We start from the raw sequence: 72089 nt of genomic DNA on the forward strand, positions 1-72089 counted from the left end.
TTTTCCTTTATTAATACAGAAGGGTTCTGGGAAAGTTTTTTTCTGATAGCCACTTAAATATCATTGGTTATTGCTTTGATAAAGCCGTGGGACTATGTAATGAATGAATTGTCAATGTTGGGATGGCCAGATAAGTGCTATGGATTGAAAGTTTAAGGACAACTCAATAATCTGGCCAGTTTTAAGAGCATGCTGTAGTGTTTTCCCCTATTATTTTATATATCAAATGTCTTGGTGTGGAAAGGTTAATTCTAAACTGTTTACACAATTAATACTAAAAAAAAGTCAAACTCGTGGTTTAGCTGACTATAGTGTTGCATTATATACAATAATAGTGACAATTGACATATTGCACATCACAGCCCTGTGTGGTCTTTTCTAACTAATGGCAATGCCACTTGAAAACCATAGCTTCTAATGTACATCCACAATCTGTGCACATGCTTGAGCACTTTGCAATTAGTGAGAGTGCTAATTCTGAGTCTTCTGTCTATGCAGAGGTACGTTAGCCTTTTTCAAACAGCAACTTACCTGTTTCCTGCATCTGGAGCACACCTTTCACGTGGCTGCTATTGTGAACATGTGTCCTGTGTGACAAATCAAATTCTGGGGCACCAGTAGTCCAGGGATGGATATCGGTTTATAAACCATCAATCAGCCCCACACCTCTAGTACACCATGAGGGATCTGAACAGATTGGAAACACAAGTCAATTATAAACCTCATTGACCAATTTTGGTAACGTGAACAGAATAGCAGGCTTATCTCTGCAACGTTGTGGATCGTTTGCTAGTTGCAACAGAGCGAAAATGCAATTATTACCCAATGATAAAAGGGACTGTCCAGTTAAGTTTGTGTACACATATCTACTTTATTATTATCATAACAGACAGTTCTAGCACACTACAAAATAGAGCCCACCCTGTAAAGGAATGCAGAGGACAGACAGTTTCAAGAAGGAGAAATTATGCACTCTGGATACTGAAAGGAGGGTAGTCAGTAAAGTAATTATTCTCAATAGTTCAAGGATACTTGGTTTCAACACAGCAATGGGTTGTAAAATGTCACTAGGGGCCTTCGGAGATGGACCATGGGGACAGAAACACAATATACCTTGTGCTTGTAGAAGTTATTGGTGTTTGACGGGGTTAAGTCAGTTTCACAGCGATTTGCAGCTCCTGCGACAGAGTTCAAGATGGGAGACAGCTGCGGGTATCAAGCAGCAGGCAGTTCGGTGAGCGAGGCTGGACAGATGGCTGCAGGTTGACCTATACGGCGACTTGGGGTTAGAAATCGTTGTCTCAGTGCTTGTTGGAGGGTCTGAAGCACTGGTCGAGGCATCTCAGATGACATCATTCACTGCAGCGTAACAGTCAGCGGTGCAGTCGGTTGCATCTCGAGGGGCTCGACATCCTTTAAGGCAGACGTTGGTTGGTAGTTGTCGATGCACTCCTCCTAGCTTCTTCACTGGGCTTGTGTCGTCATTTAAGGCGGACAGCCCAAAGCTGAGGAGAGTGTTGCAGGCAACAGCCTTGTCCTTGGTTTGGTTCAGAGACTCTCTGGCACTTCACACCTAGGAAGCTTGCTTGCAGAGCCTAGCAGGGCATGCTGCGTGCTGGCTGTGTACCGGTTCTGGAGCTGCTGGAGGGTCCTCTGGATTCAGTATCTCCCTCAGTTCCCTGGGGGATGTTTAGGGGAGGGGATCTTGCTTCCCTTCACTGGCAGAAGCTATAAGGCAGACTGTAATTTCGGCCATGGTCCAATGCTAAGTTCTTGTTACTCCTTGCAAAGTCTTCAGATGATCTGCACAAAAGAGGGGCTCAGCCCTCCTTTAAAGCCAAATGGACCACAGTGGTTGGTGTAGGCTAAGCCTACCTTAATGAACCAATCCTGGGTCCCGACTAACAATCTCCTTTATGCATGAGATCATAGCCAGAATGCTTTGCAACAGAAAAGGTAAAGGGGTGAAAACATGTACTACTAAGTCCCACCCTTCTCCCTGTCTTTTGTGGATCAAAGGGTCTCTCTAGTTAATAGAGCTCTCTCTGGTTCCTGTTAAAGCAGCAGGTCTCCCTTGAAGCTACAATGAGAACAGACTTTCTGTCTCCGTCAATCCACATACTCGTACCTTCTGAATGGGGTCCCCCTCCAGGGATGACTACTGTAAACATGCAGTCCCATACATGACATTTCACTGCCCTTGATATTGAGGGGCGTGAGCTGGCTTCAGGGTGACACAGTGCATATGAAAGGTTGTTGGGGTTTCATGTCTCTTGTTTTAGCCTTTGCAGCCAGGCCCCCCTGTGGGTCTTTTGAAGTATACTCTATTAGTATGTAAATTATGTCGATTGCTGCCACCATCTGCAGAGGGTAAACAAAGACAGGGCATATCCATGGAGCCTTTGATAGTTACTTAGGCTGGCCATGGCAGGAAGAAGGGGTTGGCCCTCCCCCTTCTGAGATGCATCCTGTACTCCACCTATCAGATCCCAACTAAATATGACAGGGATGACTGTGCATGTTGGGTGTGTCCACCCAGAGTACACAGGTCTATGAGCATGTTGTGCAGTGCGATTAGCCCCCACCATTTCCAGAGGTTGTTCTATTTCATATCAAATTTAAATAAAGCCCAGGTGAGCACACACCCACTGTGTGGATGGTCGAATTCCTCACAGACACTTACTGCTATTGCCCGTGCCCTATCTAGTCTGTTCGAGTGAGGTTTTCACTGCTTGTGTAGTACTTTTTGGATGAAGCTTGAACTGCTGATGCTTTCACTACACCTGTCCTAGGGGAGCGAGAAGGAAGTTTGGCCTCATTCCGCCTGTCTTGTGACTCTGCTATGTAAGTGCAGCTTGCACTGACGTCCGCAAACTGCTGCATCTTTCCTGTGACTAAACGATTAGCCTCGTTTCTAGCAGCTGTCAGATATGCAGTTACACAGGGGCAGTTGGTTGAGGAGGTAGGTCATGATCCATCAGGCACCGCACGGGGGAGGGCACTGATGGGACAAGCTGCCAACAGTCCTTCAGCTCTGCAGATCCCCCACGGCGCGAAATGGACAAGTGACAGCAGAATCATCTGCGGCAGGAGTTCAGGACTCAATAAATAAAGGAAAAAGTGGAGAAAAAAACATGATTTTAAACGTGGGCCGGGTAGATGCCACGACAGCGATGTCAGTCTTGTGGACTTGAGTGTTATGATTGACACCCACAGCCTTGGTGCCAATTTAGCGTATGTTTGTTTCTGCAGTGTATTGCCAATTCGTGAACACTTGTCTGCTCTATGTGGGTTAACAGTACATGAGGCACTTTCAATGTCACGCACAAACAACAATTGCGTCGCCCAGCAAAGACAACCAAATGGGGACAGGAAAGACCCCGTCCCTTCATGGGACCAACTTCTTTTTTCTTTTGTTTAATCATTTTTATTAAGATTTAGTAAATGAACCACAAAAACATTAGAATTATTGTATATGATAGTCTAATAATGAAGCCATGAATAAATAAAATAATTTTTCACTGATACATCAGTCAGTCAACAAGTTTATTCGGATTCAAACAATCCATCAAACACAAAAAACATCATACAAAAACAATTACAATCAATAATCAAAAATATGATAACAAAATGCACCCCATCAAGAGTCACTGAGGAAGAAAAGAGGTGAACCTGAAGGCCCCTTTATCCTCAGGATATCCCTCACTGCAAGGGCCTGTCCCCCAAGGGGCCTGACCAATCACGTCCCAAAGGGGTAAGGTGAGCACCGGTCAGGGGGGAGGGCCTCATAGTTGTCTTCGTGGGACACTCAGAGTCTATGAGGAAATATGTGCTAATTAGAATGCCACTCCTGGGCGAACTAGCCCCCCTGCATTTTCCTAGGACCGCCTTTGCCACTCTCCAGCCCCAAAATGCCAGTTCCACAATGTCACCCAGCTGATTGTCCAATCTTGACACTCAGCAACACCCTGCCAAGGTTTCCCTGGACACAAAAGAGCATCCTCTTACGGACCGTAGCCAACGTAGGCTTTTATTTAGGAGGGCAGCCCTTGATTCCTTCATATCCCTTGCCAGCCTGGGTACGCCGTGCAGGTACACGGTAGCTCATCCGGTCCGACCTTGGGCATGGGGTGAAGGTAACTTCTCTCTACTCCCCGAGCCATAGGCTCTCTTCTCTCCAGGAATAGGGCATTTTGAGCCCGTTTTGCTTGGTACAGTAACTTCCAGAGGTGTAGGTTTTACCTTAGATTTGGGCACCCCATTGGACACTCTGGACTCGACACATGTACTATTTTTTTTTCCTTGACTGCTAGTAGATTCCCAAGCACCTTGCTAGGACAAGGTTCTGTGGACGTGGATGTCACAGGGGCCTGTTCCGGGAGGTGTACCGGGGGGTGAACCAGGGGTGAGACAATGGGCCCTTTGCGAGCAGTTGGGATATTGCAGGGCTCCCCCTCCCGCTGCTCTTTCCCCTGAGTTCCTATAAGGACTGAGAGCAGATTTTTAATAACTGCCAACTCAGCCAACACTTGGATACATTCACATCTGCACCCCCTGGGTGTATTATCACCCCCTATTTAAGAGTCATTGACTAGTCCTGCAGTGGAAATGGGATCATCACATTGTTGCTTCGGAGCCCTGAGTAAGGATAGATGAAAATACGAGCTGACCGAAGGGCTTGTCGGTGACAAATGCTCGCTCCAGAGACTACTAGAGCCAGAGGGAAGATTCAGCGGAGGGACGTCGATATGCGGACTGCCCTCGTTGAGTGAACAGTCAGGGGTGGAGCTGGACAGAGCCACCTCCGTGCAGGTGCCCCGGTTAGAGCAAAGGGCTGGAATGAAGACCATGCTGGGGATTACACGGGTAGGGTTTAATGATGGGCAGCTGCTATCCATTGCTACAGTTCCGGCAGCCTCCCCCTCTGGGTCGAGACAGAGATCACCAGATACGGGGGATCCCATTTGAGGCACTGGGTATCACATGGGGAAGAGGGGCAGGGAGCTTGACTTCATCAGTGTTCCGAAGGACCAGGGTAGGGGGTTTAACTGGATGACACTGCTGCCTTTTGACAACCAGGACCTTGAGTTCCGTTTCGAGACCGTTATCATGGGGAGCAGACTCGGGGCCGAAAAGAGGCGCGGGGAGGGGCAAAACAGGGGGAGGTTTGCTTGGTACCGCATGAGTCTTTAGGGACCTTAAAGACTTTAAGAGTGTCATGGCGGGCTGACTACGCCAACATTCACTATTCCCCCTTGGCAGCAGTTACAGTTGCAGGTTTCCGTCCCTTGTGCAGGCCTTGTGTGGGCACTTACGTGGCCTTCTATCAACTATCTTCTTATCCACGACCCGGACCGGACCAGACAAGCCTCCCACCTCATGCACCGAACACCTGCGGCGCCAAACACTGCGCCCTTGCCCCGCCACGGGCTTCACCGCTGTGGGGCCGCAGTAAGAGATTTATATCCGGGTGGGCATGGCCAAAGGACAGGAGCAGCACCAGGGGATCCAGGGAGGCCAGGAAACACTGCGCCCTTGCCCCGCCGCTGGCTTCACCACTGCAGGGCCGCGGTAAGAGAGTTATATCCAGGTGGGCATGGCCAAAGGACAGGAGCAGCACCAGGATATCCGGGGAGGCCAGAAAACACCGTACCCTTGCCCCGCCACAGGCTTCACCGCTGTGGGGCCGCAGTAAGAGAGTTATATCCGGGTGGGCGTGGCCAAGGACAGGAGCAGCACCAGGGGATCCAGGGAGGCCAGGAAAACCTCCCCGGATCTCCTGGTGCTGCTCCTGTCCTTTGGCCACGCCCACCCAGATATAACTCTGATTTGCATAGGAGTAGATGAACGATTAATTTTTGGACTTAGTGGGGAACAAACAGGAGACAGACACTATACAAAAGGAAGGAAGGGTGGGGAGGAAGGGCATAGTTAACAAGTTTGCTCATTCATCAATAAAAATATATGCAGCAAGTATTACCATTGGCACAAAATGTATGTGCTACAGACATAGAGATAAACATCATGAACCATGAGCAGACATGTTATGATAATCTACGTAATTGATAAAAGGACCCATTTAATATTGTATTTTGGAATGATATCGAGGTAAGTAGCCATACAGTGTTCAATTCTGTGTGTGGGGGAGATATTGTTCCACCAGCCCTTAACAGAAGTGTTTTGAGAATGTTTCCAATTGGCAGTAATAAGCTTGATGGCAATAGCAATAAAATGGACAAATAGGGTGGGGGAGGGGAGAAGTTCACCCTCTTTGACAGCGATACTGCCAAGAAAAACATTAGCAAAGGATAGAGGAATATGAAATGACAAATCCTCTCAAAGCTAAAATGCAATTGTACCGTCATGATTGGATTACAACTCAACAGCTTTGCACTAGCTACGTTGATTATGATCTAAATGTGTTTCCTCATAAGAAAGTTAGACAAATGAGTGTCTATTTGGTTAAATGCCCTTCTGCTTTCGTTCGTGCTATTATGTTGAGAATACGATTAAATTTGTTTTCGACAAAGCAAATTTTAGCTAGACGATGAATTATTCCGAAAAGTGAGGCTTTCTGTCGATTTTGCAAAAATGAAAGTCAAATAGAGACGTTAAGCCACTTAATTGTCCAATGTACCTCTTTGAATGGATTGAGAGAACAATACTTTTGAAATGTAATGCAATTCTCATGTTCCCGCTCATGTGATGAAATCTGGATTGCCTTCATTACGAGCCACAGAACTGTAATACATGTTGCATTAACTCAATTTGTACAAATTTTATTACGCTGTGTTCCTAATGCCAGTGAAACTTGAGTACCTTGAAATATTCAGGTGGATTTAGAGATTATTCTATGATAATATAGTAATTGTATTAAGATTGATTCTCTAAAACGGATTGTAATATAATTGTAAAATTGTTGTAGACTACAGATTGATTATATTTTCTATTTTTTTTATGATTGATATTATAGGAATTGAATTTTAAATTTGAATGTAATGTATTCTGAAGCGATGATTTTATGTTTTGTATGGTATTAATTGTCGGGAAAATATGATGTACACATCGTTAATCTGCCATAAATGTAATTTTTGTACTGTCATCGAAGACAAGGCCACAATCAGTCTCCCATTAGGACTGAACCAGCCACTTAATGCAAGGAGAGTCAGTGGTAACCAGCAGTTTGTAGAATTTAGTGGCTCTGACGTAGGATACAGTGGCCAATAGTTGTAGCATAAAGGTACCAGGTGAAAGAACTTTGTTAACATGTGTCTGAAGGCATTGATTTGTTGTAAAAGGTAAAGTCTTACAGAGGTAGGGAGAAGGAACGTTTGATGTCCTGAAATGATGTCCTGGTATGATTTTGTACAATCTGATAAATAAATCTTATACCCTTAGTGAGGCAGGACTTACGATATAATACTCTATTATTAATAGTGATAGACTTGTTATGCCACAAATATGGTGAGAGATCTTGGGATGGGGATTTGATTGACGGGAGGAGGAGACATCTTAGGGAAGATCTGGAGGCTTTAATAGGGTCGGAAAGAGTAGTGGCAGAGTGGTTAAAGAGATATAGTGAGTCAACAATGTTATGAGGGGAAACTAGCTGTTTCTCTAGTCAGTCTGCATCAGGAGGGAACATCGCTAGTTTCCGGTTGGCCGTACCAACAGGTGGCCTTTTTAAATAGGAAAGCATAGTTATACGATTTGAAATCCGGGAATATGACACCACCTTTTTCATAAGGGGACTCGAGCTTGTTAAGTGAAATTCTTTTACTTTTACCCTTTCCCCATAAGAAGTTGAGCAAAATTGAGTTAATGGATTTAAAAAATGTAATTGGGTGAGATACACAAAGCATTTTTAGATAATATAGTACAATAGGGGATACAATAATTTTGATAGTGTCCAGGCATTCCCACCAGGATAGATAAAGAGGAGAACGGCTGGAGGATAAATCCTTATGTCTGTTCAGTAAGGTTTCCATATTTATTTGGATAGTTCTACTAACAGAGGGAGCAAACTCTAAGCCTAACTTTTTGAAGGAGTGATTGCACCATTTAAAGCCAAAGACATCTAATTCATGCTTGAGGCAGAATCTGTAGAGAGGTAATAGCTCTGATTTGTCTCTATTAAGTTTGTACCCAGATTCAAATGAAAAGTCATGTAATCTGGCCAGCAAATGGGGGAAGTGTAATTTAGGGTTTTTCGTAAGAATAAGAATATCGTCTGCATAAGCGGGTATCTTGGTTTTATGAATGCTGTAAGCAAACCCAGGGATATTTTTGTCAATTCTGATGAGTTCTAAAAGAAGTTTGAAGGGTAACACATACAGAAATGGGGACAAGGGGCACCCCTGCCTGGTTTCTCTTCGTAAAGAGAACAAGGATGAGGACTGTCCATTAATGCATATAGAGGATTTAGGATCAGAATACACAAGTTTAACTAAGGCTATAAAGCCCTTATCGCACCCATGCCAAAGCAGGGATTGGAACATATAGTCCCAAGAGACCCGGTCAAAAGCTTTTTCAGCATCTAAGGCAATAGCGGCATAGCCCAATTTATCATTTTTGTCTTGTGAGATAACGTGCAAGGAATTAAGAAGCAGTCTCGCATTGGCCGAGATGTTCCTACCTTTGACATAACCCACTGGGTCGGGTTCGATCAATTTGGGAAGGTAGGGTTCAATTCTGTTAGTAATTAGTTTGGCAAAAATCTTACTCTCTACATTAATAAGGGAAATGGATCTGTAAGTTTTAGGGGAATCAGAGATAAAAGAGGACTATAGGGTTTTGAGTCTGGGGGTTAAGAACCCAGAAAACCTATTAAAAAACTCAATAGTTAGACCATCTTGGCCCAGAGCTTTGCCCCTTCCCAAACCCTTGATGGCATGGTTGATTTGCTGTGAAGTGAGGTCCCCTTCCAGGCCGCTAAGATCTATTGATGTTACCCATAGATTATCTGTTGATGTTCTCAAAGAAAGCTTTGAGATTGGCTTCTGGGACCAATGTCTCTGGGGAAAACAGGTAAGTATAGAAATCCTTGAAGACTTGCACAATACCAGAGGGATTCGTTATCATAGATCCAGAGGGATTTTTAATGTGGGAGATAAGTGTTTTCTCTTTTCTAGCTTTGAGATAGGAGGCCAGGGCTATGCCCGCTTTGTTGGAGGTTTAGTATATTTAGGATTTAGATTTTAAAATGGCTCCTGATGCTTGTTCAGTAAGTTTTCTATTAATTTGGAAATGCAAGGGCAGAATGGTACAAAGGTCTATCTTTGAAGACGAGCGATAATAATGCTTCTCAGCACTGGTAAGCTGAAAGTATAAGGTATCAAGTTATTTTTATATCGCTTCTTTTTCATACTAGAGTAGTCAATTATGTGACCTCTTAAGGCAGCTTTAAAGGCATCCCAATTAGTGGTGATGGAGGTATCATTAGCTAGATTTTTACGAAAAAGTTCTGTTGGAAAGACATGCATGACTGGATAAATTGTTGGTCCTGAAGAAGACAGTTATTGAATTTCTATCTACAGGATGTTTTTTTTTTATATCCGAGAGATCAAAGGTAGTGATGACTGGGGCATGATTAGAAATAATAATGTTAGAAATTAGGGTGTCTGTAATATTATTTGTGAGGGATTTGGTAGTAAAATATACTCAAGGCACGAGAGGGTATCATGGGGATGAGAATGGAACATGTATTCTATGTCAACCAGGTGGGAAAGTCTCCAGATGTTTATGAGGCCTATTTCTGCTAAGCAGTGCGCAAAAGCTTCATGGGACTTGGAACTCTTAAAGGAACACTTGGATTTTCTCTCTAAGAAGGGGTCCAGGACATGGTTCACATCACTGCATAAAATTAGGTTGGAGACATTTAAATTGAGAATAATGTGTTTGGTAGAATCCCAAAAATCAGGATAAGATAGGGTGGACCATAAATGCACATAACAGTAATAATGGCAGATCCAACTAACAATTTGACCAATTTGACCAAACCCACCTACCATTGGTATCAACATCTTCACTTAAAATCTTATATGATAACCGCTTATTGATTAGTATGGCCACTCCATTTTTTCTTCCCAGCCGCTGGACTAGCAATGACTTATTTGACCCAAAAGGATTAAAGTTTCATGGCTTCTATAAGATAGAGATGGGTCTCCTGTGTACAACCCACAGACAGGTTTAACTGCTTGAGATGAGAGATAATTGTATTCCTCTAATTGGGTTATTACAGCCTTTAATGTTCCAGGTAGCACATGTAAAAAACATTTTACAGAAGCAACATGATTAGAACAGAAACGCAAAAATACCTAAGAATGAGATTTTCATATAGTAAAGTAATCCAAACAGCAAATATAATAACATGAGCAAATATATATCTGGATGAGCGGAGCGACCCAGAACTGTGAGGCTAAACATAAAAGGACGACACAAAAGGAAAGGGGGGAAGGAAGGGGATACTTGACCAAGTAGGGTAAGCTAATAATGAGAGGCATAACACTGAATAGGATAAAAGGTAAAGACATATAGCGTAATGAAAGAACAAACAGGATCAAGTTACACGAAGGAGAAAAAAGGGCAAAAAGAAAATGGGCCTGGAAGAAGAAGGGTATCAAGCGGTGTTTAGCCCACCATCACTGGGGGCAAAAATTAGAGACTGCAACACACAGTGATAAAAAAGAGTCAAGAACCAGAAGAAGATGAGTTGGTAGGGAGAGACGTATCCATAATGTCAGTTTTGTGGGAACTGATGAAAGCCTTAAGGTCAGCCGGCTCCTCAAATATCGATGTGCGACCTTCATACATCACCTTAGAAGAACACGGATGATAAAAACGATATCTAATGGTAAGTTGCTTCAATGCGGGACGATAAGAGAGGAACTCCTTCCTGCGTTGTGCTATCTTCTTATCCACATCTTGAGCAATAAGAATCCTATTTCCATGCCAGGTGAGGGCATTCTTCTCTTTAGCATTTGAAATAATGATTCTAGTTTGGGTGAGCTTACCAATGGCCATGCGCCGTAAAATAAAAAGATGAGGAAAAATGTGTTTTCAGCGGATAAAATGATTCCTTTTATTTGAAATGAAAGCCTTAGTGAATAACACATGTTTCGGCAGACAATGCCCTTTTCAAATCCAGGCCTAATTATGGTTAAAAATGATAACAGCATAATGCAATGGTGTGTAGTTGGATCATGGGATCAATCCCGCCTCGTTAGAAAACGTCCTCCGTGTGCCGTTTGAAATAATGAGCTGCAGTTGGGTGTATTCTACAAAAAAGGAAGCAGGTGCCCATCTCCAGAAAGAACATTGCATGATAACCTGTTCTGTGGTTCTTTTCCCACCTTGAGAGTTTGCAGCCATCGCTTTTTGCTCACTGTACCTTTCACAGATGGAAAATATCCATTTGCATATCAGTCTTCACCCTGCCCACATGGGCATTCCAACACCAAAATGATATGGCAATTCATCTTTGAACAAGAGTACCAACAGCAACACCATACACGTGTTTCAGCCTTGTTGGGCCTCATCAGTGAGGTGGAGCTGTGCCTCTCTGAGCACAGTGAGCAGGGAATCCAAGTCTGGGTTGCCCTAGATAACTCTGAGTGACCAAACCGAAGTTCCTTGCAAACATTTTACAAAAGAGGTAGCAGGCACCCCTCTCCAGAAAGAACATGATAACCTGTGCTGTGGTTTTGTGAAAAGTACAGTGAGCAAAAAGCAATGACTGGAGACTCTCAAAATGGGTAAAAATCACTAAGCAGGTTATCATGATGTGTTCTTTCGAGAAAGGGGCGCCTGCCACCTTTTTGTATTTTTGGGTGTATTCTAGTAGGAGAAAAATGAAAGTATGCGGGGGAAGATGTGATGACGGTGAGCTTCTTGCTAGGCCAATGTGATGTGCACGTTGAATATGGAGGGAGATTTCTTGTGGGGTATGAAGCAGGGCTGGAAACACATTCTGCAGAAATAGGATAGCATCATTCCCCTCACATCCCTCTGGGAGGCTAGTAATGCCTAGGTTATTGCACCTACTTCTGTTTTCCAGTTCTTTACGTTTTTGAACATCTTTCACCACTTTTACCAACTGAGGCATTCTAGGTGAAACATCCTTCATGAGACTAATTCTGCTTTCCATTTCACTCATTCTGTTTTCAAAGACGTTCCACCTTTCATCTAATTGCTGCAATGTTTCATTGGTGGTTTTGATAAAATGTTTGAGTGACCTAGTTTCTTGTAGAAAGGCCTCAACGGCGGGGTCAAGAGGAAGGTAATGGTGGAGGTGATTCACTCGTTAGCTTTTTATGGGTGGCAGACAAAGTCTGTGTATCTTTAGAGGCAGTAGGCAATTTCTGTCTGTTTTTACCAGAGGCCATGTTGAATAGTTAAACACCCGATGAAGAAATGATGTAATGAGCCAGGAAAAATGCCACGGGCAAAAGAGAGAAAAAATAAGAAATAAAAATCACCAGGGACAAACCAACAGAGTTAACTGTGAGAAGGAGTTGAAAATGTAAACCTTAAAATTTAAGTCCAATGTTATTTATTTGTTAGGTAAAATCATTTTAATTTAACCTTAATTTCTTCACTTTTCTTTCTTTTTTCCTCTTTTCCTTTGGTGTCTGCAGTAATATTAAGTGGTCATGAGGTGGCGCGGTGTGGGCAACAAAGGAGCCTTACTATGCCCGATCAAGCTAGTTGCATCACCGCCACAGCCAGGGTTCTGCACATGAGTGATGGATGATTAAAGCAGCATCACCCACCGGACTTGAGGGCTGAATAGAAAAGCCTGCCCCTGCGCCGGATCTCACCACAGCGAAGAAACAAATGGCCTGCTATGGTCACCGCAGCAACGTAAGGAGAGGGGGAGGGTATCAAATTGGCCGAGGATCTTGCAGAAAAATGAAATACGTGGTGGGCTGGTGCAGCGCGCTCGTTCTGCCATCTTCTTCGGCGTCAAGCCACACCCCCTACTCCTGGGGCCAACTGTTAATGATTGTTCTGGAGGTTAAAAAAAACTCTAGTAATAAACATGGACATTATTTTTACCCATTTGATGGTGTTCTATACTTTTATTAAAGTTGACCCCTTTGTATTTTTCTTATAAAGAAATAAATCATGAGCACGAGGGCTTCAGCGCACTACCTGGAGGGGAATGAGCAAGCAGGTAGCTCGCAGCCACATGTAGCAGTTAAATAGTCTATCAGCAGATCCACACATGGAAGGCAACAAAACATTAAAGGAGAGACTCACTAAACAGTTGGACAGGGAGGTAGGTCAGCTAACAGCTCACAAAGGTGATACAGTAAATCTAAAAGTTGGCTTGTTAAACACTTGTTCTTTAAACAAGCACGCTCATAACATCCACAACCTAATCACAGACAGGGATCTGGACATTATGTGCATTACCGAAACATGGCTAAAAGACCCCATTGGCCCAGCCGGTATAAATGCAGTACCTGAGGGTTACATACTATATAATAAAAATAGAGATCATGGTCAAGGCAGAGGAGTGGCAGTAATAGCCAAGGAACCTTTACACCTTTTCAAAGCCAACTTTGAATGTACGGGGTGTGAGACCATTCAATTAAAGTTAACCCATACACCAAATGACTGTCTAAATATCATTGTGATATATAGACCACCTTCTTTAATCTCTGACTTTAATAATGAAGTACCTCTGCAAATAAGCAAATTGGTCTCAGATAATTCTTCCACCCTACTAGTAGGGGATATGAACAGGTGGAGAGGGAACCCAGAAGATAAAGAGGCCATGGCACTAGAAAGTGCCATGAACAGTTTGGACTTCCAAATAATAAACAATGAACCCACCACCCCGCAGGGAAACCAGCTTGACTGGATATGCACAAACAACCTACAATCAGCAGAAGTAAAGGCAGAGCCATGCATCTGGTCAGATCACAGTCTGGTGACACTGGAAATACTTCTAACTTCACCATCTAAAAAGGCAGAGAATCCTCACGTGAAAGTTTGGAGTGGAAACTTTAAGGATATTGGGTCGGAGCAACTAAAACCATGCTTATCTCAGATCCTTGAGTCCTTTACCAACAATGATGACTGCAAACACATGTTAAGGAAATACAATAAACATGTGCAAGCAATGGTAGATAAGTATGCCCCATTGAAAAGTAAGTTAGTAAGGAAAAATAATAATAAATGCAAATGGTTTAATGAGCAGACCAATAAACTCAAACAAGTCAAACATGCCAAGGAACGTATATGGCGAAAAAATCAAACCCAGGAAGACAGGGAGGACTGGAAGCGCGCCGACCATGCATATAGAAAGGCAGTTAAAGAAGCTAAATCTAGTTACTATAATAAAGAAATAAAGGCAGCCCCCAACTCGACAAGCAAACTCTTACTCAAATACTCAAGGATATGGGAAAACCAAAGATGCTCTCACCTCCACATACCCTGTCTAAGGAAGACTGTGACAGGGTACAAGAGGGCTTTGCTGCAAAAATCCTAAAAGCCAGGAATAACATCATATTAGCCAGAACTGCCACCAACATAGTAATCCCACCGGTAGAAAACCTCACATTTAAAGAGAGAGAGAGAGTTTCAACTTCTCAGCAGTCACCGAGGAAGAACTATGACTGGTGATGTCAAAAATGAAGCCCACCACTTGCGCCGGAAATATCCTTCCACCCAAGATCATCCTGGATCACAAAGAACTTTTTGCACCCATCCTGACCAGGTTAGTTAATGCCTCCTTCTCAGAGGGATCAATTCCTGAAAGTATTAAAAGGGTAACTATAACCCCGCTAGTTAAGAAGGCAGGTCTGGACCCTAAGGATCCCAGCAACCTCCGCCCCATTACCAATTCTAATTTTATATTGAAAATGCTAGACAAAATAGCCACAAATCAGCTACAGAAACACGTGGAAGCATCGGACGTACTACATATACAGCAATCGGGTTTCCGGGCAGCCCACAGCACAGAGTCGGCCATGTTGGACTTACAGACTCATATGCTGGAGCTGATAGAGAAAGCTAAACCAGGGCTACCTATGTTGATAGACTTCAGCGCAGATTTTGACCTGGTTGACCACCAGCTACTTCAATCAGCCTTGGACAAAACAGCGGGGTGCTCACCAACAGCACTGGCATGGCTAGCATCTTTCCTTAAGGATAGGAAGGCGAGAATACACTGGGGCGATACATTTTCAGAAGCAACTCCAATCCTGTTCGGCGTCCCCCAGGGAGCCAGCCTGTCCCCACTGCTTTTTAACCTTTACATGAGAAGCCTCTGCAACCTGCTGGAAAGCATCAGAGTATTCTTGACCAATAACGCAGTTGATTTTCGAACTAACAGGAGACTATGCCAAAATAGAGGAAATATACAATATCATCGACATCTGGATGCAAAAACACTGGATGTGCTTAAACAATACCAAGACTGAATTAATGGTTTTTGGATCACGCAGGCCAGATCCAAACTTGACTCCCAATACAAGACCTTCCATATTAAAGAAGCCATCATACCTGTAGTGTCTAAAGTAAAAACTCTGGGGATGATGATTGAAGCGTCAGCAGGCGCTAAAGCACAGGTTAATTACCTGTACAAAAACAACATGTACTACTTACGTCTTCTAAGAGCGATTAGACCATTCATAAATGAGACTAACACAGCTACCATTGCAAGAGCAATCCTGATGTCTCATTTAGACTATGGAAATGCCCTGTTACTGGGAGCATCCAAGAAAGAGTTAATAAGGTGCCAAGTAATGCAAAACGATGCAGTTCACATCATCAAGAATAAGAAATATAGAGACCACATATCTGAAGCAAGAAAAGAACTGCACTGGCTCAGAATTGAGGACAGAGATAAGTTCAAGGCGCTGCTTGTCTGGAGGTTTTATGGGGCCCTGTTATACCTCTATAACTGCTACATCCTTCTTGTCTGATCAATTAACCATGTAAAGCTTTCTGCATTCACTGTCAAACTCACACTGGGGAGTAAGTGATGAAACGTGCTACCCCCTCTCATCACTGGTGCCTAAAAGGGTGCACCCAAATCCACAAAGGGTTTCTGAATGTGTGCATTCTTGATGCACACGTTCAGATGCCCTTTTACGCTCGCTTTGCTCATATGACCAAACAAGGGAGCAATTATGGTTATTTCAATGTGCATCCAGAATCCACAAATACAATGTGCTTTCAAATGTGTAAACATGAAAGCACTTCCCCAGCTGCTGTTTGGACTTGGCGCAGGGGAAGGCCCTTTCCTTTGAAGTGGGAGAACAGTAGTGTTAACTGCTGCTCTCCCACTTGCATTTCTATCCTTCAAAGAGGGATAGAAATGCAATTTTATTTTGTACCACTTTTCACAGTAACAGGAGGGACTGCGACTCCGAAATACAATCCAAGAACCCACGTGAGGGTTGGGAGCCTTTAAAACATTTGTGTCGGGATTACGCTTCTCACACTAATTTATTTAAGGGTGCAGGGTAGCTCATCTTTGCACTACTGTTCAGCCACCCCTAAAATGGGCAAGTAACCATTTCAGAATACGAGGACCTGTGCATTTTTTAAATGAGCACAATGAAACAAGCATTGGCAATGCTACAGGTTTGGCTTTTGTGTAGATATGGGAAAGTTATTTACCAGGCATTGCCCTAATGGTACTAGCTGTCCATTAATGGTAGAAGCTTGAAAATAGTGCTCTACCTGGGCATATGATAGCAGTGCCCGGAAAATGCCTAATACCTATACACAAGCCAAAACTGTTTAACAGGACTTCAGTGAAGGACACACATACTGCTTATAAATCAAGTGGTGAAAGGAAGACCTGGATGAGACATATTTTTATTACATCAGTAGCGTGTTCATGGCTCCAATTAAACCATTAGATTAGCTCTTAGAAGGCTGCTTAGGGGGGAAAATAAACTGGCAGGCACTTCGAGTGCAAAGTCTGATTTTAAGACTTGATAAAGTTAGCTCAAGAAGAGACCAGGAGGGTGTGTTTTGGGAGGTATAGGAAGTGGGTGGGAATGGCCATAAGGATCAGCATAAACCTGGGCAATCAATAGGTGGGAAATAACCACACACCACCTATAATCATTGTGTCCCTCCTTACATGCCATCTCTCCCTACCGGTTCTCCAATACATTACTTTCGGCTTTGTGACAAATCAGATTCCGGGGTACCAGTGGTCCAGCTGTGAATATCGGTTTCCAAACCATCAATCAACCCCACACCTCTAATACACCAGAATGGATCCAAACAGAAGGAGAAAACAAGCATACAATTTAAATTATAAACCTCCTAGTCCAATTTTGGTAATGTGGATAGGTCGTCAGGCTGATCTCCTCTAAATGTTGTGGATCATTGGTTAGTAAAACAATTATTAACCAATGATAAAAGGAGTGTCCAGTCAAGGATGTACACAAATATTTACTTTATCTTTATCACAACAGACAATCTAATAACACTAGTACTATAACCCACCCTGTAAAGGAATGCAGAGAACAGACAGTTCAAAGACGGAAAAGGGATGCACTTTGGATACTGATAAGAGGGTGGTTGGTATAGTTAATAACCACAATATTTGGTAAGGGTTTCTTGGCTTCAGCAAAAAGGGAAAAGGGTCTTAAAATGTTTCGAGGGGCCTTTTGAGAATGACCAGGGGGACATAACCACAATGTACCTTTTGCTGTTGGTGTTCCTGGCGCTCGACAGGGTCGAGTCAGCTTCAAGGCACTTTGCAGACTTCTGTGACAGAGTTTGAGATGTGAGTCAGCTGTGGGTATCAGGCGGCAAGATGGTTCGACGAGTGGAGCTAGACAAACGGCTGCAAACTGGCCTACACAGTGGCTCATGTTCAGGATTCGTTGTCTCAGTGTTGTTGCGTGCTTCTGAAGCATTGGTCGAGACATCTCAGATGTCTTTAAGCAGCGACGGATTGACAACAGTGAGCGTTGCAGTTGATTTCAAATTGAGGAACTAGACTGGCTCAAAAATGTCCTTTAGTCAGACTCCGGTAGATGCTCCTCGATGCACTTCTCCCAGCTTCTTGAACGGGCTTGTGACGCCCTTTAAGGCAGATGGTCCAACCCTCAGGAGTGTGTTGCAGGCAGCTGCCTTGTCCTTGGTTGTAGGTTCCGGGACCATCTGGCACTCCCTATCCAGGAATCTTGCTGCAGAGCCTAGTAGGGCACACTGTGTGCTGGCTGGGTACTGGTTCTGGAGCAGCTGAAAGGTCCTCAGAGTTATTTTCTCCCTCTGTTCCCTGGGAGAAGTTTAGGGGAGGGATCTTGCTTTCCTCTTTAGATGTCCTGGCCTTTCTTCACTGGCAGAAGCTGTAAGGCAGACTATACCTTCAGCCAGGGTCCAAGGATGAATTCTTCCCTTTGTACTTCTTGTGAAGTCTTCAGATAATCTGCTTAAAGAGGGGCTCCAGACCTCTTTTAAAGACAAGTGGGCTACAGTGATTGGTGTAGGCTAAGCCTACCTTAGTGAACCAATCCTGGGTCCCTGCCAACAAACTTCTGTATGCGTGAGGTCATAACCAAAGTGCTTGGCAAAAGGAAAGGCAAAGGGGTGAAAACAGGAACAAGGTGTGCCCCAGAAACAATATAGCGGATCCCTTCTCTCAACAGAAAGAGCTCTGTGCTCATTCCCTTGTGCTTCTAAGTTCCACCCATCTTCCTGTCTGTTGTGTTCAAAGAGTCTCTCTGGTTAATGGTCCTCCCTGTGTCATTCCTGTTAAAGTGGCTGAAGCTGCTCAGAAACCAGACCCGCTGGTTCCTGCAAACCACATTCTTGTACCTTATGAATGGGGTCCCCCTAGCAGGGTGGCCTACTACAACAGACCCAGACGTGACAGTTCATTGCCTATTGATAGTGAGAGGCAGGAGCTAGCTTCAAGTTGACACAATTACATATGACTGTTTGTTGGGTTTCCTGTCTCCTCTGTAACCAGGCCCTGTGTGGGACTGTTTGAAATACCCCCTGTTTGTATGATAATTGCTGCCACCAGCTGCAGGTCCTAACAAAAAAGCAGAGCATTTGCATGGAGCCTTTGTCACTTAATCAGGCAGGCTGACCATTACAGGGGGGTAGGTTGGTCCTACCTCTTTCTCGTGCACTACTGGGCTGTCACATTCCAATTGAATATGACAGGCGTGGACTGTGCCTGTAGGAGGAGTCCAGCCCGGAACACACAGGTCTATGCATCTGTCATGATGTGAGCATAGGCAAATGTGTGTGGATTAGCCCCACACATTTTCCTGAGGTTGATCTACCATCATTCGATTTAATTAATAAAATTTTTTAAAAAAAGCCCAGGTGAGCACACACCCGCCATGCGGATGGTCAAATTCCTCATAGGTTTATAAGTAGTGCTAAAGCACCACATTATAGCCTAAACTAAAAATTGCATCCTCTGCACTTTTTTCATTTGTACTGAATTTTGATAATCTGCCCCAGTTTGTCTGTTCACTATAGAACAACTTCTGTAACATTGTGTCACTTGTGTGAGGAATATATTGATCCATGCAATCCTGAAAGTTGAAACGCATATTGATAAATGTACATGTCGCCATTTTTCAGAAGCAGGCTCAGTGTGTTTAACACTCATTACAGAGATTTGCATTCATATGCCAGATAACAGCGCACATTAGACTTAGCATTTTCAATGCCTGAGGCTGATTAACTTGCACATATATTTATATATATATTTATTTACTTTTGTAATAGTAACACCTAGAGAGGCTCCTAGTTTTCCGTTTTTACTATTTTTTTACACATAAATACAGACAGAAATCAATCAGCTTTCTGGCTGCATTTATTTATAAAAATTGAAAAAAATCAGAAAAGCAGATCTTTGTGCTTGGTTCCCAATGCTGTCAATCATGCATCGCAAGCTAATCGCATTGCACACTTCTTGAAATAGCTGACAACATATCTCTTAGGTCAGCAGCAAACAATTGTTGTAATGGTAAAAAACAAAAAAATCTGACATTGATGGGGAAATAAACAATTCTATTTGTGCCTGTGTGTGTTCAAGTAAATACTGAAAAATACTAAATGCAAATTGTATTTTTATGTGACAAAGAATAAAAATGCATAGATGCAGTAAAAATGGCCAAATAATTACATATTTTTTTTATTTTTTTATTTTTATTGTTTTTTTTCAAACCTTTAAAAATTATGACATATGTACAAACAACAAAGCAACATTTAGACATACGAACAATCATCAGTAGTAGACTTTTGGGCGAGCTCCATCCACAAAGTTATCATACAGATATACCGTGACAGGTTTTACTAATTTGTTTCCCCTACTGGTGCCATCATCAGACATTTTTCAATATCAGTTTCAAGTCGGTTCCTTGGTACATCTGGTTCCACCAGTCATCAGCACAAAAGGATGGATGGATTACACTCCATGGGCCCAAGTGGATTGATCTTTCAGATTTCAGCTTAGGGCAAAATAGCACTAAATGTTTGAGTGACTCTTTGGCTAGCAGACAAAGTCTACATTCAGGTTTTAGGTGCTCATTATTTTTCCATAAGCGAAGACGTTCAGTAGTTTTGAACAGATTTAGCCTGAACAGTAAAAACAGCTTTCTTGCTTGTGGATCTGGAAACAGAGTAATGTAACGCTGCTGGGTATTGAAGGCACGTGCTTCCAGTGGCATATCACACATCGATTTGGCCATCGCTCTCTTTGTGCATGTAAGCTTCCAGTCAATGCGCCAGATTTTAAGCTTTGCCGCATCCAGATTTTCATGGAGCAACTCGCTCTTGATGTCGAAATTCTGTAGTAATTCTTCACACCTGTTTGACCACATTGTGATGACATTGGAGTTACCAACTGAACCATCATAGAAGATGTCAAATTGAGGAATTTGTGCTCTAGAACATGTTTTACGATACAAGTTTAGTAGACTCCAGCTGATCCTGGCATGAATCAATATTATCGACAGTTCGTATCTTATACAAGCAGTCTTCACGCCTTTCGGGAGTGTTAATACTTTGGACCAAAAGCAGTTCTCTAAGGAGTCCCAAATTTCATAAGAACAGCCGAAAGCATTTTCAGCCCTGTATGTCAGTACGGGGATTACGTTCTGATGGTAGAAGGTCAGCACAGGTTTTCACGAGAATTTACCATATCTTTTGTGGATAATTAGTGCCTGGTTTGCTAGTTGTTTGCATTTTCTTCTTATGTCAGCCTGCCACAGTCCATCCGTTATTGATGAGCTTATGAGCATTCCCAGATATTTAACACTGGCAGATATTTGCAAGGGTTCATGGCCTAGCGTCCAATTTGGGGTGTGTTTCCGCACTACCCAGCCGCCTTTTAGGTTTTGCAGGACCAGTATTTCACATTTTTTCGTGTTGATCAGTAGTTGATTAGATGTAACGTATTGTTGAATTGCGTTTAACTTTCTTTGCAGCCCAGTGGGCGTCCCTGGATGATCAAATCATCAGCATATAGTAGCCAATTTAAGTGTGATTTGGCCACTTTCGGCGGAAATGATTTTGTTGCTCCAATTGCTTCACCTATGTCCGATATAAAAAGGCTGAATAGTGCTGCAGCTAGCAGACACCCCTGTTCGACTCCTTTGGAGGTGTTTATTGCTTTGGATAATTGCCCCAATTGATCCAGCCTTACTCAGATAGAGGTGTTTGTGTGCAGTTCTTTGATTGCCTCTATTAAGTCTGACGGGCATCCCCAACGCTTCAGTTTTTCCCACAGGATCGCTCTATTGATGGTGTCAAAAGCATATGAGAAGTCTATAAAAGCTAGATAGACCTTTGTATTTGACTTTATCGCTTCCATTTTAATAATGTTTAGCAGGAGTAAATTCAGCGAACATCCCACCTGCTTCACGAAACCTGATTGGCGCTTATCCACGTGGTTCGAAGTTTGTGACCAGGCTACGAGTTTTTGTTGGAGCATAGTGGTGTAGATCTTACCTAGGACGTCTAATAGAGCAATTGGACGATAGTTTTTCGGGTTTGCTCTGTCACCTTTTTTGAAGATAGGTACAACTATCGCGGTCTTCCAGGATTTTGGCATCTGGCCACTTAAATTTACTCGATTAAACAACGCTACACAGAACTCTGCCCATTGCTCTGGATGTTGTTTTATAGTAAAATTTGTCAGGCCATCAGGACCAGGTGCCCGTGAATTTTTCGCTTTTTTAATAATGGTCACTATTTCATCTTTTGAATAAGACAAGGCCCACGGTTTAGGTGTTAGTTTAACAGGGCTGTCAATTGAAACAGATGCTTTGTATAAACCTTCGAAGTGAATTATCCAATCGGATTCAGACACCATACAGACTTGTATGGCTTTTTGTGGGGCGTGCTGATTGTTCATAAGCCTCCAAAAGTCTCTAGAGTTCTTGTTTTTTAAGACCATCAACATCTGTTCTGTATCGTTTTGGGCCATTACATGCTTATGAGTTTTTAGCCAGTTTTTGTATCTCTGCTTAACCGCCTTTACGTCGCGTAAGTATGTTGGGCCCTTTGTACACTTCAGCCTTCGGATGTCTTGACGCATAAGACGCTTTTGTGTCAGCAATTCCCGGTCAAAGCAGTGTTGGTGAACAAAGGCCATATTTTTAAAACCCGCTTGCTTGGGCTTATAGTGTATCAGAAGATGATCATAGTCAACGTTTGGGCAGTAGAGATCTACCAGATGTTCCATATCATGTGTTTCGAGTCTCAATCTTACTCTATTGGAAACCACCTGGATTTGATGGGGCCATAGCTCTGGTTTCTGTTTTGTCATAGTTGTAAATTCTGTTATTAGCATGTTGTGATCGCTTTCCGTCTTTTCAATAATTTTCAGCGAGGTTATCCGAGGGTGTAGGGCTTCTGATACAAATATGTAGTCAATTGTTGACCTTTGCCCATCACGATGCCACGTGGGGGCTGGCAGCATATCATCACAAGTATTACCATTTAGAAGTTGTACTTTTCTCAGGGTCAATTCCTCCGACCACGACTTGGCCAAAGAAGTTTTTTCCGGGCATGATGGTTTAAAAAGGTCGATGTTTAGATCACCACAGATGAGAACATTCGGCCAGCCATTTGTTTCCAGCAGTTCATCAACTATTTCCATAATCTGATCGATGAATACCTGTTTTCCAGCATTCGTATAGTGCCAGTACAGGTTTACAACACATAACTGTTCCATAGGCAACCCTTCATGTTTTCATTTTGACATTAATGTTGCTTGGATGAAAGGGGAGTAATTAGTCGAGCTCGCAATTCTCCAGCCTGAGGATTTCCTAACCATGGTGGCCAAGCCCGACATCGGGCGTCCTTTTAAAGATTTTAAAGCAGGATTTAAGGCCACCTCAAAGTCGTCCATTACTGGGGTTTCTCATAGCCAGGTTTCCTGGAGACAAGCGATGTCGATTGATGCAAGCCAGTTTGATTTGAACAGGTGTGAAAAGCCACAAGTGTTCCAAGAAGCCAATCTACACCGAGCTTTAGGGGCCTCATTCCGGCATTATTGGGGGGTTTTGCTGCACAAGGCTGCAGACAACCATTGCCACTCTTGCTTACTGCCACTAGAGTTGAGGGTTTTATTACTAGGAACACTCGATCCACCTTGTTTGTCATTACAGAGTATAGTAATTCGTATATTCTCTTTTTGTTGCTCCCTCTCAGAGACCTCCAGTGTCTGGTCATGGCAAGAATTACCCAGTTGATTTTGTTTGTTTCCATCCAAGGGTGCCTTCTGATTTGATGAACAAGGGGATGCTTGAACGTTGATGACACTGTGATCCATGGGTTTCGGCATATTCACACACGCATCCTTACTTAGGACTTTGTGGGTGTATGGGACCTCAACTCCATTAGATATTTTATAAGACGATTCAGAGTATTTAAAGACTTCAAAGCCTAGGGAAAACAGAGCGATATTGGCGTCCAGTATTGTTGAAGCAACAATAGGCAACGAGATGTGAAGCACCACCTTATCATTCCTTTTTTCGTTGAAAAACTCCACGATCATCAGATCATTTGAACTTATGGCCCGTAGGGCAAGTACAAGATGTAAAAGCCTGATTATGTTGCCTCAGTTCAGTATTAGATTATCAGAGGAATCCAGCCTTTCGATGACCAATTTGTAGATAGGGCACTTCGCTCTAGCTCCTCCCGACGTTCTGGGCTGAAACATTCGAACGTCATTCAGGGAAACCTTTGAATTGCGTACTTGACACTCACCATGGTCAATCATATCAATATCTGAGATTTTTACTGTATCGTTATGCAGCCTTGCTACCGCCAGATTAGTGGGGACATACAGATTAGTCCGAATATTTCCAGGGGCCGATGACCCCTGCTCCGTAGTGACCTGCATCCTTTTTTCGTGTAGGGTCCTAAACACTGGACTGTTCGGCGATTTCAGATGCCCCTGATGGACTTCCTTTTCATTCATTATTTGACAGGTTCTTCTTGCAGAGGACCATGCATTAAGAGATGTTTGCGTGCCAGTCACTGAACAAGAGCTTAAATTGATGATACTTGGAGCAGTTTGGATAACAGGAAGTTCATTTCCAGGGCCATGAGCTGAAGCATCGATGTTAATTTGTTTGACGTTCTCTACATCTATCAAGGTATGGCCGACGTCTCCCTCTTGATTCTCATGGGAAGAGTTGGCCTCCACGTCCTGAATATCGTGTGTTACTTCGTCGTATGTTGATAGGTTCAACAGCTCACTTGATAAGTCATGGTTCGAATCTGATGTGGCCACCGCGTCAGGTGTTACAGGGACCTCTGTGTCTAAGGGTTTATTTTGCGATTTCCCACTGATTGAAGAGGCTGCCTTTAGACACTTATTGATGTTGCTTGCCACGTTCTGGACCATGTTTATGTTACGTAGAAATTTCCGTGCACCATGCAGTGCCTTGTTTCTAAGACCTTTTTGATTTTTAGGTTTCTTCACCTGTTTTGCAGGTGGAATAGCCAAGGGCTTTGAGGTCGACACCTTAGGTTGTGACACCTTGTTGAAGACCGAATAAGTGGGTATTGAAGTCACTGCAGATGTTGCAGAGGGAATAGTTGTAGAAGCATCAGCGCCCAGATCTCCCTGAGAGGAAGATGCCACCTGGGAGTCTCGTAGTGCTTGGTTCAAATTTCCCCTCGCCTGTTCAAATGCAGTGTTGAATGAAATGTCAGAAGTAATATCTTCAGATGTTGTCATCATTATAGACAAGGATTCTGCGTCTTGCGTGGGCAGATTCCCCGTTATGTTTATCAAACTTGGGGGAATCACCTCACTTATGGTTGGCGAAATTGCCAGCTTTCTCAGTGTAGGATCCGTCGAGACCAACGGGCCTGGATGCACATCTTCATGGATTACAATCACGTCTGAAGGCTCTTGAGTGTTTTGATTTAAATCCCCTAAACAGCGTTCATTTAAGGACTTATTGCATCGAGTCGGTGTCTTGCTCACAGTTGGTGGAGTGATTTGATGCTTTTGCCGGTTTGAAGTCAGACCATCGTATTTAAACAAAGCTGCCGCCTCTCTCGCTACTTCAGCCAAGAGTTTTTTGTCAATTGCATCGTTTTTCCTTTGCTCTTTTAACAGCGTACATGATCCGTCTAGTCTTTTCAAACCTTCTTGTTGGTCATTGTAAGAATGATCACAGACTTGTTCAATCCGGATTAATTTCCAATGCATTAGAGCCACAACAGTTGTCAAGTCCTTAGTACCTTCATGCAATACTTCATATAATTTCATGTAAGGGGTCATAGACATCGTCATAGATGAAATTATTAGGGTTTGTAGCTCAGTCTGAGGCATAGTGGCTCTGTTTTCAGCACTGAACACTGGTGGCTGAAGTCGATTAGCCATTTCCGACTTTTCTCTAATATGACGTATTTTCGGAAATGGACATTCCATCAACGAGGAGTCTTGTGAGTCTTCCGACAAACATTCGTTGGTGGCAGAGCGCTGTGAGGTATGGATAAAAGACGTGAGGGACCTATTAAGGTGGTGTTGTTGCGTGTTCAGCCTTTTCTGAGAGGTCAACACATGTTCGAGTCCCTCGTGTGGTTCACAATTACTTGGAGTTTGATTGTTGATTTTGAGGCGTTTGTAGCACACCTTAGACCATATGTCTTCATTTGCGCCACTTAGTTGTGATATTTGCCTTTTTGTGGTGTGTTTATCAGATTTCAACGTAGGAGAAGTAGACCCTTTCTTAGTGTTTGCAAGGCACTCTTTATTCAATGCTACTAAGTTTTCCAGAACCTTTGTCACGACACATAAGGAGTTTCTCCTGTTATCAGTAAACGGAGCACTTGGGTCAGCTTGTGGCATACACACAGATCTGTCGGAGTGGGGATCATGTTGGCGTTGGACACGGTCTTGACCCAAGCTCATCACAGACTCTGTAGAGTGAGCAATCTCATCAGTTGAGAAAGAGTGACAGAAAGCCATGCGGGACAGATGAACGGGAGAACTGGCGCTTAATGGAGTAGGCTGGACGGGGCTACTACCGTGCTGCAGCAAACCAGGAGTCGCTGCAGACAACAGAGGCGCTCCGTCACTCCAGCTATCCGCCTGGCTCGCGCATACAGCAACGAGCACACCTCCAGACCCGTCGGGGGCGTGCTCTCCCACAGGCACCAGGCACTGCCCCCAGGTGACCCTCCGCGGGAGAAACGACGGCTCGCCCGCCAACATCGCTGGCTCCGGGGCCCTGCACCCCCGCCACGGCGGCCAACCCCCCACCACCACCCGCCTCATCCAGAAGCGGAAAGTCGCACAACCCAGCAGCAGGTAAGCCGATCGATTTTCCAAAAATCATACACGCGTCCTGAACAGCAATGCACATGTCACCTTCACACACGCTGGAGCCCACGGATAACAGACCCGCCTGTGGAGCTACTGAGGGGACCTCAACACAGATCACGTTCTCATCCAACAGGTTCACATGTGATAGGGATCGCGCCACTCCACAAAATTTTAAATCAGACGACACCACGTCTGAGTAAGGTGTGGAATTTTCGGACGTGCAAATGAAATCTCCGGCGTCAGATGTTTCCTGGTGAACATAAAGCAACTCATCGACAACAGAGTCAGGGTTTGAGGAACATGAAAAAAAATCGGCTTACTTTTCTTGCCTGTGTACGCGGAGTGATTTCATTCAGCGCCTTCTCCTCATGTCGTATTTGCGCCCTTGTTCTCAGGGCAGTTGGAATGGAGTCCGACATGATCGATGTGTCCTGGCTCCCCAACTCGCCAAACAGCCAAACAGCAGGGATATCTCAGCCCTTCTCTCGTCAGGGCTTAACGCCGCAAGGGCGGTGGAGGCGGCCACTTATAGTCAGCTGCTGAGAGTCAGCTGAGTTGGTTAAAGGCACACGCACCTCCTCTTCTCTACTCCGGGTAACAGCCAAACAGCAGGGATATCTCAGCCCTTCTCTCCTCAGGGCTTAACGCCGCAAGGGCGGTGGAGGCGGCCACTTATAGTCAGCTGCTGAGAGTCAGCTGAGTTGGTTAAAGGCACACGCACCTCCTCTTCTCTACTCCGGGTAACAGCCAAACAGCAGGGATATCTCAGCCCTTCTCTCCTCAGGGCTCAACCTATGGATAAATGCAGATGGGAATTACAGAAAAATAAATACCATAAAATCGGAAGCCATAAAAACGGGAGCCTTACTCTCAGGAAGTGCTAGTTATAAAAAGTAACATGTAAGTGAGAAGGCAACAAGGCTTGTTTACTAACATACTGGTGTGACAAATCAACTTCCGGGGCACCATTGGTCCAGGGATGACTATCGGTTTCTCAACCATCAATCAACCCCACACCTCTAGTACACCAAAAAAGATCCAAACAGACTGGAACATAAGTCAATTATAAGCCTCCTTGTCCAATTTTGGTAAAATAGACGGGACGTCAGGCTCATCTTCACAAGGTCGGGAATCGTTGGTTTGTTGCAACACACTCAAAATACAATTATTACCCGATGATAAAAGGGACTATCCAGTCAAGGTTGTATACAAACATCTACTTTATTATTATTGCAACAGACAGTTCTAGAACACTACAAAATACAGCCACCACTGTAAAGGAACACAGAGGATAGACAGTTTCATGAAGGAAAGGGATGTATTCTGGGTACTAACAGGAGGTTAGTTGGTAAAGCAATCATTTTTAACTGTTCATGGTTATTTGGTTTCAGCACCAAAGGAGCAAGGGGTCTTAAATGTCAGTAGGGGCCTTCGGAGAAGGACCACGGGGACAGAACCACAATGTACCTGGTGCTTCAGATGTTCTTGAAGCTCGACAGCATCGAGTCGGTTCCAGGATGCTTTGCAGGTCCTGCGCCAGAGCAAGATGGGAGAAAGCTGCAGGTATCGGGTGGCAGGCAGTTCGGCAAGTGAGGCTGGGCGGGTGGCTGCAGGCTGACCTTCACGGTGGCTTGGGGTCAAGAATTCTTGTCTTTGTGCTGGTTGGCGGATCTGGAAAGCTTGCCAAGGCATCTCGGACAGCTTTAGTGTCTGCACCGTGACAACAGTCAATGGTGCAGTCGGTCATGTGTTGAGGGCTCCACTGCCTCGAAAATCTCCTTAAGAGATGGACGCTGGTTGATGCTTGTTGTGGCACTCCTCCTAGCCTCTTTGCAGGGCTTGTGTCATCCTTTAAGGTGGACAGCCCAAAGCTGAGGAGAGTGTTTGCAGGTAACAGCCTTGTCCTTTGATCTGAGACTCTTTGGCACTTGCCACCTAGGATGTTTGCTGGCAGAACCTATCAGGGCATGCTCTTTTCTGGCTGGGTACCAGTTCTGGAGCTGCTGAACGAATCCTCTCAGTCCGGCATCTCCCTCTGTTCCCTGGGAGATGTTTAGGGGAGGGATCTTGCTTCCCTCTTGGAAATCCTGGCCTTCCTTCACTGCCGGAAGTTGTAAGGCAGACTGTACCTTCAGCCAGGGTCAAAATGAGTCCTTCTTCTTACTCGTATTGAAGTCGTCGGATGATCTGCTAAGTGAGAGGCTCAGCCCGCATTTAAAGCTAAATGGGCCCCATTGATTGGTGCAGGCTCAACCAACAATCTTCTGTTATACATGAGGTTAGGCCCAGAGTGCTTTGCAACAGGAAGGTAAGAGGAGACAACATGTACTCCTAAGTCCTACCCATCTTACTGTCTGTTGTAGATTGAAGTGTCGTTCTGGTTAACTGAGCCCTCTGTGGCTATTGATAAAAGTGCAGGTCTCTCTTGAAGATTGTGGTGAGAACAGACTTCTGTCTCCCTCAAGTCACATACTTCTTCCCTCTGAAAGGGGGCCACTCTGCAGGGCTTGCCTACGGTAAATAGTGGACCAAGACATGCCATTCGCTCTCCTTCATACAGGGGGTGGGAGCTAGCTTCAAGGTGCCACATTGCATATCAAAGATGTGTTTGTTTTCCTGCCAATTGTTTAAGTTCTGTGACCAGGCCTATTTGCAGGCCTGCTTCAATTAACTCTCATCAGTAGGTGCTGCCATCACACAGAACTTAGACAATAGCACAGGGCGGATCCATGGAGCCTTTGATATTTAATTAGGCTTGCCATGGGAGGGGAAAGGTGTTGCCCTTCTCCTCTGGAAGTTTTGATGTACCCGTGGCTGTCACATTCCTGCTGAACATGACAGGGGAGTACTGCACTTGTAGGCTGTGTCCTCCCGGAATACACATGACTATGCATTTCATGCAATAAGCAGGGTAAATGGGTGCGGAATCGCCTCACGCATTTTCAGAGGTTGAACTCCCATCATTCATTTTCATTTTCAAAAAATCAAAAAGCCCAGGCTAGCGAACACTCCCTGGTGTAATTGTTTAGCCCATTTCCTGATCTTCCTTTTTATGTTGGCCATTTGAGTATAGGGGTTATACACAAAACAGAGCTGACCAAATGTTACTGTCCTCTGTCGAGAATATGTTCAGGCTTGCTCATTTAGCACAAAAAATTGCTTACTTTCTTATACAAATTCAAAGGTTCCTCCAAACATCATAAATAACATTCATCAAGTATGTGTGTTGGGTGTATGTGCTTAAAGCTTTAATTAAGCAATAACCCCAAAGCAGGGGGGATTATCACTTCAGGTAATGTCTTGAGACCCATCGCAAGGGCCTTAATGAAGGCCCTAAGGTATTACCTTAAGTGGTACTGCCCCCTGTCCGAGGGGCTTATTGCTATTGGTACCCCAGCCCGTAAGACCGGGGTGCTAAAAGCATTTGTTTTCTGTTAACAGAAAACAAAAATCAAAAAAATGCCCAACGGGGAAGGGAAAACGATGTCAGTTTTCCATTTCCATGGCAGCCTTTGAAAAAAGTAAACAAAAAAATGGCCACCATGGAAACGGGACAAGGGTCTACACATAGTCCCTTCTCTCTTTCCATGGTGCTCATTAAATAATTAAACAAAAACAAATTGACCACCATGGAAAGGAATGACGGACTGTCGGAGATCGGGATTGGACGCGCTGGGGACAGAAGTGTTCTCAGCGCGTCCGCACTCAAAATGGACTGGAATGAAGGTAAGTGGGGACTGGGAGAGAATGCTGTGGATGGGGGAAGTGGGAGGGGTGAGGGGGAAGACCACACTTACCTCGTTCCCTGGCGGGGGAAGATGGTGGCCTCCAGCTGTGAGGCAGCTTGGAGCGGGGTGATTACCGCTGGTAATGCCTCCGTTCCGAGCCTCCTCATTGGCTTAGAGGTGGCCACACCCTTTCTGCCGGGTACTAATAAAAGAAAATCGCTGATGGCACTAAAAACGTATGATGCTGGAAGGGCGTGAAGTAGGCCCCAAGGCCGGGCCTTGTCAAAACTTTGATGATCTGACAGTGGGTGAAGATCTTCGCTGGTAGCGGAGCCCCACTGCCGGTCTCTATCCTTCGTCGAAGTTGATGAAGCAAAAATCGGTCAAATTCCAACTATTTTGCAAAGAATTTATGAAAAAGCATGAAATTAGCTCAGAGAGCAACTTGAGGACTCCCAGCACTGAAACATGCAGTAAACATCTGAAGATGGCCACCAGGGGTGGAGCTTAGGGAAAGGACTGTCATTGGATGGGGCAGTGTGATCCAGAGAACAGTGATTGTTTTAGAAAAGAAATACAGTTTTAAAGTGAAAGTGAAACTGGTTTTTCTTTTACTGAGGATTCCCAGCCTGACGGCAGGGAATATTCATGAGCATGTGAATCCATGCCAGACCCCATGCTGGAAAATATAGACTTGTTTCAGCATGTATGCATTTATTTACTATTTGTGTGAATGGATTTCTTATGGATTAACATCAGCAATATCTTTATGAATCAATATTTGCAAATAAATAAGCTTTTTCTGTCTGTTGATCGTGATGAACTAGGGTGTATCAAGAGCTAGCCCAGCAGGGAAATTTAAGAAGGTCACCCAAGTCGACATTATTAAACATTACTAATCACATTACTACAAACACCTACGCATTGTTTGTTTGTTTGTTTTATTTATTTGTATAGCGCTCCAAACCCAGAGATAGAAGGGTGCTTAAGAAGACAGTGGGCCTCATTACGACCCTGGCGGAGTGGGTTTACGCCAGCGTTATTCGCGGCGGACCCGTCCGCCCTACTACGAGTTCCCGTAGCGCCATGGAGCGTTTTCTGCCTGGTTTTTCCGGGCGGAGAAATCCATGGCGCTACGGGACCTTGTTGTTAATTACGCCACCGTATTTTACGGTGGCGCAATTAACGCCTTCCCCACTCCCATTATACCCTATGGGGCAAAAATGGGAATGGGGAAGGGTAAAATGGGGAATGGGGATTTACCGCCCCGCCAAGGTCGGCATGGGGCGGAAAATCCGCCAACCCCCATGGCGCTATCGGCAGCTTTCCGCCGTGCTCCGCGGTGCATTTAGCACCGCGATTTCCGCCAGGGTCGTAATGAGGCCCAGTTACTTAATTGTGAAGTATCTTTGTGTTACATACTTCGTACATACATACTTATAATACATGCATATATTATATAAAGGAGTACAATTTACAGTTATATGTTAGAATAATATACAGTTAGCAATATACAGTTTCAATATACAGTCATATACAGTACATGTGCCAGTGGTGTCAGTGGAGCTACTCTTTGATCAGGAGCCAGCTGATAACCTGCTTCCTGAAGATCTGGAAGGACTCGATAGTTTTGATGTTGAGAGGTAGGGTGTTCCAGAGTTGGGAGGAAAGTACTGTAAAGCTGGCCCCTCCAACTCTTTTTTGGTGGAATCTGGGCACTGTGAAGCATAGAGTGTTGGAGGATCTGGTGGTTCTGGAAGCAGGTTTCATGGTGAATTTGTTAGCTAGATATGGTGGTGCTAGGTGATTAAAGGGCTTGTACGTGAGGCAGATGGTTTTTAAATCAATTTTCTGGCATATGGAGAGCCATTTGCAGGCTTTCCTAGCAGTAGAGATATGCTCTCATCTGGGAATGTTGAGGGCTGCGCGCAGAGCGTTATTTTATAGTACTGTAGTTTGTTCATTACGATTGGTTAGCACCTAGGTACAGTCTGTTGCAGTAGTCCAGTTTGGATTGTATGAGGGCTCTGGCGAGAGTGAGACAGCTATTGGGTGATAGGAAAGGTCTGCTGGCCCTAATGAGCTTGCCGGTATAGGCAGAGGCTGAGGCGATCATATTGGTGTGTTTGGAGAGGTTGGTGTTGGCATCCAGATAGAAGCCGAGGGTTTTCACGCTTTTGGCAATAGGGATGGTGTGACCCTCAATTGTGATGTTATTGTAACTGGGACTGAGTTTAGTTAGGATGTTGGGGGAGCCGACGATGAGGAGCACTGTCTTCTCATCATTCAGGCAGAGGCCATGAGAGGCCATCCATGCCTGAATGATGGAGAATATTTCGTTGATCCGGGCGACGTCTGCTTGGTAATTGCCTGTGATGGTGAGGAGTATCTGGGTGTCATCTGCGTAATTTGTGTAGGTGACACCCATGCGGTCCAGTTGGTCAAATAGAGGCTTTGATAATATATTGTACAAAGTGGGGGATACACAGGATCCCTGTGGGACCCCGCAAGAGATGGGGATGGGGTCTCCTGCAGCTGTTGTTGAGAAGACCTGCATGGTTCTATTTACCAGGAAGGATTGTATCCATGTGATGGCAGAAGAGGAGAGGTGAGCTGCGGTGGCTAGGTGACTACAAAGGGGAAAGAAGGCTTTGAGAGGGCCAACTGCGGGTCACTAAATGTTTCAAGCTACACCTCCCTTTAGCTCCCCACCACCCATTCAATGTATTGGGTTAAGGGGGGATCGAAGTGGCATTCCAAAATATTTGACAAGGAGATGCAGAGAATAAGGACATCACTTATCTGAATGCATGCGGCTCGGGCACATGACATTATGAAACATTGCTCGACACATTACATTCCTATTGTACCTGGGCATATTGTATGCCACCGCATACTAAAAGCCTGGAAAGCAAGATTTGGAGATTCTACATCAGACGCAAAATATGTTTTGATCCACAACTCCCAACAGCCGCCCCTCTGAATGTGTTTGCCCTTTGGGGGGCAGGGGGAGCGAGAAACGGAAAAGGTCATGCGCTTTGCTTTAGTAAACATTACTACATACAAGCACATGAAATGATTAGTGTACAGTGTGCTGCCATTAACACACTGAAGTGTGGGGTGCGTGCACAGGGCTTGACTGCACCATCCCTCTCCCAGCCCACTCCACAGCCACTCTACAAGTAGGAGCAAGGTCACATAGCTACAGGAATGTCAACAGTGCACTGTGTGAGTTGCAGAGTTAGGGCATCAGTGCTTTCGTCCTGCAGGCAAACTGGAGCTTGCGCTGTAGCGCAAGGCAGATTGGCAATGCATATACAGAGAACCAGAGAGAGAATTCTGTATGAGTTCTGCATTCTACCTCATGGTAAAGCATTGTACCGAACAAGTCTTACACTATGGGCCTCATTACATGGTAGGCGGTAAGGGTTTACCGGTACTGGTATTTTACCGATACCGGTAAACCCTTACCGCCTTTCTACGAGGTCCCTTTGCAGGTTGGGCAATTTAACGCCTGCTTTTTGCAGGCGTTAAAAACCAACCCACAAAGGGACCAGGGAGCTAATTACGGTACCGCAATTTGCGGTGCCGTAATTAGCACCTTCCCCATTCCCATTATGCCCTATGGGGCAAAAATGGGAATGGGGAAGGGCAATGGGGGAAGGGGGAATTAGCACCCCACCAACCTTGGAATAGGGCGGTAATTCCCCTTTCCACCAAGGCGGTGCTGGTATTTTACCGGCATGGACCAAGGTGCTAATAGCACCTTGGTCCACCGCCATCCGTGTAATGAGGCCCTATATCTGTTACACTCAGGGGTGGACTGGGAACCAGAAGAGGCCTTGGAAATAATGTTCAAAGTGGCCCATACTACACATTTTCAGCCAGCCCAACCCTTCTCCTATGAGAACATATGGAAATAAAATAGGGCACACCACACAAAAGTGGCTCAGGAGGGGAATCTCCAGAGTTCCCTATGAGCAGGTCCACCCCTAGTTACACAATATTTGTTTCTTGGTGGGCGTGGGGGGGGGGGCATGAAGTCTGTCTTCAAAAGGAAAGTGAAATAAACAATGAGAACCAATTGAGGATGTTGGTAGCTCCCACCCGATCGGAGAGGAAGCAGAATATTCTTGATACAGTGGTAGTGAGCCCTGAAAAAGTGACGCGTTCTCTGGTATATACTAGTAGTCCACAGGTTAATGGGCACCTTCTCTTGAACAGAACACAATGGAGCTTCTGTAAATTGACCTTGGGCCAGAGCAGGGGGTGGGGGGGGGGCACATGATGGATGCCGATAACAAGCTGTGTGGGGAGCTGCAGCTCAGAATGAATGTGTGTTCTGGACAGCTGCTACAGTATAAACTGCTATGCATAAGCAGCCATGATAGCAGTTCAACCAGGACTTGCATAGCAGGTAGCCAGATCTCAGCCACTGAAAAGGTGAGAGTTCGCACCTTTGCAAATGTCCTGAGGGGACCAGACCTTTGGAGGAGGCTGACACACAGCTCTCTACATGCTGGGGTAGGTGCATCACACTGGAATGAACGGTTAAGGGTGGAAAATGTATGACATTTACATGGAATGTCAGAAAAGTATTGCCACTAACCAGGGATGTCATTTGGGGGCCGTCAGGTCTCCCTTGCTACCCTTAAAAAGAAATTTTAAAAAAGTAAGAATTAAATGGAAGCAACTCGGCTGTGGCCAGCGCCATGTGCCTCTGTGTTTCTGGAGTGGCTGGCTTTCTTGTTCTGGGCTATTAAAAGAAAATAGGGGGTTCCACAGTCTAACACGTTGAGCAGTGACCCCAAATAAAGTATAGGAGTAGCAAAGAGTCTTTCTGGAATTCTATGCAGTTATCAGTTTAATTGTATCCACTACAGAGTGTAATTTGCTTTCTGACTTTGGCAACATTTAGACATGTAATTGCTCATTTTACTATAGCCGGTAAGATAGCTATAGCTGTTAAGATAGCTCAGCGGGTTGAGCGTGTGCTGCTGCGAAGTGTGTGTGATCTACAAGGTGCAGGTTCAAATCCCGGCAAGGTCAACACAGCCTTTCATTCTTCTGAGGACTATAAATGAGTACCAACACAGGTTGGGTGATATTGTATGAATATTTGTTCTTTATAAAGCACTTAATCGTAAGTGCTATATAAGAACACTTCATTATCTTTGGACTTCTGCTTGCATTCACATTAATTTGGTAATATGGGCCTGTACACACTGATATTAACGATACATATGGTAATTAATTCTTGTATGAAATGTATATCACATTGTAGAGATATTGTAATCATATTTATCGTAGTGTACTTAGGAACAATGGTATGTGTTGCCACTTCCTGTTTTGTCAAGGGGTGAAAGGTTGTGTTCCATTGCTTCCCGGGATGTCACTTTGCGGTGGGGTCAAATGGCATCACTTCCTGTGATGTCATCAGAGGTCAAGGGCCGTGTGATGTCACTTCCGCTACCCCTGGCATTTTGGTGAAATGACTTCCCTGTAACTACCGGTACTAAAAACTCCTCTTTCTGCATACACACCTTTAAACTCTGAACTAAACACAACCATACTTCAACCGCACTACAAACCACATGCACTTCGCAACACCTGACATGAAAACAAGCCATACAGAATCTAACCTCAAAACCACACGACGGCTACCAACTGAAAACGCACCTTCGTTCAGTGGCAGGTTTCTCCGGACTGACGCTGCCAACAGCACATCAAAGCTCTCTTGCTCTGCTCCCTCTCAACCCCACTAACAGACCCACAACCCTCCTAACATTACAGATCCGCCAGAGCACCACGAGACCACGCAAGCGGCAACAGTGCGCGGTACAAGACTCGGTGTCCAGTCATTTCGTCAAAAATAAAAGATCGAATGACCATTTGGTCGAATACCAATTGGTCGAAAAAAAAAAAGGTCGAATTATTTTATTTATTTATTTATATTTTGTTTCGTTTCAGTTGGTAAAAAAAAAAATAATAAAGAAAAAGGGGGTTTGGGGGTGGAACCCCCTCCATAAAAAAAAAAACAAAAAAAAAAATCGACCATTTTTTCGACCATTTGGCATTCGACCAAATGGCATTCGATCATTTGGTTTCCGACCAAATGACTGGTAACCACAAGACTCATTAAACATTACATTATCAGAGGGTTGCCCCAAGTATGTTTCACTGAACAACGCACAATGACCCCTCACACACGATATGGTGCCTGGCAGCAGGTGGGTAGAGAAAGTTGTGACCAAAACAGGCCCGATTAGAAACCACGTTACTCTGGGTGATTTGGGAACTGGCTGGCTCTCAGGTGCCATTTCAGCTAAGCATTCGCGTTTTGCTTGTTAACAAAGAAAATATGTCCATCGTCAAAGGGATAAGAACCTGAGCAAACTGATACCTGGAGAGACTATCTGCAGCCCCGCAGTGAGCGCTCACAACCCCTTAGCCACCAAGAGGCAAGGCTAGCGCTGCTCGAAGAATGCACCAGCTTCAACCCTCTATTGTATCTGACACCATTAGATTACCCAGAAGCAGAATGTTCTAAGCCATTCGTAACCCAAAAAGCAAAGGAAAAACATTTGCCAGAACAGTAGAGCACATTTCAACAAAGAACCGTTTTTATTTTGATTCTGAAGACCTATAATTAAATAAGTCTATTTCCGGAGAGCGACTAAATAGTGGCCTGGGTGGTTCCAATCCTGGTACCTTGATCTGTGGAAGGTGAAGGATTACTTAAAATGACCATGTTATTATACCCACCCTTCAGCTACTAAGCCAAGATAAAAAAAAAAGCAATACCTACAGCATACATAAGTGTTGATCCTGTATATCGTTGTCCCATTTATCAATGGGGGAAAAAAAGCAAAAAAATAAAATGAACTAAAGAGGTCAATTAGAAAATGGTATTGACGGGCACATTGACGGGACCTGAGGGACTTGGTTAAGATCAAAAGAGCGATTAATGTGTGTTAAGTGAATAAACACAGCACCAAGTGATACCCCCCACAGCTCTCCTTCCATTATTTCCTGCTGAAACTGGCAACAGCCTGGCCTCAACCTCACAGGTTGTCTCTGCAGGAGACAGAAGAAAAAGGAGGAGAATCAGGAAGGGCAGAATTGTATAGACCAGGTTGAGGATTATGGAAACAAGTCAACTGTTTTATGTAGGTGTTGCTCCATCTGGAATGGCTGATTGCCCTAATTTGGTAAGTACTGTGACAGTGAAGGAGGGATGGAAGGTCATGTATTTTGTGGCCAGTTGTGTCCATCCTGAAATCAAGGTTCTCATTGATACTCATGTTCATTCTAAGATGTGTTGCCAAAGAACTACATTTCATTTTTGTTTGGGGCGGGGGTGTTATTTACATCGAGTGAACCAGGCCACACAGGGCCTTAGGGAGTTGTATATGCAGAATAGAAGTTTGTTACATCTAGAGATGTGCAGGTTAGAGATGCATGTGCTGGTGTTTACAGAGAAGAGGTTACTGTGAAGGGAAGGAGGATACATACATTGGATAGAGTGACCGACGCAGCGGCTAACTTGAAGCAGTAGTTCAGTGCGATGGCTAGGTGTAGGGTGGTGTGTAATTGAGCATGGACAGGAGTTTGAGTTCTTTTCTGAACTTTAGCAAGAAGAGAGCGAGCCTCTGGTATGATGGCAGAGTTACCAAGTGTGGGAGCATAACCCTTCAGGTAGTCAGGGTTCCTAATACAAAGGACCTTGGAGATGATCCAGAGAGACTTAAATTGCATCTGAGCCCAGAGGAAGCTCCAATGGAAGTCCAGGAGTGTGGCAGCGATAGCATCAAATTTACACCGACTTTAGAGTAGGCGCGTAGAGGTAGGAAATACAACATTGAGCAGGGCAAAAGTGTACTTAGCGAGGCCAATAAGAAGGCTATTGCTGCTCATCAATATGAGACTGTACTAGAGTTAATACAATGAAGTGGAATTTGCCGTCGAGAGGAAAGGTGTGATCCACTGGATAAGAGTGATCTGATAGCAAGCAGTTTTCATTTTGATGTGGTCTTCAATTGAGAGGTCTGTGGAAGTATGAGGACTTGGAAGTAGAGTTGGGGGAGAAGCCATTGGGATTTATTTCTGAGAGCTATTCTTCTGTTAGAGACTTGGATTTGTCTCTGCGTATCAGGATGAATTCAGTTTTGGTTGGATTCCATACTGAAGACATATAGATCTAAATGGTGTCCAGACAAGATCGGAAGTGTGCAATGTCACTGGCAGATGATGCTTTAGCTCATGTCATCTGTTTATTAATATAGTGTTTCTTTGGAAGGTAGGGCTCCCACTAGCTGCATATAATGCTGAATATTAATATGTCCATGATGATTACCTGGGGTGTGCCACAGATGATAGGTAAGATTGAGAAACGTTATGACTCCATTTGTCACATGGCTGTCTACTAGAGAGGAGAGAGGTAGACTAGCTATGCATAGAGTCACAGATACTCATGAGGAAGAAGAGGGTGGAGAGCAGGGCCTTGTGATTGACTGTGTCAAAGGCTGTTGTGAGATCCAGGAGGACCAGGAGGCAAGGTGCTCAGGGGTGTTCAGAATACAGTTTGGCAATATTGGAGAAATCTGTTTCTTCCAATGTGATCTTTTTGCGAGGGCATATTCTAGTATTTTACCAAGAAAGGGTGAGTGATTGGGCAGTAAATATCATGGTCACCAGGGTACAGATGTGGTTTCTTGATGAGAGGTAGCAGTTGACCAGTTTTAAGCCATGATGGGAAGATGCCAGAGCAGAGAGAGGACATAATGATTGCGAGAAAAGGAATAATGACTTACAAGATGAGAGATGTAATGGTAGAAGAGGGATATGTAAGGGCGCAGAAGAAGGAGACTAACACAAATGTGGCATGGTGGTTGGCAAAGACTTTTATTCTTCGTGAAAAGAGATAGAAAGGCCTATCTGTCCCCTTTTCTATGGGGGGTTTCCCAGCCTCAACTAAAGACTAAAAACGATTTGCCAAGATGTCTGTTTAACTTGAGTGTCCACCGTCCTGTGTCAAAATCCCTAGTTCTGTCCCTCACACTTATATCTAAAGCAGATAAGGCTAAACTGTTTGTTGCCCAGGAGAATGGCTCCTTTCTCCTGGGTTTGTGATCACAGTTCACTTCAGGAATTTCAATAGTTCTCACCAGGGGTAATGACTTCCTTCCCTTGGTTAGCATATTCTTAGCACAGCAAAGTTCAAACAATATTCACTGGGGGAATGACTTCCCTCCCGTTGTTGAAAGTGTCCTCAAACAAAATGAAACAAGCCCAACAACCCTTCTCCTCTTGGGTTGTTGATGTATCAGTGGGGCATGCCTCCCTTCCCCTGAATGAAAAGTTCTTTTAACACTTTGCAGTAAAAGGCCAGAGGGAATTACTCCCTTCCCCTGGGTGGAAGCTTATTCTTACTTCCGTCACTTGATACCAGAAGGATGACTCCCAGCTCCTGATGCTTATTATTACAACGTGCCAGTCACACTAGACACAGGCGAATGACTCCCTTCTTGTGGACACTCCTGTGTCTCCTTTGTTTACTACCATACACAGTTCCAACAGTGGTTAGTTCCCAGAACCAGGTTCTTCTTCTTTGACTCGGCAGACCTGTTTCACTAACCTGCCACGTCCTGCCATGAGAAAGAGAGCTTGTGTCTCTCTCTGGACTTGGGTCCTCGACCCAAGTTTCTATTCTTGGACTTGGCCTACTTGGTTCACTACCCTGCCAAGTACTGCCACGAGGTAGGTGACTCATATTATTTTCTTTGTTAGGGTTACTTATACTGGTCTCTCTTATTCCTCTTGGGTCTGGATCCTTGACCCTTCTCCTGTGGTTAGTGGGATTCCTATTATGTTACCCAAAAGAAGGGACACTTACATCATCACTAAAACAACATGTTACCCTCAAACATTTAGAACCTTACTGACAGCCACATGGGCTATTGTGTACGCAGTAGAAAACAAGAGAAATTAAGTTGCTATTGCGGTTTATATCAAGCATATGTGTACTTGATTCTGTATGGTGGAAAAATTACTTTTTTAACATTGTATACTTTTATGTGGTGTATATGTTTTTTAATGTTGTTGATAATTGTGCTATGAATAAGTAAATGAATTAAAATATGTTTTTTAGTGAATAGGTTGTAATTGGTATTAATCATTGATACACACAGCCCACATTGGTTTAGTAGCTGTCAGTAAGGTTCTAAATGTTTGAGGGTAACATGTTGTTTTAGTGATGATGTAAGTGTCCCTTCTTTTGGGTAACATAATAATATTAATCCTCACTTGGTAGGAGGGACTATCACCATAGTGTGGGGCAAACCCCTGAATTAAATAACTTCAGTGGGATTCCCCCATCCACTGACATGAAAAAGAGGAGCTTTCAGGTAAGTCGGACGCACATAAGAGCCAATCTTTGTGTCATAAATATTAAGCCAAGAGAGAGTCTTTAAGGCCTGCCTCCCTTCTAACCCTAAGGCCCCTTTGCATCTCCTGTACCTCCCTTTATCTTCGTAAGGATGTTGGTACCTCACAGAGGCTTTCAGGGGCAAGGGTTTTCCTCTCTGCTGATTTGGGCTTCTCTCTGCATCTGCAACGACAGTGCAGCTTCCATCTGCATGGCTCGACTTCTTAGCAGTTCTCCCCACGTCTGTGATGGCCCTGCCATCTCCCTCTATGCAGGTCGACTTTGTTGGATTTCTCTCCACATCTGTCACATCAGCGAGGTACTTCATTGCACGGTTCAGCTTCCTTGTGGGCTTCAAGTCTGCTCCTGCAATGCCCAAGAGGAAATGCTGCAGCGACTCTGCAGCGTCCTAAGTGCTCCTTCTCTGGTCCCCAAGTGGCTTCGAAACTCCCGTGCCAGAGAGATTCCACTGCTGCTGTCTGTCTCGGCTGGGGTTGACACAGTGTTTAGTCCCTCTTTGGTTTTTAACTCTACCTCAGGGATACTCCCTGTGGAACCGCGCACCGTTTCATCAAGTTTGCAAACCCATTTGTCACATTTCTTTCAGGCAAACTCTTTTTAGCCTTTCCCACTTTTAACAGATGAGCCGACTTTGGTCTTTGACTGCTCTTCTTCCTGGTTCTGTAAAAAGAAAGGCTGGAATTACCTAACCGTTCTAGTGTAGGCTTTTTAATAATATTATTAAAAACAAGATTTAGAAGAAAATATACTCCCGTAGGACACATCAGACCTTTCAACAGAACGCTTCTCAGCACTACGGGTATAGACCTCCCTGTTTGTCATGTCTGGGTTGTAAGGAGAATGGGAAGGATATATCACAGTAATATATGGCAGTGATGGGGGTTTGGGTTTCCATGAATGGTACAGATTGTAAATATTTACTTGGGCGAAGGTGAGGATTTTCCGCCCCAAGAGGAGAGTCTCCTCCTGTGAGGTCCCACTTAGCCCAACAACTAGGGGGAATATTGGGTAGCGGCCTCACCAACCTAGCCTCGCTGAGAAGGGTCTGCTCCTGGGTAGATTTGATACATCCCATGATTCATCACTGTATATTGTCACCATAGGATGTTGCTTTGAGGAAGGCGATGATGGAATGGAGAGAGTCCAATATGACTGCCTGGCATGTTGGTCATTGGAGTATTTTGCTGGTGGAGATCAATGAGAAGTCCATGTTTATCCTCATCTTTTCAATGGTGCCACATATAGTGTTAATTTAATTCACGAGAAATGTGTTCATGTTAGTGGATATTTCAATCCAATATAAAATAACAGGTGGTGGAGTGGGCAGGGACAGGCTGCTCTGTAGAGAGCTTCCATTTTGTTTTTGCTCTCAGCTATTATTTTGGGTTAGTAGTGTGCTTTGCAGATTGAAAGTTTGAGTTGTGTGTCCATGGATTTAAGGCTTGCCAGAATTTCATTTGTTTAGTCCGATTTTGTCTAGTTTCCAGATGTAGGGCTTGTTGGCTTTGAGCAGCTTTGTGAGCCAAGAACTTTTTTGGGTCTCACTCATCTTGTTTTGAGGAGACATAGAAGTCTGTGAAAGTATTATATTGAGATTGTTAAATCAGCAGTCTATTATCTTGGTGTGTACTGATGGGTGGGACATAAATATGCCTTCAGAGTCTTGGTGGAGGTATTTTCAAATATGTTTGACTTTGTGGTCCACAGCATCCAAGGTGTGAGGAACTTGATCATCCACACAGCGGGTGTGCTCTCAGCTGGGCTTTTTTGAACTTTTTAAAATAAATTGAATGATGGTAGATGAACCTCCAGAAAATGTGTGGGGCCAATCCACACACATTTTCCTTTGCTCACCGCACGACATACGCATAGACCCTTGTACTCTGGGTGGACACAGCCTGCAGGTACAGTCCCCCATCTCGTATTTAGTTGGGATATGACAGTAGGAGTATGCAATGCATCTCCAGAAGGAGGAGAACCAAACCTTCCCCTGGGATGGCCAGCCTGATTAACTAACAAAGGCTCCATGGATTCCCCCCTGTCCTTTTGTTGGACCCTGCAGCTCGTGGCAGCAATTAACATACAAACAGGCCCACATGGGGCTTGGATGCAGAAGTTAACAAAGGCAACAGGAAACCCCCAACAACCTTTCATATGCAACTGTGTCAACCTAAAGCCAGCTCCTGCCCTCAGTTTCAATTGACACTGAGCTGTCATGTCTGGGACTGTGTGTTTACAGTAGTTCGCCCAGCAGCGGGACCCCATTCATGAGGTATGAGGATGGAGTTTGCAGGAGCCAGAGAGTCTGGTCTCATTGCAGTTTCAAGGGAACCCTACCACTTTAAACAGGAACCACAGAGAGATCCATTAACCTGTGAGACCCTTTCATCCACAATATACAGGAACATGGGTGGTACTTAGTATCACATGTGTTCACCCCTTTACCTTTCCTATTGCAAAGCACTCTGGTTTTGACCTCATGCATGTAGGAGATTGTTGGTAGGGACCGTGGTATTGGTTCATTAAGGTACACCAATCACAGTGGGCCATTTGGCTTTGAAAGAGGGCTGTGCCCCTCTTAGGCAGATCATCTGAAGGCTTCACCAGAAGCAGAAAGAAGAACTCATCATTGGACCCTGACTGAAGGTATGTCTGCCTTACATCTTCTGCCAGTGAAGGAAGTCCAGGACCTCCAAGAGGGAAGCAAGATCCCTCCCCTAAACATCTACCAGGTAACAGAGGGTGATACTGGACCCAGAGGACCCTCCAGCAGCACCAGAACTGGTACCCAGCAAACTCACAGCATGTCCTGATGGGCTCTGCAGCAATATTCCTAGGTGGGAAGTACAAGAGAGTCTCTGGAACCGAAACCAAGGACAAGGCAGCTGCCGGCAACACACTCCCCAGCTTTGAGCCGTCCACCTTAAAAGACATTTTCATGCCAGTCGAGTCCCTCAAGCTGCAATCGACTACATCGCTGACTGTTGTTTCGCCGAAGTCCCTTAAAACCATCTGAGACATCTCGATCAGTGCTTCAGAACCACTGACCAGCACTGAGCCAACATATCCTGACCCTGGGCCACTGTGTAAGCTAGCCTGCAGCCATCCATCCAGCTTCGCTCGCTGAATTGTTTGCCACCTGATACTCGCAGCTGTCTCCCATCTTGAACTCTGTCACAGAAGCTGCAAAGTGCCATGGAACCAACTGAACCCTGTTGAGAACCAAGAACACATGCAAGCACAAGATACATTGTGGTTCTGTCCTCCTGGTCCTTCTCTGAAGGCCCCAGAGAGATTTTAAGACCCATTGCTCCCTTTGTGCTGAAGCCGAGTATCCTTGAACAGTTGTGAATATTTGCTATACCGACCACCCTCCTATCAGTATCCAGAGTGCATCCCTTTTCCTTCTTTCAAACGGTCTTCTGCATTCCTTTACAGGGTGAGTTGTATTTCATAGTGTTGATAGAACTGTCTGTTGTGATAATAATAAAGTATATATTTGTATACAACCTTGACTGGACAGTCCCATTTATAAATGGGTAATAATTGTTTTGCTGTGTTGCAACTAACCAATGATCCGCGACCTTTCAAAGCTAAGCCTGCTGTTCCATCCACGTTACCAAAATTGGAGAAGGAGGTTTATAATTTGCTTGTGCTTCCATTCTGTTCATATCCCTTCTGTTGTACTAGAGGTGTGGGGCTGATTTATGGTTTAGAAACCGATATTCACCTCTGGCCCAATGGTGCCCTGGTAGTTCATTCGGCACACAAGGCCACTGATAAATCTAAATATGAGAGCTGATGAAACCTTTTTTCCAGTTCCAGTGCTTCCAGTAGACACTCAAATATGCAACAAAAGGGTTGATGACAGGTTTGTTCTGAGTTGGCATCCAAAATAAAAAAGCATTGGCAAGGCCAATAGTTTTGGTATTTTCAGTTGTTTATTGCATTTTACATTAAAGGCATGAATTAGTGTCGACCACATAAGGAGCAAGTCAAGCTTGAAAAACATGCAAGCTGAACACCTACCTTTCTGGCTGATTGAATTCTTCTAATATTTTACATCGACAGCTGAGGTATGAAGCTTGGCTTCTTCCACTGACTGATATGGTGATCCATACAATGCTTTTGATCTCTGTACCAACCAGAATGGCATCAATAAAAATGTTAAAACACTCTTTCGATGTCCAACTACCCCCAGTCTGTAAACTCTGTCCAACAGAACAGTGTAAACCCATTTTTTTACAGGGCCAAAATGTTAGACCCTCCCACTCGGAAGATATGGGAGACCATGTGCTGATTGAAAAGTGCTGAACACAATGAAATAAGGATACAGAGCTGTTCCAAGACCCGGGGCCAGTTTGCCAGTCATGCCCATGCAAAGAGGGCTTCAACATTCATGCAGACATGCTCCTTCCAACTGATGTAAGGGTTATGGGAAGGCTGCATGCCTTTTCTGGGTAAGAAATATGTGATGGGCGCAAGTTCAACGCTTAATAAGATCGCTTAACTTCCATGCATACTTCGAGCTGTGCAACCAAGCAAGGTCCCTCTTGAAAATGTTAGCAGTGCCACACTCAGATCTTACGGCAACATAACAGAGTGAAATGCTCTTAAATGACATCACATTCTAGACAAGCATCCTCCAGCCCCCTACAAGCTCCCCATTTAGCCCCTAATTATTTTTTTCACGTTGCCTTTCACCATGTCCACCTCAATTGACGGCAAAGTCATCAGAGAGAGGGGGTGAGTAGAGAAAGAGTGGCCAAGCAAGAGAACTATAGACCGAAAGGTGAGGTGTACAAAGAGGAAAATAGATAAGGGGAAAGAAGAAAAGTCAGACGAAGCAATGGGGGATGGGAGGGGGGGCAGGATGGGGAATCGAGAGAGCCTAACGTTGAGAAAGTCTGAGAGAGGTTGAGACAGATGGCGAAAGACTGAGACACATACACTGAAGCTCAGCCTGCGCAACAACAATGAGAAGCTGTGACTTTGAAAGTGAGACGGATACAGGGCGAGGGAGACACTGAGATACTGAACATAATAAACACTGAGACTGAGAGACTGTATCATTGACACCGGGAGAAATAGGGCCTCATTACACGGTAGGCGGTAAGGGTTTACCGGTACCGGTATTTTACCGGTACCGGTAAATCCTTACCGCCTTACTACGAGGTCCCTTTGCGTGTTGGAGAATTTAATGCCTGCTTTTTGCAGTGCCGTAATTAGCACCTTCCCCATTCCCATTATGCCCTATGGGGCAAAAATGGGAATGGGGAAGGGCAATGGGGGAAGGGGGAATTACCGCCCCACCAACCTTGGAATAGGGCGGTAATTCCCCTTTCCACCAAGGCGGTGCCGGTATTTTACCGGCATGGACCAAGGTGCTAATAGCACCTTGGTCCACCGTCGTCCGTGTAATGAGGCCCTAAGAGACAGACTGAGACTGGGCGAATGAAACCGAAAGATGCCACTTGAGAGACAGAGATGGAGACTAAAAGTGAGACACAAAGCTGGAGAGACTTAGACTGAGAGAATGAGGGGCTCGGATGCTGCCATGAATATGGCAGTCAGACTAGTACTAAATGTGCAGTAATGGAATTACCGCCACTTTTGCCACGCTGCCATTTTCCGAGTTTGGCCTTTGAGTGGACGATTTACCTACCGCATTATGCTGGAGATAAATCCTCAGACACTGCGCTGATAAATAGGCAAAATTGGTGGAATTACGGCTGGCGATAATTCCGCCGAAATCCTCATGCGCTACTAAAAATGGGGACTAACTTCACATACCAGCACTTGTAATTACATTTGGAGATATTGAGGCAGACTGACTGCCAAACTCGTAATGAAGGCCTGAGACTCAAACACTGAGACACTGACAGAGAGACTGAAACAGTCACGGAGTTCCAGACTAGGGGCCTCATCACGAGTTTGCGGTAACCCTTAAATGCAGTGGTAGCGCTATTACCGCCGCATTTAAGTGTCCGCCAAATCACGGGTTTGGCAGATTTTCCCCCCCGCTCTGAGCTGGTGGGAAATCTGCCAAAATTTCACGCTACTACCCCCGGCGGGAAATTCGCCGGCGGTAAGAGCGTGAAAATTCCCCATTGAGCCCAATGGGGAATGGGGAATTCCCGAATGGGCTCAGTGGGGAATGGGCAATACTCGTTCTGCCAAACCCGTGATCCCGCGCCATTAGCGCCGGGGGTTTGGCGGTAGGGCTATTAACGCAGGCGTTAATAGCGCCAGCGTTACCGCCCAACTCGTGATGAGGCCCTAAAACTGAGATACTTCCATTATGAGTCAGAGACAGTAAAATTGATAGACTGTGACATTGAGAGGGAGAATGAGAGAGGCACTCGCAATAAGAGACGGACAGACAGGTTGAGACTGAAAGACAGAGACCAAGAGAATGAGAGAAAAAGGCTGAGAGACAAGGGCCTCAAGCCTGGGCGGCTGACACTGGGACTCACGTGCGCTTGTAGAAGGGCCCTTGTGGCTCGGTGTATCTGTAAGAATTAAACCACCGGAGCAGTGAAAGAAAAAGTCACTGAACAGAAAAGCGACATTTGAAATTGCAACATAATCAGATCACCAGCGACACGTCTATGGATGTGTGGAGCAGTGGAGTCGCTAGAAGGGGTGACGGGGCCTGGGCCCCACCTCTGAAATCCTGGGTCCCCCCTTGGGCCCTCCCTACTTCAGCTGGGCTACTCACTCTGCACTGTTTGTAGTGCTGTGTTTGCCTGCACTGCACATAGACAGGGCGCAATCAACATTATAGAGCTGTTAAGTTCCCTTTGGCGTCATGGCCAGCCCCTCCAATCAGCATGTAGCGCACAAAACTGTGAATGATGGGTCATTAGTGACTTAATGGTTTTGTGCCTAGATTCTGATGGGAGGGGAGATGCAGTGGGATTTAGTAGCTGGTGTGTACAAAAGCTTCTCTACAGGAGTGATTGCGAGTCACACATTTCCTTTCATAGGCAGCCCCCCTACTTTTGCCAATACCCCCCTACTTTTGTTGTTGGCCCCCTCTGTGCACGCCTTAATTTGATTCCTGACGACACCACTCAGTAGGAGGCAGACTGAGCGGCAGAGTTGAGAGGCCGGCCAGAGGAGCCGAGTTCAAACCCACGGCGATTTGAAGAGAAAGCAGGCATGCACAGCGCTATGCGCAGTTTCTTTACAGTGTAAAAAATAGTATGATCTAATCCTAACTCCTGGTTGGAACATATCTAGGAAAACAACAACTCATTTGTTTTTAAGGCAGAAAACACAAAAGAAAGGTACATCAGCCAGTGCATTGCAAGATTTGCCAGTTGCCATGCAACCCAAATAGTCTTCTATTCATCAACACCTTACCTTCACTCCTCCTCCATGTAACACTGTTTTTGGTCACGAGGTGACGCTAAAATGACAATACCAAAAGCTGCTATTCGGCTAACTGGAATTCCCAACAGGGGCAATATTTTCAACGTAGGAGAGTTTGAACATTTTAATAATATATACATATACTTGCATATTTTGCTTACACCGTAAAGCAAAGTTATTATGGTTTGCTAGTAAACAGCAGACAAGAGGTGGCAGACACATCGGATAGAAAATCCTGGGCTGAACAGTGTTGAGAATAATTTAGTGCAATGCTGCCATCTTTTGCCACATGAAAGTATTGCTTCAGAAGGCGTTTTAGATAGATATTTTTAAACAAAAGGTCAAGAACGTTCACAGAGATTTCATGAGCGCAATGATTCACGTGAATAATAATGATTCCAATAATAGCAACGGCAGAACACACTCCACAAAAGGAATTGTCTCTAAATTGTCGCAAATGAAGTTGGAGGACTAAGGTGCAAACGACACCGGCAACGCGATAAGAAGTGGTTTCAGAGGACATGAAGTCGCGGAACCACTTTACATATTTTTTTTATTGTGCGTACTTAATATCAAAACCTTGCACATAAAAATAAAACAACCAATTTAACAAGACATACCACACATATTATTAAATATAATATAGACAAGCTGACAATGTGACATTATCAAAAAAATAAACTACACTTAAAACTGGTTACATAGATTCCATAAGTAGATTACGGATACAAGGACTATTAAATTCATTCGAGTAGCAAAAATATATCCTCTATGTATTTAATCACAGCAATTGCCAATAAGTCCGCCGTACCTTCTAGAATGCTATTCTCAAAGTGGTGGGGCCTGTACAGTCGGTGATTGCTTCTACATGTGTTAAAGTGCTTGTGCCTGGATTCTAATGTGGCCAAACAGACGGTGAGCACATGTGCTACGGTTTCTAAACAGCCCCCTGCCTTACAAAACCGCCAAGAGAGCTCATATTTCAGCAACTCCAAGAGAGCAGCAACCACTTACATGGTTGGCATCAGATTGAGGGCCCGATTCATGGAATTGGGTGCAAGCGCCACGTGCCGAGAAGGAGCGTGCCCCAGCCGTGGCGCACAAAAATCTCTGCACGACATGCGTATTCATGAATTCCCCGAGGCATCAGTAACCATGGCGCAAGTAACAGCAACGTGCGCGAGTAACGCCCCCAACACACCCCCACCCACAGTAAAAAGCAAGTGAAATGCCCAACACGGTGCAAGCCTCCGCTCTGTCCCTGGGCCAGCCTACAGCCCCCCCAGTGAAATCTCGCGAAAACACCCTGTGATCCCCGGACGCACCCCAGAGAAAATGCGTGCCCTCCCACACAAGGCCTGCCCCTCCACCAGACAAATCACACGCCAACACCTCGCAATCCTAGGCCACACCCCAGCGTAATCGCGTGAAACACTTTGCGATCCCCAGACGCACCACAGAGAAAACGCATGCCCTCCCACGCAAGGCCTGCCCCTCCACCAGCCAAATCGCACACCAACACCTCGCATTCCCAGCCCACACCCCAGCGTAATCGTGCGAAAACACCCCATGATCCCCAGACACACTCCAGAGAAAACGCGTGTCCACCCACACAAAGCCTGCCCCTCCACCAGACAAATTGCATGTCAACACCCCGCGATCCCCGGACACATCCCAGAGAAAATGCGTGTCCTCCCACACAAGTACTGCCCCTCCACCAGCCAAATCATGCGCCAACACCTTGCACTCCCAAGCCGCATCCCAGCATAGTTGTGGGAAAACACCCTGTGATCCCTAGACGCACCCCAGAGAAAATGCGTGTCCTCCCACGCAAGGCCTGCACCTCCACCAGAACAATCACACACCAAAACCTCGCATTCCCAGCCCGCACCCCAGCGTAATCGTGCGAAAACACCCCATGATCCCCAAACACACTCCAGAGAAAACGCGTGTCCACCCACACAAAGCCTGCCCCTCCACCAGACAAATTGCATGCCAACACCCCACAAACCCGGCCGCACCCCAGAGTAATCACGTGAAAACACCCCGCGATCCCCGGACACATCCCAGAGAAAATGCGTGTCCTCCCACACAAGTCCTGCCCCTCCACCAGCCAAATCATGCGCCAACACCTTGCACTCCCAAGCCGCATCCCAGCATAGTTGTGGGAAAACACCCTGTGATCCCTAGACGCACCCCAGAGAAAATGCGTGTCCTCCCACGCAAGGCCTGCACCTCCACCAGAACAATCACACGCCAACACCTCGCAATCCTAGGCCACACCCCAGCGTAATCGCGTGAAACACTTTGCGATCCCCAGACGCACCACAGAGAAAACGCATGCCCTCCCACGCAAGGCCTGCCCCTCCACCAGCCAAATCGCACACCAACACCTCGCATTCCCAGCCCGCACCCCAGCATAATCGTGCGAAAACACCCCATGATCCCCAGACACACTCCAGAGAAAACGCGTGTCCACCCACACAAAGCCTGCCCCTCCACCAGACAAATTGCATGCCAACATCCCACAAACCCAGCCGCACCCCAGAGTAATCACGTGAAAACACCCCGCGATCCCCGGACACATCCCAGAGAAAATGCGTGTCCTCCCACACAAGTCCTGCCCCTCCACCAGCCAAATCATGCGCCAACACCTTGCACTCCCAAGCTGCATCCCAGTATAGTTGTGGGAAAACACCCTGTGATCCCTAGACGCACCCCAGAGAAAATGCGTGCCCTCCCATGCAAGGCCTGCCCCTCCACCAGCCAATCGCACACCAACACCTCGTATTCCCAGCCCACACCCCAGCGTAATCGTGCGAGAACACCCCATGATCCCCAGACACACTCCAGAGAAAACGCGTGTCCACCCACACAAAGCCTGCCCCTCCACCAGACAAATTGCATGCCAACACCCCACAAACCCGGCCGCACCCCAGAGTAATCACGTGAAAACACCCCGCGATCCCCGGACACATCCCAGAGAAAATGCGTGTCCTCCCACACAAGGCCTGCCCCCCCACCAGCCAAATCGCGCGCCAACACTTCGCTCTCCCTGGCCGCATCCCAGCGTAGTTGTGCAAAAACACCCCGTGATCCCTGGACGCACCCCAGAGAAAATGTTTGTCCTCCCACGCAAGGCCTGCACCTCCACCAGACAAATCACACGCCAACACCTCGCAATCCTAGGCCACACCCCAGCATAATCGCGTGAAACACTTTGCGATCCCCAGACGCACCACAGAGAAAACGCATGCCCTCCCACGCAAGGCCTGCCCCTCCACCAGCCAAATCGCACACCAACACCTCGCATTCCCAGCCCACACCCCAGCGTAATCGTGCGAAAACACCCCATGATCCCCAGACACACTCCAGAGAAAACGCGTGTCCACCCACACAAAGCCTGCCCCTCCACCAGACAAATTGCATGTCAACACCCCGCGATCCCCGGACACATCCCAGAGAAAATGCGTGTCCTCCCACACAAGTACTGCCCCTCCACCAGCCAAATCATGCGCCAACACCTTGCACTCCCAAGCCGCATCCCAGCATAGTTGTGGGAAAACACCCTGTGATCCCTAGACGCACCCCAGAGAAAATGCGTGTCCTCCCACGCAAGACCACCCCTCCACCAGCCAAATCGCATGCCAACACCCCGCAATCCCTGGCCTCACCCCAGCGCAATCGCTTGAAAACCCCCCGCAATTCCCGGACGCACCCCAGAAAAAACACGTGCCCTCCAATGCAAGACCAGCCCTCCACCAGTCAAATCATACGCCAACACCTCGCAACGCCCGGCCACACCCCATCCAAAATGTGCATTTGCACCTCCCAATACACGGCATGCAGCCCCCTCCACATGGGACACCCCAGCCCCCATCACCTGTGACCATACCCTGCAGGCAGCCCCCTCCGCATGGGACACCCCAGCCCCCATCACCCATTACCCCACCCTGCAGGCAGCCCCCTCCACATGGGACACCCCAGCCCACATCACATGTGAGGCCACCCAGGAGGCACCCCACTCCACATGGGACACCCCATCCCCCATCACCCCACCCTGCAGGCAGCCCCCTCCACATTGAACACCCCAGCCCCCATCACCCATGACCACACCCTGCAGGCAATCCCCTCCACATGGGACACCCCAGCCCCCATCACCCGTGATGCCACCCAGCAGGCAGCCCCCCCACATGGGACTACCCAGCCCCCATCACCACACCCTGCAGGCAGCCCCCTCCACATGGGACACCCCAGCCCCCATCACCTGTCTCCCCACCCTGCACGAAGCCCCCTCCACACGGGGCACCCCAGCCTCCATCACCCGTGATGCCACCCTGCATGCAGCCCCCTCCACATGGGACACCCTAGCCCCCATTACCCGTGGTGCCACCCTGCAGGCAGCCCCCTCCACATGTGACATCACCTGCATGATGAAGCCTGGCATAGTGACAAATCATCACTCCATCGATTGTGTGTGCTGCACCTTGACTGCTGTGTAGTGACACCAACCAGAATATCCACTGGAACATGTATCCAGCAAGCAAAAATGAATGCATACACCTGGGCCACATCTATGAGTGTGGCAGTTGGGCAAACATATTAGCTGTCTGCAACCATCTCCCAACATACACATGAAACAACTAAATGTAAAAGTGAGTGCCTGCTGTCCATGTGACAATGTCTTGGCATTAATACCCAGGGACAAAATGTCCACCAATGACAGAAACCCAAAGACCTCATGTGTGCCACATTAACAAACACTGGCCATGTTCTCCACCACCTGAGCTACATTGAGCTGCGATTCCTAGAAGAGAATCCCTAATAAACAATTTACTGGTATGCCCATGTGTCAAGGACATGGCAATCAGACAGTGCTGCACGCACCGAGTCAGCTGCAATGTCCAGCCAATGTGTAAATACCATGAAATGGCAAGTGTGTATCACAGTGCAAGAGGTTGACCAACAACAGAGATGATGATAACTCCAAAAACACATGCAGGTGAATTGGAAGAACACCACATGTGCGTTACAGAGCATCATGTAATTCATGTGCAAATGTCCTGAACATGCAACACTCCCACAGTCACCACACCCAACTCACTCACAAACACGGTGATGGCAAATACACAGAGATGCTGCACATGTGAAACGAAATGCCATTTGCCTGTGCACACACAAAATCCCACTCCACACACCACCCCCGGTCCACCCCATGTGTATACTCACCCTGCAAACAAACTAAAAACATAACACATGCAAGTGAGCAAACACACATGTGACAATCAATGGTCAGAATCCAGGCTACTAAATGGACACTGCAAAAATAACTGTGAACGACAATGAGCGTGAGAGTAAAATAAAATGATATTAAACCATTGTATTTCCAGCATAATACTGCAAATAAAATATTAAATCATAACATAAAAACATTTCCATGTAAAAATAAAAATCCCAAAAATGTCCATGTGTACTAAAATATGTCCTCCAAAGAATCTCGAAAACGATTAATAAAACTCCTCAAACACACAAAAAAACTATGTACATAAAAAATGGAGTAATGTCCGCAATGCTAGCTCCAAATCATAATGAAAAATTAAAGAAAACTTATCTACAAAACTATGTACACAGGCAGCAGGCTAGTCCACCTTGTCACCAAACTCTCTCATTTTCTTGGCCAGGGCATCATCGAGCACTGCGTCCACTTCCCTTAGGCGGGCCTCCGCTCTCTCCTCGAGGGCTTGCAGGGACTCCAGCATTAACCTCTCCATCCCCTCCCAATCCCTGCAAGTATCCTCGAGGATGTCAGCCCACCTCTCTGCCCGACGCAGTGCAATCTCCACTCTGGCGACTCTCGCCTCCAGAGCAAGTTGCCTCTCTGCCCCGATTCGCTGCCCGTACCACACAAACACAGAAGACATCCTTGTGCAAAGGTCCACATTTGCGTCCTACCTGACGCCGGATACCTGCCTCTCTGGGATGAGATGCCCTGAGTACAATATCCTCCTACTTTGATCCTGGTGCGCCAAATTGCCCAGTGCCTGCTTCATAAGGACACCCTCTGGGCTGATGACATCACCCGGGGACATAAGGCCCAGGCCCTGCTCCTGGGTGCCTGCTCTCCCTCCATTGCCATTGCTCCCGTCGCTCTGTGTATCGGTGTGGTGACCACCTCGGCTGATCCAACGTCGACTTCCAAGTCAGGCAGTGATGTTATCTCCACCAGACGGGCTGACGTGGGTGAGATTGGTGTACAGGGGGCCCTGGTGGTATCTGGCCCGGAAGGTGCCCGGGAGGACGACTGACGCACAGGGGAGCAAGACGAGGAGGGGGTCGCATAAGAGGCCAGCCCACGCATCCAGTTTGAGACCAGGAATGCTACTAGGCAGTTCAGGAGACACACACATCATTGAGATGATGTGCAAACACACGAGTGTGAGCATGCACATCATCACAAATGCCGCCGGTATGCTTCCCGAGGCCAATTAGTAGGGGTACCACTATGTCCCGAATGGCAACATCCACAGGCAATTGGGTGTCGGTCTGGGAGTAAACAGCTGACACCTGCAGACGGGTCCAGCCTGGGGCATGCCCACAGGTGCATACTACTGTTGCAGGCACTGACACAGGGACAGGATTTTGCACAGGTACCTCCACAGTGACCTGCACAGCCTCATGCCCCTGGGTCCAGACCGCAGCAGTGACACCCACCTCATCACCCCCGCTGGGCCCCATGAACTTGGCTAATACAGCCCCCTCCTAGTCCTCCTTTCTCGCCAACCTGGATGCCTCCCCAGCGTCTACCGCAATGGATGGCCCCTGTGTGTGCTCACCTGTCCCCCCCGCTGCGAAGGAGTCCACATCCACCTTCGCCCTCTTGGGCCTCCCCTCAGCAGCTGTGGCCGATGGCTCAGACACGGCACCAGCCTCCTCGCTCCACGAAGATGTTGTTTCCAGGGGGCCTGGCTGAACCTTGCATCTCTGCCCGGTGGAGGCATCCCTGCTGCTTTGCTCCACAGCACTTTCTCCGCCCTCTTCTTCCAATGCAGCTGTGGATAAGGGGACATAGAACACAAACATCAGGGTACTGTACCAATGTGTGTTTTGCACAAAACATATGCACATGAAGTACACAGCTAAAGGTCACAAACATTCTCACCCTCCGCAACACACAGGTACATGCAATGTACATACATACACATACATGTCTGTCCCTCACAACTGACAATCACATCCGTGGACATGGCGCTGTCAACACCTAGAATTAGTGCATGCTACACACACATGCGTCATGGGCCATACACATGTCATGCACACACCTCACCTGACAGTCCTCAAGCAGTGCACTGAGCTATCACATCAGAGTCCCCTCAACAGCAATCAGGCAACAAGACTAGGGCACACATTGAAATGCACCAGTTACATCCACAAGGAATGATGGCCACTCACACAGTCACATCTGGCCAAAGCCACTAGTGCTCCAGCCCCAACTGACCTCAGTGGTCCCAGCCACAAAGGGTCTGCACAACCTTCCAAGAAGGCAAAGCGTGCAGTAGCGTAACAGGATCAATCCCAATGCATGACACAGGAAACCGCCATGTCAAGGAAGAGGAGCTTCAATGATGAAGAAATCCAGATCCTCGTAGACTACGTGCGCTTACACTACCGTGACATGCTCACGAAGCCAGGGACCACACACACACCCGCTCAGTGTATGATCCACTGGCAATGAGTCACAGACACCATCAACGCGCTGGTTATCAATGTGCTGCTTATAGCTAGTGCATGCCTTTGGGACAGTAATCATCAAGAGCCATCACTTGCTAAAAGACATTACTGGCACACCAACACAATGTGCCATCTGGGTATTCACATCAGTCATGTTAGTGACTCAACTAGGCCACTTAGGTGTTTGTGTGTGAAGCACTTATTAGACATCATGCAGTGCATGTTGTGTAAAGTTCATCCACACATGTCCATCGGTGTGTTCCTGCTACCCATACCTTACAGGCACACAGGCAGCAGGCGGTACATTGTGCCATGACTGACATGGATTTTTACTACACTGTGCTAATCCCAGACGCAGCACTTGCAATGACATCATTGTCGGATATTTGGCTGGCATCATCCATGTTGACCTGCCACACTCAACAGCCCAGCATGGGTACATGGCCCTGTCCCTCTTGTGTGTCACTTCGAATCTCCCAGCACATATCATCACTCTATCCAAATCACACACCTGTGACCCCACACTCGGGGCATTTCCACATTGTGATCCCTCACTGTGCCTGTGGTACATTGGTGTTAGATGTAATTGTAGTGGACTTGCCTGTGATCATGTGTGGACATGTTGTCATGTTCCATTATCTCATGTTCCACATCCCCTTTTTTAGTCCGAGTTACCGTGATTCAGTGTACCGGTTGGTTATCCATGAGACAGGATTTCCATACACTGATACATGTGTGTTTGCAATGTGTGCAGTGCTAACATGTTGAGGGCCATGGGATGTAGTGGCTACTCTGCATACGCCATGATGCATGTGCTTTTGATACATAGTTCGTGTATTTCAATTATGCCATGTGGACATGCAGGTCATTGTGTTGCAGGACACCATTGTGATGCGTATGTATGTAGGTGATGCTATTTACATGAGTCTTCATGTCTCATCATGTCCATGTGCAGGTGATGAGCCACTGGATGCAGGGGTGGAGGTTGAGGAGGAAGGGGATCCTGAGCCCCCACAAAGCACCAGTGGAGGACGTGTTGTGGCAGCCCATGAGAATCCACTGGTGCTACAGTCCATCCAGGGAGCGACTCAGTATGAGTCCAAATCCGATTAAACCAGTATCTCTGGTAGTGAACCGGATGTGAATTCCTCTATGCTGTCGCAGGTGAGTGCATCAAGTGTTGGAGCTGTTGAAGCCCATGCATCTGCAGGGGGTCACGTCTCCTCACAGGGCCAGTCAGTGTTGTCACATCCGTCTGTGGTGGTTACGGCTGCAGGGTCACACTCCAAAGTATTGGTTCCTGGTCCTGGGACAGCTGAGCAAGAGAGGGATGCAGTCCTGCAGCCACAGATAGCGGCTTCACATCAAGAGCCATGCTCCCTTAGGTCAGACAGGTGTGAGGTCTGCACACTCAGTGGCCGTGTGGTGGCTGCCGATACTGTGTGGGAGCAGTCCATGTATACTGTTGCACAACAACAGGGTGCTTCCTATGAGATGTTGGCACAGGGCATAGATAGGGTGGCCAATTCCATGATCCCCCAAGCAACACAGGTAGAGCACCAGCTGCAGGCATTGCAGTCCACATGCCGCTCACACAGGCTGCACATGGAGGCCAGCAACAGGAGCTGACGGGACAAAATGAGGTCTGTGCAGGCATCCCTGCTTGCAGAGGGTCGGGCCCACAGGGAAGCCCTGAGGCAAGAGTTTCTGTCCCTCAGAGCTACACTGGAAGTGCTAGAGGAAGCCCGCAGTACACAGTTTGAACAGCAGATTAAACTGTTGATTCGTACCATCTCGGAGGAACTCCGTGCATCCCGTGAGGTGTTGCATGCCGACCTCCTAGGCTTCATGTTGCAAATGCATTCATCTCAGTCCCGCCTGGCCGCTGCCATGGAGGACCAGGCCAGGGCTATACGTGGTGAACCTCCCTTACACAGAATGCTACACAGGCAGGTGGCAACAACAGCAACAGCCCTCCCAATACATGATAGCCGTGCGACCCATGAACCCATGGAGGTTTTTTATTTCTCAACATCCATACATGTGGGTGTTGATGTGCACCCTGCCTCTCCACCCTCCTGGATGTGGCCCCGACCCCCGGTACAACATGGACATTTTTTATTTTTTATTTTTTATTTTTATTTACTTGCTTTTCCCCTTCAGAATGTTTCCCTAGTTATTTTAGTTGCCTTTCTTGTCCTCACTTGTGCATCTGTTATTCCTTTGTTCAGAGTTAGGCTGCTGTGGTTCTCAGCAGTCAATCTCTGCACCTTGCCTTCCCTTGTCTTACCTGTGGTCTATCGTGAATTAATGTAATAGGGTGTTGGGTTCTATTCCCTTAGAGGGCATCCGCTGTAGGTTCCGGCTGTACCCATACCGGCTTGTCTCGTGGATGTACACTCCTTGTTTGTGCCTTAGGGCCCGGACACAGAAGCCACTCCTGCTTCCCCTTTCCATGGGCTTGCAAGGAGTGGTGCCTGGAAAAGTATCTTACAAAGAGGCATTGGGCTTTGCTTATACCTGTGGGCAGTCTCAAGTCGAACCTGTGTATACACCCCTAGGGAGATTCCTCATTGTTTGTCCACTGCATGGTTCCCATCCCTTGTTTAGTTCACCATTGAGATTCATTCTTTGTTCCTGTTCTGTCATTCTGATTTACCTTGCCTATCTTCTTTCTTGTTTAATTTCCTGCTGTATGCACTCACCTGCCCCCTTACATCAGCAGAGCCACCCGAAAAGCTACCAGGTTGCTCTGTGCAACTTATGACAGTGGGGGTCATTACAGGTCCGGGAACTACGTATCGGTAAGCTTGCCGGTACCGTAGTTCCCGGACCAGCAAACTACGAGTTCTGCTCGCAGGTGCCATTACGGCCACTGCATCCAACCTCCCCATTCCCATTGAGCCCTGTAGAAATGGGGAGCATTCCATTCTGGCGCCCGCGAATGGTCAATTACTGGGTACGGCAGGACCGTAATGACCCGGTAATTGCACATTCACGGGCGCAGGAAAAAATTGAAAGTTTGGCGGCAGCCTGCCGATTTTTTAGGTCCAGTGTTTATGGTATGTTGTACTTGGCAATTACTGTTCCTGTCAACATTATGATGGATATGTATGAGCGTGTATTATTTTTCAACTTGTTCCATTCATCGTTGGGCGCTTCGAGACAGTAGTGTTATGTATTGGTCATTTATGTACCTCGTTTCACATTACATGGCATGGCGTGGCACGGTGTGGTGATAATTTTACATGACGTGTGGGAGGGTTTATGTGACACACAGGCAATCAGATGTGTACTTTTGCATGCTGTTGGTGGCATACTCCCTCTTCTATGTGTTCCTTTTGTACACACCAGATTGAATTAGTTTAAGTTCTAAGGGATGCACACAATGTAGTAGATCCAAGGACACATTATCAGGGTGGTTTGGTGGGCACAGATGATTGGCCCTTTGTCATCATTGAATGGCACCTTGAATGTGCCAGGGCTGTGTGTACTTCACAGGGGTTGGATTTTAGATGAAAAATTTAGCCACAAGCTAGATAGGGGCAGCCTCGCCACGTGCCCTTTCCTCTACCATGCGCAGGTGACGTGGATGTGGTTGGGGATGTGGGGCCACCATCATTTCCATGGGTACGGCAAGCCGTGTTGCAACATTGTGCAGGACACATGCTGTCACAGTGATCCTGCACACTAGTGGTGGTGCATATAGCAACTCACCACCAGAGTGGTCAAGGGAACGGAACCGTGACTTGAGCACTCCGAATGTGCGCTCCACTATGCCTCGAGTTGCAGCATGGGCTGCATTGTATCTTACCTGGGGTGGTGTGGCAGGGTTCCGTATTGGCATCATCATGTAGGTGGTCAGAGGGCAAGCACTGTCCCTTGTAGAGGTGATAATGTTTGTCATTGGTGTGTATTTGTCTGTGTGTTACATGCATGCATGTGCAGGGCCATTTATACTCACCAATGAGCCATGTGTTGCCATGCCTCCCAGCTTCCAGAGCCCGGTGTAGGGGTGACATTCTGAATATGAAACTATCATGGGTGGACCCTGGATAGTTTGCATATACAGAAGTAATGATACCACTGGAATCACATACAACCTGCACTTTGATAGAATGCCAGTCCTTGCGATTGCGATAGATGTGCTCTGTGGCCCTAGGTAGACATAGAGCCACATGGGTGCAATCGATGGCACCAAGCACTTTAGGGAAGTGCGCCATCCCGTAAAGGTCTTAGACCACGGCCTGCCTTTCTGCAGGTGTTCTGGGCATGTATATGTGCCTGCGGACTGAGGGACGTGCAGTCATTTTTGCAAACACCTGGTGTAGGCAGTGTGAATGCGTGGGCTGTGAAATGTCCCCAACTATGGCAGCTGTCCGCTGAAATGACCCAGTGGCCGAAAATGCAGTACATTGAGCATCTTTTCCAAGGGGCTCAGTGCTTGGGAGCACAGGGTGGGTGATGTAAGGTCATCTTCCCACTCCGTCACCAGGTCTAATATGATATGAGGTGGAAACCTATACCTGGCATAGACCTGGTCATCAGGCATCCCAAAAAGGCTGGTCCTGAGTAGAAAACTCTGGGCCCTGACCATCCTCCTCCTCCTGCGGTGTCCCACAATCACTGCTGTGAGAAATAGTACATTCATCTTAGCTGTGTGCATATGTTAGTTGTTCGCACAGGTCGCACAGCCTTTTTATGCATTTGTTTTAGTGCGCGGTGACGCTTACGCTAGCTTTCGCGTGGCGTACGTGTTTCCGGATTTGCGCGTCTTTTTCCGTGTGCCGGAGAGCCCTGTCAAATTCCATGAATACCGGTTGTTGGCACGCATATGGGCGTTGCAAGGATTTTACTGTGATACTTCCCTCGTTAAGTGCACATTTTCACTTGTTGTTCCCCATTCTGTGTGTTCCGCCCCCTTTTTAGGTGACTGAGCAAGACGGTACACCCCTTCGCTAAGGGGTTCGCGCAAGGCGTTTGTGGTGTCGCAGTGACGTGTTGGACCCGCACGGATTCCTCACAAGTCTCTGGTAAGCAACGCGCATTGTGTTGCATGTATCAACAAACGGGCGTTTTTGCACACAAATCCCCTATTTTCAGCGCAATTAATCCCATGAATCAGGCCCTAAAACTCACTCTTAAAAACGCACATCTCAGGTTAGCGTAGGGAGATGTATTCACGTGTGACATCTCTGCATCAAAACGATTTCTTTCTAGACAGAAACCCCGGCGGACAAACAAACGAATTGGCGATAGACTCTCTTGTCTTGCACCAGTTTGCGTCCCATAAGGCTTTCTTAAACAATTGGGGCCCAGATTCTAGGGACGCAGATGTTCGATCACAATTGGACAGGATTTCATTACAATAATGAGTCCATGTAACCAAGCATGGATGAATACGTCGTATGCTTTCTTTCTCGCGGCAAGACAGTGCCAGCTCCTTTTAGTAAACGGAGTGCCTGGCCCCTTGGGATACATTCACTTGTACAACACCAGAAGGGGGTTCTCCTCTGTCAAACAGTGTTATCAGCGCAGAAAGTAACCGCCGAGTGGAAAATTCTGTATATCAATAAACCCAGTAATGTTGACACACTGCAGCCCGTGTTTTCCGCCTCACCCCTCCCTTCTTGATTATGCACGTGTATTTTTTAAATATTATGCAGAGCCTATAAATCAAGTCCTGGTTTTTAGCTCATGTCATTTTGAATTCCTGACATGTATGTTTAGTGTAATGCTATCTTCACACGCTTAGGGCTAGAAACCAATATGCCAAGTGGTGCGACCTTAATACCCAGAACTAGCTGAACAATGTTCACCCACCAAGGGACAGTTTGAGAGCGCTGCAAAGTCTCCTACACTTGTAATACTAAAGAACACATTCTAAAGGAGCTTACGTGAAAGTCCTTGCTTTAAGTCATTCCTTGACACACGTTGGCGGCCTGCTGCTATGCATGCCGAGAATACATCTGCCGTACCATATAGCAAAGGCGTTTTTACGTGCTCCAAAAGCAGTCATTGAGGCAGAGCTTTAGACATCGTTGAGCTGCTTATCCTACACATAGGATTCTCTAAGGGTGTCTATGCACTGAGGACTAGGCATGTGCAGTCTCCATACATGCACCCATCCTCACCATGAGACCCACGTCCCCTCCCAGGCACCCATCTTTTAAAATGTAGCTAGTAGAAAACAGTATCTCCTTGGGCCACCAATGTAGTGACAGATGTTGCAGCCATTTTACATTCACACATTGAGGGACTCGGGTGAATCTGTTTTATGTGAGTTTTTAGCGATTTTTTCAGTTCTATTATTGAGTTGCCCTCTTTTCAGGGTTTAAGGCTCAATTATTAAAACTGCTTCACAGATGAAACATTTCCAAATTTTATTCCGTTTCTCTGTCCACAGGATTTAAAATTTCCAGCCAAAGAGCAATTCTGAATTGCTAGAATAGGTCTGTGTTCTGTTTTAGAGACACAGTAAGGCAAGATACCGTAGTTGATCATTCAATTCTCCTGTACACTGTGAACAAGTCTTCCAGATTTTTTGGACTTGGTTCAGTGTTTGGAGTCATCCTCATGTTATATTCTTTGAGTGGATCATTTTCTAACCTTCCACTGAATTTATGGTTTGTCACTCATCTGATTGGTTGGAGAGAAAAAAAGCCTACCGGTTTCAGTGGTATTGGCAATTCGAAACCACTTTCATCAGGGATATGGAATCAGGCACTAAGTGGTGTGCCGTCTTGGAGGTTGCTTATTGTTCAATGGATTTAAGATAGCAGACCCCACCCTTGTATGAGCGTCCCCATGAATGTCAATCCACGTGGTGAGGAAGCATACATGGTTTACTTCCTGGTCGGCATTCTGATGATTGCACGCCAGGGAACCTCAAGCGATAGTCATTGATTCCTAAACTGACTCGGCATCCAGTCTCGGTGGTACGCGATGCCGGTTCACACAATTGTGCTGTCTCCGTGTGAACGCGCCTCTGGGTGTATCATTCATTACGTGTAGCCATTTTACAATCATATCCCAATTCCGAAGCTGTCGGCAGGAGTATATATGGTTCATGGTTACAAACAATTTGTTGTTAGAGTGAATGTTGTGAAAAATCAAATGAGCACCAAGCCCAGCGTATATTCCGTAATGACCCAAGCATACAAGCCTTTCATCAGACAATAAAAAGATGTGATAATTCTTATGTTTCCAAAGTGCTCTTTCATTTTATCCACAGTAGCCAGGAACACACATTTGTGCTATTTGTCACCGTCTCCTTTAGCATTTAGAAGAAATAAAACAGTGTGGTTCCTGGGAAAAGAACCCTTAGAAGGTATCCCCAAAACGAGATATCTTGGCATGTGTGTAAATAGTAGCATCAATGATGGATCCTGGACACAAAATGCTAAAGATAAATGCAAACAACTTGCTTGTCAAGGGGCGATTATAAATATGAAATATGGGAATTTTTCCCTGAGACCTGGTGTTGCTTATTACAATCAGAAGGCAGTTTCAGCTCTAATATATGGCGCGGAGTGCGCATTGGGTGCTCCTTACACTCTGTGGAACAACATAGAGAATTAATTCTGGAGTAGAGTTTTGAAACTCCGAAGAGGCATACCGCCTGCTTGCATACCATATGAGCTGGGGCTGCTATCGATTAATGCAAGAATGACATGGAACATGTCAACGACATACAGAAAGATGATTGTGGATAACCGTGTGCCACAGTTTGATATCCTCGACAATTTAAGAAATGGAGGTAAAGAGACTACTTGCAAAAACTTCCTCACAGACTACGAAACAGTCTCTATGGGCCTCATTACGAGGTAGGAGGTAGCCATGGTGCTATAAGCACCATGGCTACCCCCTTACCGCATTCCGGGTCCGGGTTCCCGAAATAGGGACTTACTGGATCATTCCAACCTTGGAGGACCCGGTAAATCCCCATTCCGGGAACCATTCCCCATTCCCATTCGAGCCCCCATAGGGTTCAATGGGAATGGGGATGGAGCTAATAACGGTACCGCAATTTGCCGTACCGTTATTAGCTCTGAAGTCCCTTAACGGGTCCCTTCCATAACGCCTGGTAAAACAAGGCGTTAAGGAAGGGACCCGCTAAGGGACCTCGGAATAGGGTGGTAAGGGATAACCGGCACCGGTGTCCTTACCCGTGCCGGTAAGCCCTTACCACCGACCTCGTGACGAGGCCCAATGACTTTAGAGAATAACCCTAACCTAGTATTAAAAAAAAAACTGTGAGACCAGAACTGGGTTAACACGATAGAGACAAGGAATCATCACAGGTTAATGAAAAATGAAGCTCCAGAAGCGTGAGAACAAAATACATTACCCAAATATCTGGAGAAATCCCCAAACATGAAATACAGAGCGACATACATAATGAGACGAAAGAGAGTATATGTATGAGATACCGAGACAGACTCTTGAATCCAAAATGTAGGTTCTGTAATAGTGCAGGTGAATCCTTCAAGCACTTGGCGCTCTATTGCACTGCACTTAAGATGTTAAGAACTCGGTCCCCGGGTACCTGCATAAACGCGAGACAATCATTATGTGGCGATGACTTGTGGCGGGCGATGTTCGCAGACTCAAGCAATTAACGTAACTGTCGTATGCGTTAATTGCCTACTTAGACAACATGGAAGGTCTGTTAACTAAAGAGGAGGTAAAGTGAGGAAATTGTGTAACGTGAGAGAATATTAACAGAACATGTGATGAAATGATACTTGTAATTGTCTATGTGGCCTATTTTAAAAGTTTAGATAAACTATATAAAAATAAAAAAATTAAAAAAAATACAACAGAAAAGAATATATGCTGTTATTCTAGGTTTTCATTATAGGCTTTGGTCAGTAAAACTTCCAGGCAACCTTAGCTCATCAAAGGACTGGACCATTGCTGCGGCTCACGTGTATCAGAACAGACTGCCCACCTACCTGATCCAGACTCCTCTGCAGCCTTCTGGCTTGCACATCTGAAAGACCAATGCCATTTTTGCTAGCTGGATATCCTGAAGTTTATAAGATTAGACAAAATAGTTGTGCAATCTAAACTACCTGAAAATGCTGTCAGGCGAAATACATGTTGGCAGTACAAAATCATGCCCTGAGAAATGGGGCAAATGTTGTATGTCTTATGCTCAACATAAATAAAACTAAAAGCAACTTATGAAAAAAGGAAATAATCAGTACCTCTCATCCTCTACAAGGTCCATGTGCCAGCGCCAGCTTCAGTATTAACTAAGACTAGACCATAGACTGAAATTCATGGTTAAAAATTTGTATTGGACAATTTTATAAGAGCCAATATACAATGTTGATACAATTAAATGATGTACTTTTTGATGGCTTATTTTTAATGGTGTGAATCCGCACCATTTTGTCTCTCAGAATGTCATTCCTTTTTGGCAGGGATCCCTCTCAAATTAAAGCCAATGATAATTATTTTCTGTGAGCACCAGGGCACTGTTTAATTTTGCATGCTGGCCACTGATTGGTTGATAGTGCGGATGAACCCTCACATTTTTTACAGCATGCAAAAACACTAATAATGAACACAAAATAGAGAATAACAAACACATGTGGACACCCTGCAGCCTAGTTGCATGGTCCCTTACAAAGACTGTCAGAATCTCAGCACCACAAAGAGAAACCTATCAATGTCCCTCTCACTGCGCTCTTTAAGAACAGTGTGCCAGCAATGTGATGGACACATTGCTACAGGACACCTGCAATAACAATGCATGTCTTCCAATGCCAAGCCCACATTGGGCAAAGCCTCTGTTGCTGCTGCTTGCTGTGGCAGGATGGCATCTCGGAGGGTGAAAGAGCCTGAGCTTTTTAAATGTTGGCCACTGATATTACAAAATTATACATCCGCAAGCATTTGGATGTCATATTATTGTCCGCCTCTTAAAAGTGGACTAAGTCATGACAGAGCTGGGAGTGTATTAGCTGTCTGGCATGGGTGTACCCACAACAACTGCGTGGGTCCTAGAGTAAGATGCCTTCTTTGATCACCTGAGAAGAGTTCAAACCTTCCTCCAGGGAATGGGGGTGTCCCCTAGGAACTGGTGCTTCACAGACAGTCCTGCCATGGCAATGTCTTTCTTGCAACAGGGTGCTGTTTAATGAAGTCTTTTTGAAGTAGACAAACAAAAGATAAGGTGGAGATAGAGTACCCCAGACAAGAGGTTCAGACTACAGAGGGGTCTCACCATCTTGGATTTGTTAGGGCTCCCCAAACGTCTTGGTCCCTCACACCTGCTTCCGGCAGACAAAGCATTATGGGCATTACATCAGCAGGCCAAGAATATGTATTAAAGCAGCCATTACTGCAGCTCTACAAACAGTCTTGCCTATATTAGGGGGGTACCCTCCCAATTTTTGATTGATGTTTAGACATAAAGACAAGAAGGATTCTGTGAGGAAGTGGGGAGCTAGGAAGTCGCATGTTGGGTTATGCAGCCAGAATCACAGCACATGGGTGAATAATCCATGCAGAGCATGTGTGGTTTGCTGGGACCCCGAACCGCTTTTGGACCACAATTCCCATGATTCTTGTTTTTGGCAGTGCATATCACTGGTAGCGCCAGGCAGAGGCCTTCTTAAGCTCCACCCCAACCCATGCTGCTGCTTGCTGGTGATTTCTCTACAGACTCAACCACGGCCCGGGTATCTGCAGAGTCACAGCAGGAGACCGGGAGGTAGGAAGAGACAAGGACAGAAGCAGATGCCCTTTTGCTGGCTGCTGGGTCAGTCCCATGTGAAAGTGCTGTGGGAATCTTTCTCTGCGTCCTCACACGGAGGCAGAGAAACATGCAACCTGGTCGCTGAGAGCAACTTGCGGCCTGCGCAGAGCCTGGGGAGGTCCTGGGAACGCTCCCCAGGCATCAGATAAGTTCTTGTACAATTTCCGGATGTCTGAATTCCGAGTCCTCAGTAGTTCTGTGAAGTCAACATGAATGTGGGGGCAGTTTGTGAAAATGCTTCGTTGTGCTTCGAACTTTACGTAACTAATGCTTAGATGTGCTTAAGATCTATGTTTGTTCATGCTGCCACGTGTCAAGAAACTTTGCCCAGAGGGCTGCAAATGTGCATGCTAATTGTGCGTTTTCTTGTTGTTACTTGTTTGTGCTAAACCTCAGGTGCCATCATGTTCTCTAGAGGCCCATGAGCCAATAATTAAGAAAGGGTGTACACTTCAAGTTTCAGGTGTCCTTGATGAAGGAAGGGCAGGTGTGTATTAATCAGCAGGTGTTGTTGATCTGGAAGACTGGTCTATGTTTCCAGCTGCCATTGTGCCTTAAGCAGGTACAGGGTGTATGTACAAGTGCAGTGTGAATAGTGTTATGATATGTTTTTCCCCAAAATCCCCTTCCTTTGCAACGAGATTTCCTAACCTTCTTTCCAGTTTCCCTAGATTCACCTGGAACTCTGTTGGGGATGCAGACTATTCCAAAGTCCTCTACTGCAGAGCTGAAGACAGAAGATCCAAGGAATAGGAAAACCTTTCTCGCTACCCATCCCAAGAGCATATTTAGGGTAAAACGGCTGTGAGGGCAAGGGCTATTGCAACAGAGGCGTTGGGAACCAGGACTAACGGTATGACGCCCAAAAGCCTGGCTCATCAATGTTAAGTCCCAAAGATAAGAACACAAGGTCTTTAAAGAGGCCCTGTCCCCCAGGGTCCTCCATGAACGATCCTGGATGAACTTGACATGTTTTCACTGAAATCTTAGCCCGAGCAAACCAAGTCTTTCAACACAGAGTGCCATCCACTTTAAAGTCTGCTTTCTCTGAGGTTTAATAAGTTGTGTGCAATTTTGTTAGTTTAATTAAAGATACTATTTTATAGGACCTTGGTTGGACATTCTTTAATTTTGGTTCCCATTTACTATTGTTTATGGTGCTTCTGTACCAGCTTAGACCCCTCCTGAAGTGTGTAACCTGCCTTGGCCCACATTACTAAAAGAAACGAAGGAGATACACCTGTTGGACTGGATGGGTTTCACCTTTATGATTGGGATCACTGCAGGTTTAGTAGTATTGTGGGGTTAGGTATGCACTTTAGCCACTACTCATCCCTGTATTACTGCAGAGCAGTATTCATTTGGTCACACTTCCATTCTACTTTTTACCATTCCCCCCAAACTCGTGTTGTGCTTCTCTAAGCAACAGCTTGTGTGGCACTAGCAAACAGGGTGCAAACACTATGTTGGGGGATTTGAGGCTATTTTGAGGGTTGGGTGCATTGTGACTTCAGAAATCACCTCGCCGCCACAGAAAACTGTGCGGAGAACTGCCAATGCAGATTACAATTCTACGTGTATCTTTCCATCTGCACATCTCCCCGAATAAACAGGCCAAAAGAATTATGCAATGTCACATTTTAAATTCAATGCAACAACACTTGAATGACAGGTCTTGCAGTTGAGCAAATCTTTTTCGAATTAAGATGACCTTGTTAGCATTCCAATTTACTTGATTTCTGCTGAAGCTTCGACATTAGAATCTAGGGAACATCCTATGCCCATCCAAGCCCCAGCACTACTGACATGTACTCCTACTTAGTTGTTGGTAACCGCTGCCAAATTGCAGTCCTACTTTATATTAATGGTCTATCCTGGTTTTTGTTTTGGAAATATGGTCACCCTACATATACAGTCCCAGCTCCACGTCAGAGGCTCAATACTGTAAATCCTAATAAACAATTAATAAAACAAAACAAGGCTCTCCAGACAGCTTGTTATGCTCACCTGGTCTCTGCGGGGACGTTGGGGCACGGTTGCAGCCCTCCCTGGAATTGGCTCCCCTTAGGCAGGCGTCTTCCCCTGCTCATGGCAGCAGGGTTAATTATGGCTTTGATGGGATAAGGCCCCGGGTACCTGGGGCGGAAGGCTTGTGGTCCTTTCAAGGGAATGTTCTTGGATGCCAACCAAACTTTATCCCCGACTTGATAATGTGGCGCCTCTCTTCGTTGAGTCGATCTGCAAACTTTTTCTGTTGTTCTTTGGCTCTGGTCAGATTTTCAACTGCTTCCTTAAGGGTTTGAGTGATTGTTTTGTGCAAGGTTGTAACTGCTGGCATTTCTAATTTGTCAAGTGAATCAAAAGTGGACGTTCAAGGATGTCGCCCATGCACTGTGTAGAATGGGGTCCGTCCAGTGCAAATGTGGATGGAATTACTGGAGGCGAATTCGGTCAACCAAAGTTTATTTTTCCAGGACTCTTCAGTTTGTTGTAACATACACCTCAGGTATTGCTTCAGTGTCTGGTTGGTTCATTCGGTTTGGCCATCGGTTTGGGGATGGTGACTAGTGGATAGCCGGAGATCAATTTTGGCTATTTTGCAAGACCTCCTCCAGAGTGCTGGGAAGAATTGTGTTCCGCGAGCTGAGAACAATACTGATGGGAAACCGTGTAACTTGACAATTTGCTCCAAAAATACGGTGGCAAGGGCGGAAGCAGTGGGAAGCCCCTTTAATGGAATAAAATGGGCCATCTTGGAGAATAAGTCTACAATAACCAGGATCATGTTAAACACGTTACAGGGAGGAAGATCATCGATAAACTCCATAGACACGGTATGCCATGGTGCTGGGGGTACAGCCAAGGAACGTAGTAACCCTGCTGGACTTAACTTCTGAGATTTGTGTTGTGCGAAGACACCACAGGCCGCAATGAATTGGGCAATGTCTTTTCTCCAGGTTGGCCACCAATAGCCCTTTTGTATTTTAGCTTGAGTCTTGGCAATCCCTGGGTGTCCTTCCGCTAATGATTCATGGTAATTTGCTATTATCTGGTCTTGTAATTTCTTGTCCGGAATATATAGTCTCCCTTGAAAATAGGATAGATCATTTTTGATGGTGTATTGGTCTCCTCTAGCTAGCCACTCCTGTTGTGCTGTTTGGTTCATCCCAGATTGGAGTTCGGTTTTCAAGTCATCCAAACAGGCGGTTGCAGCAATTTGGTTTTGGATCCGTTCTTCAGGAATGATGGCCACAGGCTCGGATGTGGTGAAAGCTTCCTTGTCCTCACCCATGCGTGACAGAGCGTCTGCTTTCCCATTGCGTACTCCTGGTCTGTAAGTATGACAAAATCGTATTTGGCAAAAAAGAGAGCCCAGCGAAACCAGTGCAGGGATTGGGCCTTGGCAGTCTTCAAGTATTGTAGATTACGGTGATCTGTGATAACTGTGACCGTGTGTCTTGCTCCCAGAAGATAGTGTCTCCGTGTTTTGAAGGCTCCCTTAATCGCTAGTAGTTCCTTGTCAGTGATTGCATAGTTCAATTCTGGCACAGAAAACGTACGGGACCAAAACGCTATGGGATGTAATTGTCCCGTGCCAGGGTCCTTTTGCGATAATACCGCTCCCATGGCTACATTGAAGGCGTCTGTTTCGACCACGTATGGCAGGTCTGGTCGAGGGTGTTGAAGAACTGGTGCTGTGGTGAAGGCAAGTTTCAGCTCCTGAAAGGCGTTCTCTGCTTCGGGAGACCAGAATAATTTCTTATTTTTTCTCAGTAGGGAGGTTATTGGATGAACTATTTGTGAAAACCTTGGAATAAACCGACAGTAAAAATTGGCAAATCCGAGCACACTCAGTACTCCTTTTGTGGATGTTGGTGATGGCCATTGAAGGATAGCATCCACCTTGCGTGTGTCCATGTGTACCCCAAGTGGTGTGAACATGAAGCCCAAAAATTAAACTTGCGTAACATGGAAGAAACACTTTTCTAATTTGGCAAACAGCCGATGCTGTCGAAGCTTTTGTAAAACTGCTCTTACATGGCTGACGTGGTCCTCCTTGGATGTCGAGTAAATAAGAATATCATCTATGTAGACGAGCGCACAAAGGTCCAATAATTCATGAAGCACATTGTTCATAAAGAATTGGAATGCCGCTGGGGCATTGCATAGTCCAAAAGGCATGACCTGATAATCGAAAAGCCCATATTTGGTTTGGAATGCCATCTTCCACTCGTGCCGCTTTTTAACTCTCACAAGGTGATAGGCTCCTCGTAAGTCCAGTTTAGTGTACATTTTAGCATTCTTCACCTGGTCTAGAAGCTCCGGGATGAGTGGCAGGGGTTATCTGTTCTTTACCGTGATTTGATTAAGCGCTCTATAATCTATACACGTTCTTAGGTTGCCCTCTTTCTTTGGTATGAAAAATGGAGCCGAGGAGGCAGGGGACTTAGACAGGTGGATGAAGCCGTTAGCTAAGTATTGATCCAGATAAGATCTCAGATGCTGGTTTTCTTGCCCCGTTAGTGCGACTGCAGCTAATTTGTGCTCCGGACATCAGATCGATCTGGCAGTCGTAAGGTCTGTGTGGAGGCAGGGTGTTTGCTTGCTCTTTCTGGAACACATCCTGGTAATCCAGGTATTCAGGGGGTAGGAACCCAGAGAGCCCCAGGATAGATTTTACCTTGAGTTACCAACTCTTCAGATTTCTGTGGTAGCAGATGTTAGCACATTCTAGAGGGAAGGTCAGCACTCATTTTTGCCAGTCGATCCTAGGGTTGTGGGTTTCCAGCAAAGGCATTCCTAAGATCATCTGGAACTGGGGAGCGCCTATGAGATCGTAAGAGATGTCTTCCGTTGACCATACTGACACATCAGCATGACTTTTTCGGTGTGTTGCATCACTGGGCCAGCTGACAAGTGAGAACCATCCACTGCTGTGACGTTTTCCGATATCAGCTTTTGCTGGAGAGGAAGGCCTATTTGTGTGGCCAGATCTTGAGCAATATAATTTCCCACCGCTCCGCTATCAATATATGCCTCCAAGGCATGTACCTTTGACAGTTGTTGATGGTTGACCAAAAGTAGCGGGATGACCAGATGTGAGGTCTGTACATATTGCTTCTTTTCGCTCGACAAGTGGACCCCTACGCTTGTTGGGCGTTGGAGTTTTCCGGGTTTTGTTCCTTTTCATTGTTGCCATTGTCCGCTGCAGCAACTATATTCCTGGGGGTTTTTACCAGG

Source organism: Ambystoma mexicanum, chromosome 3p (assembly GCF_040938575.1).
Source record: "Ambystoma mexicanum isolate Mex_15411 chromosome 3p, UKY_AmexF1_1, whole genome shotgun sequence".
NCBI lineage: Eukaryota > Metazoa > Chordata > Amphibia > Caudata > Ambystomatidae > Ambystoma > Ambystoma mexicanum.